General features: G+C 38.2%; 1 protein-coding gene and 2 non-coding genes across 3 annotated transcripts; 2 read left to right on the forward strand and 1 right to left on the reverse strand.

Annotated features, from left to right (window-relative positions):
* Positions 1 to 5748: 5748 nt before the first annotated feature.
* Positions 5749 to 5855, reverse strand: LOC128566122 (U6 spliceosomal RNA). Its single transcript, XR_008374418.1, has one exon. It is a non-coding gene; the product is annotated as a U6 spliceosomal RNA (small nuclear RNA).
* Positions 5856 to 20808: 14953 nt separating this feature from the next.
* LOC128565484 (high mobility group protein B1-like) lies at positions 20809 to 23102 on the forward strand. Its single transcript, XM_053561978.1, has one exon. The coding sequence runs from the start codon at positions 20960 to 20962 to the stop codon at positions 21605 to 21607; it is 648 nt and encodes a 215-aa protein (XP_053417953.1). The 5' UTR covers positions 20809 to 20959; the 3' UTR covers positions 21608 to 23102.
* Positions 23103 to 66444: 43342 nt separating this feature from the next.
* LOC128566290 (U4 spliceosomal RNA) lies at positions 66445 to 66585 on the forward strand. The gene has a single exon (XR_008374550.1). It is a non-coding gene; the product is annotated as a U4 spliceosomal RNA (small nuclear RNA).
* Positions 66586 to 72089: the final 5504 nt, after the last annotated feature.

A 72089-nucleotide genomic window follows, 5' to 3' on the forward strand; every position in this document is an offset into this window, starting at 1 on the left:
TTAATTTGAATTTAGAAGTGATTGAACATGGTAGTCCTTAGATACATGACTACACATTCTAATTTTGTGAATTAATGTTGAAGTCTGATGCTGGAAAATAAGTTCACTGTGAGCTTTGGATATGAGATTGTAGCCCACGTTTCTCTTTCCTTTATGGTTCTCCATCCCCTGAACCCCTTTCCACATTTGTGGAATCTTCTCTGTCCTCGTTTTGCATGTTGTTAGGAGGCTGAGCTGCCTTCTACTCCAGAAGCTGAAAATGTCCAGTCCTTCTTTCCTGGACTCCCTTTTAGTTTAGGACCCTTGAGGAATTCTGGCTGCAGCGCTGTAGCGAGGTCAGAAACTACAGGGAGGATGGTGGCAGCCAGCACTGGGTGCGAGCTGGGATTGCAGTGCTGTGTCCGGTGCAGTGCCCCTGGTGTCTTCTCTGGACCACTACTATGGCATATTTTGTGTGTTGCTCCAGGCTGCAGGACTACTACAGGGTCGTCATGTTGCAGAGCACAATGTACATGGCTGGACTTAGAGCTGCCATTTCACTTATCCTGGTGAGTCTGAGATAGGAACCATTCTTTAAATGAATTCTTTTTGCTACTTAAGTGAGCCAGTGATAATAACTCCTTCACCTTGACAAACAGAGTTTAACTGATCCACCTGTCATGAGACTTTAGAAGTGTGGACCAACTTGCTCAGAGCTACATACATCATAAAGACTTCAGCCTCTATGTTGGCTTTGATTTTTACTCTTTTTGTTATGTTTTAAAGTCTCATCCATTTATTCAACAAATATTTCTTAGGTGCCTATGTATTAGTTTCCTGTGTCTGCCATAAGAGATTATCACGATTTAGTCGCTTAAAATAGCACAAATTTATTTGCTCATAGTTCTACAGATCACTTGATGTTACCCCAATTAAACCGATTCTGGTTTAATTGAGGTAACATCAGGTGCCAACAAGGCGGGTTTCCTCTTGGAGGCTTGCTGGGGGAATGGAATTCCTTGCCTTTTCCAAGAGGCTGCCTGGATTCCTTGGCTTATAACTTCTTCCTTCCATTATGCAGCTTCTTGCTTTTGATGTCACAATGTCTTCTGTTCTGTACTCTAACCTCCTTCTACTTCCTTCCTATAATTTGTGATTCCATTTAGGGTCCACTCAGATAATCCAGGATAATCTTTCCATCTGCAGATCCTTAACTTAATCACATCTTCAACCTCTGTTTTGTAATTTAAGGTAGCATTCATAAATCCCAGGGATTAGGATCTGGATTTCTTTAACGACTATTATTTAGCCTTTTAAATCCTATGTGCTATGCATTGGGAATATATATAAGGCAAAAAAGATGATTATTTCCTCTATCCTCATGGAGCTAATGGAATACATCTATTTAAATAAAATTACAGAAAGACATATAAATACATGCTCAGCCTAGTGGAATAGACACTTTAAATAAAATTGCACAAATGATTCTGCAAGTTCACTTATACTAAGTGCTCAAAGGAGAAGTATAAGATGGATGAGACAATATAACAGATTGACCTGGCAGGGAGGTCATAGAAAATTTTCCAAAAAAATAATAACATCGGATAGCACTTACTATGTGAGGACACTGTGCTCAGTTTGTTACATGTATTCATTAATTTAATCCTCACATCTCTCCTGTGAGGTAAGTACGTTCACTATCTTGACATGGAAGAATTGAGACAGATACTATAAACAACCTGCTCGAGGGTCTATGGCTGCTGACTGGCAAAGGCAGAGACATTTCAAATAGTTCTTAAGCAGTAGATTTTGATTATTTTGGCTCTCTACCATTATTGTACTAATTATGTCCTGATTTTCTTTCTTTTTTTTATTAAATTATAGTTGTGTACATTAATATTTATGGGGTACAATGTGATGGTTTTATATACAATTTGAAATACTTACATCAAACTGGTTTGCTCCTTCAATTTACCCAAATATTCAGCCCTCGGCTAGTCACCTTAGGACTGAGGCACCTCCAGTGAACAAGAAACACAAGACAAAACAAAATAAATAGCTGAGGACAGTTTATCCTCTGGAAGAGCCTGCCCCCTGACATTTCCTTCCATTTGAATTCCTTGGGCTTCCCCGGCTTTTGTTCTTTTTCAGCTGTGTTTTTAACTAGTTGTTTTTTAAGTCTTTGATTGTGTCACCCATGTCTTACCCTTCTGATGAATTCATTTTCTGGTTCAGTTTCTCTTGGTTTCTGTTGCTTACAACTAAAACACTTCAAGAGTAGGGAGGAGTTATCCATGTGAGGATAAGCAATTCCAAGGCAAAAGAAAAAGAGTGTGCCTGAGGTGATAAGCAGCTTATATTTTTGAGAAGCTTCCAGAAATCCACATGGCTGGAGTTACTGCGTGATGGGGAGGGTGGCATGAGATGAAGTTCAAAAGATTGGTCGGGGCCAGATATGCGAGCACATTCCATGCAAAGATTTGGGGCTTTCCCCTAGAAACGATATTTTGTTGTTATTATTGTTTTGCTTTGTGTTTGATTTTTTTAAACAAGACACTTGAAACTAACAGCCAGCTGGACTCAGTGAGGATTTCAAGCAGAAAGCAACTTTATACTTTCTCATGGCTTTCTGTTAAACTTGATTCAACTAGTCATTTTTCCCCTAGATTCTAAACAAGATCATAGCTAGCTAGTATCACTCTTCTGGTCCCTCTTGGATATGAATGAATTGTCTTTTATTTATTTTTTTAGGTTATAAATGTCTAGTTCACTGTAATATTGAAAACCTCACATTTTTATCCAATTATAAAATACTTTCCTTCCCTCAGCCCAGGCCTGAGGCAGGCTTTTGAAGAGTTTGGTCACCTCCTTCTTCACATTGCTTTTTACCTTTTTCTCTTGCCCAGAAAATGGCTCTCCCAGGGTGGGAGGCAGGGAGGGATGGGCAGACCCCTTCTGGGAGGTTTTCCTCATGTGCCTGCAGTTTCTCTGCGGCTAGCTGTGCTTCTCTGGCTCGGCACTGCTGATCCTTCCCCTGCCCTCAGACCATAACTTGTACCCATTCATGTTTAGTCTCTTTTTTGCTGGTCTCACCTTCCACCTCAAGTGGTCACTTTGGATGATACCCTTTATAAGGAAGTTCATTGCTAGAGGAGGCATTGGGCAACCTGTAAGAGGAAGCAGGCTGTCTTTCCACCAAACTTCGGGAGTGCTATTTCCAAAACAGTCTCACTCTTCACTCTGCCATTAGACTGACCAGATTCTTGTTTGCAGTACGTTTTAGGCATGCCTCCATTTACCATCTCTGTGTTCTTTCAAGTTGCAAGCTCTTCAAATATTTCTTCTGAAGCTCCTTTGCACTTGGAGATGCCCCAGAATCCATTGAAGGTTTGCTAAATACTCCTTAATTGGCTCATGGCTCCTATCTGGCTAATATGTGCAATGCTTGTTTCCCCCCACCCTTGTTAACTTTTGTGCATATCCAGCACCTTCCTTTATAGTGTGGGTGCAACTGGCATCTATTGTCCTTAACTCTGGAGCTTTAATTCAGAAAAAAGTGCCATTTTAATATTGTCTTGCAAAGTGATAGGATCAGATGTCTAATATTTGCATAATTTTAATGAATATAGTCTCTAATCATATTATCTCCCCAGCCTTCATAGAAAACAAACAAAATGCTTACCCTTATATAAAAAATTAGAATATTATTAAAATATTTATAAATCTGACCTGGTTTGAGTTCCTTTGCTTTAGACAATATTAAATCGGTCAAAAAATTCCTTCTTCAATACTATACAGAAAATGGGGGACCCTTAAACTTTTATTTAAAAGAAACTCAACCAGATGTCAAACACTTGAATGTGGACCAACCATTTATGGTTCAGTGGAAATCTGGATGTACTGTATAAAGCGTTCAGCAAAGGGAAAAGCCTCTTGACTATTTTCAAGATAATCCAAGTGAACAGTAATTAGGGAGATATTTTCCTACTTTCCTTTTGTTTATAGTTCCCCAAGATATAATGTGACGTCCCATGCATATTGGGAGGGAAATGGACAGCACTTAGATTGTTTCTTTGATATGTGATTGTCAGGGTTGCAAATAATGCATCTGCAAAAGAAAATTGCTTTCTGGTGCACCTGAAGCTGGAATTAAAAAAAAAAAATCTTTCTTTCTCCTTCCTTTTCTCTTTCCATTAACTCAGCATTCTGTGACTCTGCTATTGAGCACCTGAATAGAGGACAGAATTGTTTACAGAGGCCCCAGTGAGGTAAGTGTGACCAAGACAAAGTAGTTAACATAGCAAAGAAGTGTTGCCAGCATTTATTTAGTATGTATTTATTAAGCACCTATGGGGCACAACAAAATGTAAACCATGGTGACTGTTTCTTAGAAGCTTTTAATCTGATTGTGAGGACAGCACATATATGAACAATCAATTCAGTCAAAAGTTTGTAACATTGAAAGGAAAGTCAGTCTGTCCTGTGAGCCTGTAAAAGGCATAGCTAGGGTAGAAGTTACAGAGAGGCAGGTCTGGGCTAAGCGTAAGTTTCTAACAAAGATGACCAAACATGTGTTGGAAGTGCCTTACAGAGGGGTGAATTTCTTGTCATGTAAGGTGTTTAAGCTAATTTGGATGAGCACTTAGGAGGACTGTTTTTGTAGGGAGCATCATTGCATCTGATAAGTAGTTATCCTTAGGTCTATTCAGACCTTCTGTAGATTGGTTAATGGCCACCTACGCTAGGGAGGGCAATCTATTTTACTGAGTCTTGTGTGATTCAAATGCTAATATTGTCCAGAAATGCCCTCACCCAGAAATACAGAAATAATGTTTAATCTGGGCACCTTGAAGCTCAATTTGACATAAAATTAACCATCACAGCTACACAGGAGTTTAAGAAATAATGTTTTAAAGAGTGATTCTTTACTGGTTGGAAATTTGGAAAAATTGATTCATATTGTCAAGCTTGAGCAACGGGCCAACAATTTGTCCAGTTTACCCAAATAAAGTTTTTCTGAATGGTGTTGTTTTCAGGCACTAGGAGTGCAGAGATGAAAAAAGGCACAGTTCCTTCTCTTGAATAGCTTGTTGTCAAGCAGGGAATTTTCAAAAGCCCAACCTAAAATGATTCTTGATAAAGACTCACATTTAATTTCCCCAAAGTTTTATGATCCCTTTAATAATAGCTATATTTATTGAATACCTTCTAAGTGCTAATATAATGTTGGCCTTTTTTCCAGTTCTCATGGCAATCATTCAGTGTGGATATTTTATTATTTCTGTTTTTCAGGAAAGGAAATTGAAGCTCAGAAAGGACAGGCATATTGCCCAACTATTAGTAAGTGGCCAATTGGAAATTCAAACAATGGCTAAATTAATTGAGCGGGTAACATGTTCTAGCCACCTCACTAGATGCTGGATACACAGTATCTTAGAGTCTTCACACCACTGGAAAAGAGAGGTACTACGGTTTTCTCCATTTTATGACCAAGAAAACAGATAAGTCTGGGAAAATTAAACAAATTGCCCAGAGTCACATAGATCCAGGCTCAGCTTGCTTGGCTCCAAAGCTGATGTACCCTTCCTCTTGCCTTGTGTTGTGTAGTCCACAGCTTCACTATGACTCAGATTTTCATGTTTGATGGGTTCTCCTGAACTTCTCCCTCCCTTTACCTAAAAACAGAGCCAAAGACAAGACCATTTCAAGCATCTTCTTGAAAGGAGTAAACTTGGGTGAAGGAGAAGTTTTCTTTTCTTTTTTTTTTTTTTAAATATTGAATGCTTCACGAATTTGCATGTCATTCTTGCACAGGGGCCATGCTAATCTTCTCTGTATTATTCCGATTTTAGTATATGTGCTGCCAAAGTGAGCACTGAAGGAGAAATTTTCATTAGAATTCTGACACTCTGTTGAGTGTGGTGGCTTACTCCTGTACTCTTAGCACTCTGGGAGGCTGAGGCAGGTGGATCACTTGAACTCAAGTGTTTGAGACCAGTCTGAATAAGAGTGAGACCCCATCTCTATTAAAAATAGAAAAACTTACCCAGACATTGTGGTGGACACCTGTAGTTCTGGCTATTTGGGAGACTGAGACAAGAGGATTGCTTGAGCCCAATGGTTTGAGGTTTCTGTGAGCTATGATGCCACAGCACTCTACCCAGGGTGATACATGGAGACTCTATCTCAAAAAAAAAAAAAAGAAAGAAAAAAAGAAAAGAATTCTGAGGCTCAGCATATAGGCCTGGGAGGTAAAAGTGCCATGCAAATTAAACAATTCCTAAAATTTACACTTAAAACATAAAATTGCCTTTCTAAAAGAATCCCTGGAGTAAATGGTATTCTTCATGTTGCCTTGGAGCTTGGTTGGCTCAGCTTCTTCTAAAATATTCACCCTATGCTGGAAAAGTGATGGAAAAGCAAAGACTTCTTGTCCATCATCTTTTTAGATCCTTTAAACCACACTTTGGAGATATTGGAAAGAGGGGATATGATTTGACATTTTAGTGACTAGTTAATCAGATTCCTCCTGGCAAATCCTGGATAGCCTGAGATATGATTCCTCTTACAGGTTTTTTGTTTGGCTTGGATCTCAGGTCTTGAGCGTGTACTCAGAAGTCCTTCCTCACACTTCCCTAACATCCTGCTGAAGCTGGATGTTGGGATCAGCATTTGGGAATGTTTGTATCTACTGCCAGCTAAGTAGAGAAATGGGACTGACTTCTTCGCACCAAGTGAGTGCAGGGGGTCAAGGAAAGGAAAGTCCTCAATACAACAGACCTGTAGAGTGTTCACCTCTCCCAAATAAAGATATGTGGATGACTAAATGTCTACCCCTTACCTTTTAACCTTGTAGATGATGAATCATTTGCAAGGAGAAGCCAATGGAACTGTAGAAGACAACAGTTTCTACCCATTAAAGTCAAGAGGTGTTTTATTGTCTGCCAAAATCTTAGGGAAACGGAGCATATGTCTTTCACTACACTCTCCAACCTTGCTCTCTTAATCAATTGCGTATTTTCAATTTGGCAGGTGGAGAAGTAGAATTTGAAGCTCAGAGAAGTTAAAGTTTTAAAGTCACACTTTAATGACAGACCTGAGCCTGGACTTTAGTGGGTGAAAGAGAGTTTAGAGCTCAGCCCCTTGGTGTTGTAAATGGCCCAAGTACCTCACAGAGACAGAATGTGACTTAGTCAAGGCTGAACTGCCAGAACTAGAAACTCAGCTCTTTGACACCTTCTGATGCTCTTTTTAGTGCCTCACAGAATTCTCCTTCCTAACCCTGAGATATTGTGCTATTGGCTTATGAGTACAGTTTTATGGATTCCAGTCCTGTTTCTGAGCTCATTTCCTTAATTATAAAAGGAGAACCATAGAAGTAGCATCTGTCTCTCAGCAGTCTTATGAAAACTAGATGAGGGTGGGTCCGTGCAAATGCTTTGTGACTGTACCACACTGTGGGAGGCAGACAGGCTGAATTCCTCATGGACTTTCCAACTCAGAGTAAGATGCCCAGTCAGAGGAATTTCTATGTGACTCTCCCTGCATGGGGAAAGCAGCAGTGCAGACTTTCCACATGCAGGGAGAGTCACACAGTAGCTTAGGCTAGGGAAGTGGAGATGTCTGTCTGAGGTGATGAGACTTGCTCTCCCTACCTCTCTCTCCTGCTTGCACCATTATCTGGCCACTTCAGATGTTCCATTACCCTATGTCCTTGCTTACCCTTTACTCAACCTTGCTGGGGGGCTGTGATCTTCCCTCTCTCATTCTTAACCTTGACTGCTGACTGCTGACTGCTGTGCATTCTTGCACTTATACTCTGCACCCAATAAAAAGATTCCATGAAACAGGATAGGTGCTGCATTGTTCTCATGCTGCCACCAGGCACACAAAACAGTGTGTGCCCTTTTAGGCTTCTAGGTTTTATGCACTTGTTTTGTGTTAGTTTTGCGTTTTCCTCAGTGCTGTCTTCCTTGCTGGCCACTGTCCCAGGATTGGGGTCCACTAGACACAAAAATTATGTTTGAAGTGATCACTCTTATTGCTGTTCTCTCTGATGGGCCCTATTTTTCACCTTTATTTTTTGTGAACACATGAAAATTATACATACATATTTATGGGATACAGAGAGATATTTTGATATGTGTAGACAATATATAAGGATCAAATCAGGATAATTAGCATAATCATCACCTCAAATGTTTATCATTTCTTTATGTTGGGAAGATTCAAAATCCACTCTTCCAGCTTTTAGAAAGTATACACTAAATAAATTATTGTTAACCATAGTTACCTGCCATCTTGCAGAACACTAGAATTTATTCTTCCCAGTCAAGCTGCAACTTTGTATCCATTAACCAACTTCTCCTTATCCTTCCCATGCCCTAACCTTCCCACCCCTAACGTTCCCAGCCTCTAATAACCACATTTCTACACTCTACTTTTATGAGCTCATTTTTTAGTTCCCATTTATGAGTGAGAACATGTGATACTTATCTTTCTGTACCTGACTTATTTTATTTAACATAATGTCCTCCAGGCTTATCCATCTTGCTGTGAATGACAGGATTTCATTCCTGCTTCTGACTTTCCACTGAGTATATGTATACATTTTTGTGTTCATTGTTGATGTTAGGTTGATTCCATATCTTGGGAATAGTGCTAAAATAAACATGAGAGTTCAGATACCTCTTCAATACACTGATTGCCTTTCTTTTGGATAAAAATCCAGTAGCAGGATTGCCAGATAGCATGGTAGTTCTATTTGTAGATTTTTGACAGGCTTTTATACTATTTTCCATGATGGCTATGCTAATTTAAATTGCCACCATTGGGCTGTATTTGGCACACAGGTGGCCGAGGAGGAAGGCAAGCCACTAAAGAAACAGTCCTTTCATGCAGGGGATTTCATCTCTGGTTGCACATTAAAACAACCTGGAGAATTGAAAAAAGCTCCCCCCCCCAAAAAAAAAGACAAAAAACAAAAAAACAAACAAAAAACCCCCAAAGCCTGGGCATTAACCCTAGATTGATTAAATCAGCATCTCTGGAAAAGGGCTTTGTCATTGACAACGTTTTTAAAACTCCCCACGTATCCTTCTGAGTAGGAAGGTTGAGAGCCACAGCCTTGGTGACATCATGCTGTTGTTTATTTCATAGCAGTGGTACTCTCTTAGAATGCAGAAATGATTAGAGACTGTATTTCCAGATGATTTGTTGTCTATTAAGACTGGAAACCTAAATCCAAGCTTCAGCAGGGCCCTGTGTGAGCCTTGTCACCATATTAATGACAGTTCTTTACCTGAGAATGGATTTTGAAGAGGAGAAAACTGAGGTTAAGTTAGTTATTTGTCCATCTGCTAGCAGATGGCAGAGACAGACTTAAAGTCCAACCCCTGTGCTCTGAGATAGTATATAGCAAACGCCTGGTCGGGGGGATAGTCCAGAGGATCTCGATCTTTCAAGGCACTGAGTCTACTTTGTACCCACAATTATATCGTGTTTTTTTCTAGAAAAGGGCATCTGAAATGGTACCAAGGTCAAACCTGTGTTTGCCCATGAGCTGAACTGCGGTGGATGCTTAGAAAAAATCAGCTATTGTCTCTTCTAACCTTGTGAGGTCTCCAAGAGTGGAAGGAGAAGAAAGACAAGGAAACAGGCGAAGTGAGACATGGGTCACTCATCCCTGGTGGGGACATTTTAACTCCCTTCCTGCCCAACCGCTCTTCCTAACACCAGTTGTGACTGCCATTCAAGGGGCTCTGGTGAAGTGTGGGCTTAAGGTCCATTTCTGAGCAGTGCCTTGTGGCTGCCTGAATTCTTTGCTGAGCTTTGCTGACTTCCTAGAGCATAATTTATAGCTAACCAGTGAGTGGAGCTAAAGCTTCATGAGACAGCGGCTTGTCCAGCAGCTCTGCTCGGGATTTCCTGCCTGAACATCTCCGCTTGCGGACTGTCCGGCTCCTTCCTCACCTCTCATAAACAGTCCTGCTGAGGAACTTATCACAGCCTGGTGGAGCAGAGGGTCACACTTCCAGACAGCCTCTCTGCACTATAGGTTTCCTCCTGCTCCCTCACCTTGTTCTTTTTTCACAGTCGGCCCCTGGCATTCTCAGGGATAAATCCATGCAGTGTTACCTGGGTTTTTATTACACTTTCTAGCCCAGAGAGAAACGCAGCTGCTGAGATTCTTTCTGTTATTCTTTGGTGCAAAGGATGAGCATACACAGGCGTTTTAACTCCTTAAGATGAACTGCTCGTTTAAACCAAGGGTCACAAGCTTGGAATTCCTATAGGAGCCAGGCAGGAAATACACTGAGGGAGGTGAATTGGGAGAAAGCAACAGGGACCAAAGGGGACGGTGGCAAACTGGAGAGCACAGGTGCTTTCTCAAAAGGAGACAGCTGCCACTCAGCTGCAGATATTGTAACCTAGTGGGAATTCAGCTTGAGGGTTGCCTGACCCTCAGGTACTTGCAGAGAAAGTGTAGAACTGGATTTTCAGTGAAATTTCCCAAGTTTTACAGCGCTTTTTGAGTCACACGAAATGCCTCTGTTTGCTTGCTTCTTGTGTGGGCTGCCAGCTTGAGAAAGCTGGGTTAGCCTGTGAGAAGGCCTGGTTCTGGCTGGCTCTCGCTCACTTTTGGCTGCCACTGTGCCCTATTTGATTTACATCATAGCTGCTGTTAATCAGGAGGCCTTGTTCTGAGGAAGAGGCTCCTTGGAAATCGTTTGAACCTTTCTCAGGGAAACATGACACAACATTTGCTTGTTAGTTTGTTATGTCAGTTTATTCATTTTTTTCAGTTACTCGACACATATTGAGGGGCTATTTTATATATTCATCATACTCCACAAGTGCTGGAGTGAATGTGGTACAGCTCTTAAGGAGCTCAGAGTCCCAAAGGAGAGGTGAGAGACACATGCGCTTGTAATAAGTTGTGTGGTGAGGGCTTTAGAAGCTTCCTAACAGACAGTTAAGAATGTGGACTGCAGAATTCTTAGCTTTCCCAAAGGAACCAGAGGAGAGTTCTGGAGGCTGCAGTGAGGAGAGAAGGGGGGATCAGGGGAGGAGGGGACAATAGATTTGCAAAGCTGAGTGAATGGGCAGGCAGGGAATGGGATGGGAGGGCCTTCCAAATAAGGGCAGTGGGGTGAGTTTCAGCTTACCAGTATGACAGTGCATGGCACGTTTGGGGCATGTCAGGTAGTCTGGGGTGGCTGCAGAAGATGCTGAGAGTAGAGAGGTCTGGGACCAGGAATGGGTCCATGCACCATCTTAAAATCCCCATGTAGTAAATCCAGGAAATTCCTGAAATTGTACAAACAGGGGATTCTCATGGTCACATCTGTTTGAGAAAGATCGTTCTGGTTCCACTGATAAGCGTAGTTTGGGAAGGCGGTGGGGACGATCACAGGGGGCCATAGGATAGGTGGAGAATAGAGAAAGAGAAAGGATGACAAGTTAGGACAGTGGTTCTCAATCCTGGCCATGGTATGTGCCTAAGGCTAAGCCCATCCCAGACAAAGCAAATCAGAATTTTTGGGTTTGTTGTCATAGTCTTAAAAGCTTCCTGAGTGGTGGAGAATTGCTGGGCTAGAAAACCGTTGTCTGATGGGGGAAATGACTTCGGGGAAAACTGGAGTTATTGGGGGAATCCTGTGTCTTAGACTGAGGAGACTGTAACCATTACCCAGTCCCACAGCTCAACTTGACAGCACCTTTTACAATGATGTTAATTCCTTCTTGAGTGAAGAGACCTCATGACCTAAACACCTCCCCAAAGGCCCCACCTCCCAACACTATTGCACTGGACACTGAGCTTCCAAAATAGAATTTTGGAGGATACATTCAGACTATAGAAATCAGGCAAGGAAACTTTGACAAATATTGGTGATGCTGAGATAGGAGAACCTTCACATGCTATATTCCCTGTACTGTGCTGTCTCCTCATGCACAATTGTTTCTGTATTCTTAAAAGATTAACTTTTTATTTTGAAGCAGTTTAAGACTCATAAGAAGTTGCAAAAATAGTATGGACTTTTTGTGTATTGTTTACATAGCTCCCCTAATGATAATACTTTATATAACCATAGTTCTGTTCTTTAAACAGAACAGTATTCATACTGCTGTCGTTTCTTACTCTCCTCACTTAACATAATAATAGATACACTTTCATTTATCGTAAATCCATGGTAAACATGTATTTTAAAATCTTGATATTTCATACTATAATTGGAGCAATTTCCTCCAATATTGGACTGAAATGGTATTCCATTTTATCTGTTTGTTCACTGCTTTCCTATTACAGTACTGATGCTGAGCATCTTTGTGTTTGACCATATTCAGGTTTATTCTGTTGGAATAGATTACAGAAGGTGAAGTTGCTGGGTCAGAGGATCTGAATGGGTGAAAGTCTTTGGTACACATACTTACTGGCAGTTGCTGAAGGAGAGCTGCTTGAAATGAACTGGAGAAGCAGGTGCTCTAGAAGTTGAGAGTGGGACCCCAGGGAGGGCCTTGAACTGAAAAGGCTCTGACTGCCACAGCAAGTGACTGCAGCTGAAGCTTAACTGGAACCTGAGCAGCAGGTTCCTGCTGAGACTCAGTCACATGATGTACCCCCTCTGCTCCTGGCTCAGAATTTCAAGGCCCCTGGGGCTCTGCAGCTCTTGATGAGGCAGCCTGCTCAGTGCCACTGCTGAGATGTGCCTCTAATTTACTGTGCCCAAGCTCTAGGCTCTTTTTTCTTCTCTGTTTTAAGCCATTTCATTGAAATCTGAGTAAATGATTGATCGCTTTAAAGTGAAGAACAAATGGACTTGCTGGGCAATCAGACCTTCTTCCAGCCAGCATACATTTGTGCACCCAGTGGTGGATACAATGTCATCCACATACCATGGTAGGTAGTTTCTGTGCTGCGACAGGCAGAGCGATCCCAGTGGCTTATCAGAGCTGCAGTTAAAGGCTGAACGGCAATACTCTGGGCGTATGCACTGGATGGATGGTCCTTTACCTAAGGCTAAGACGTCCCATACAGCAGGGTGGTGGCTGTAGGCATCGATATGGAGGAAAGAGGGTGTGAATTGAATTGGTGGCTAATTCCCCCAGCATAGGTTAGAACCTGGCACCTACTTCTTTTCCATACTGAAAATGATAACAATCTCTTGTCCGTGAATAGTGATCAACTGTAATAGTTACCACCAGAACCACTACATTTGTTACACATCCCTTATGTGCCAGGCACAGTGATTGGTGTTTTACACACTTTAGTGCATTTCATTGTACGTCAATGTTTCTCTCTGTTTCTCCCCCATTACTTGTCTTTTATTTAAAAAACCATGGCTATTTGTACATTTTGTTTTTTAAATTTTAAAATATTAAGGGGACACAAATATTTTGTTACATGGATACCTTATATAATGCTAAAGCCAGGACTTTTAGTGTGCCCATCACCAGAATAGGGTTCACTGCACCCAAAAGGTAAGTTTTACTCCTCCATCCTCTCCTCTTCTCGGTTTCCAAAGTTCTTTAAGACTATTTGTGCCCATGTCTGCACATCGTTTAGCTCCCAATCATTAGTGAGTACATGTGGTATTTGTTTATACGTTCCTAAGGTACTTCACTATGCACGATGGTCTCCAGTTCCATCCAGGTTTTTGCAAATGACATTATTTCATTTCTTTTTATGGCTGAGTTCTGCTCCATGGTATATACACACTACTTTTTCTTTATCTACTCAACAACTGATGGACACTTAGGTGAATTCCACATCTTTGCAATTGTGAATTGTGGTGTGATAAATATTCAAGTGCAGGTGTCTTTCTTATAAAAGAACTTTTTTTTTTTTAGTAGTTACCCAGCAGTGAGATTACTGGATTGAATGGTAATTCTGTGTTTATTTCTTTGAGGAATATTCATACTGTTTCTCATAGCGGTTGTATTATAATAGTTTAGAGTCCCACCAACGATGTATATACATTCCTTTCTCTCTACATCTATGCCAGCATTTATTAATATAATTTTTGACTTTTTAGTAATGGCCATTTTGATAGGCATAAGGTGGTATCTCATTGTGGTTTTAATTTGCATTTCCCTGATTATTAGTTATGTTGAACATTTCTTTGCATTTTTTTTTGCCTTTTGTCTATCTTCTTTTGAAAAATTCTGTTCATTAAAAAAAAAAAGGCGGCACCTGTGGCTCAGTGGGTGGGACACTGGCCCCATATACTGAGGGTGGCGGGTTCATACCCAGCCTTGGCCAAACTGCAACAAAAAAATAGCCCGGTGTTGTGGCGGGCGCCTGTAGTCCCAGCTACTCGGAAGGCTGAGGCAAGAGAATTGCATAAGCCCAAGAGCTGGAGGTTGCTGTGAGCTCTGTGATGCCACAGCACTCTACTGAGGGCCACAAAGTGAGACTGTCTCTACAAAAAAAAAAAAGAAAGACTGTTCACGGCTTTTGCCCACTTTTGAAATTTTTATTGTTTATTTTTCTCTTGCTGATTTGTGTGAGTTCCTTGATTATTCTGGTACTATCTCTTTATCAGATATATAGTTTTTAAAAATTTTATCCTATTCTGTAGGCACACTTTTTTCTCTGTTGATTATTTCCTTTGCTGTGCAGAAACTTTATTGTCTCACATATTTATATTTGTTATTGCTATACTTCTTATCATAAATTCTTTGCCTAAGCTGATGTTTAGAAGAGTTTTTTCCTAGTTTTTCTTTTAGCACTTTTATAGTTTCATGCCTTACGTTTAACTTTTCTGCCCATCTAGAATCAGTTTTTGTATATGATGAGAGATAGGGATCCTGTTTCATTCTTCTGCATGTGGCTATCCAGTTTTCCCAGAAGCATTTATTGAATAGGGTTCCTTTCAACATTGGGTATGTTGTCTGCTTTGTCAAAGGTCAGTTGGTGGAAGGTAGATGGTTTTATTTCTGGGTTCTAAATTTTGTTCCATGATTCTATGTCTCTACTTTTATATCAGTACCATGCTGTTTTAGTAGTAATAGCCTCATAGTATAATTTAAAGTCAGGTAACGTGATACCTCCAGATTCATTCTTTTTGATTAAGATGGCTCTTTTTTGATGCCAAATGAAGCTTAGAATTACATTTTCTAGATCTGTGAAATATGATGTTGGTATTTTGATGAGGATTGCATTGAATCTGTAAATCACTTTGGGCAGTATGGACATTTTTAATAATGTCAAGTCTACCAATGCATCAGCATGGTAAACTCATTTTTTCATTTGTTTGTGTTATCTATGATTTTTTTTCATCAGTGTTTTATAGTTCTCCTTGTGGAGATCTTTCCCCTCCTTGGTAATGTATATTCCTAGGTATTTTATTTTCTTTTTAACTCTTATAAATTCTGTTAAGTCCTTGATTGGACTCTCAGCTTTACTGTTATTAGTGTATAGAAATGCTACTTATTTGATTTTGTAACCTAAGACTTTGCTGATTTTACTTACAATTCTCTGAGTCTTTTGGTGAAGTCTTTTAGGTTTTCTAGATAAAAGATCATACCATCAGAAAACAGGGATAGTTTGAACTCCTCTTTCCTAATTTGGATGCCCTTTATTTCTTTCTCTTGCCTAACTGCTCTGGCTAGACATTCTAGTACTCTGTTGACTAAAAATGATGACAGTGGGCACCCTTATCTTGTTTTAGTTCTTAAGGGGAATGCTTTCAACATTTCCCCATTCAGTGTGATGGTGACTGAGGAGGGTTTATCATCTATGGCTTTTATAATTTTGAGGTACAGTCACTCTATGCCTACTTTCTTTGAGGCTTTTTATCCTGAAGTGATTCCGCCCCCCCCCCCCAAATGCTTTTACCTCATCAACTGAGATGATCATATGGTCTTTGTTTTTGCTTCTCTTGCATCCTGGGGTGAAACCCACTCAATCACAATACATTTTCTGTTTGATGTGCTATTGGTTCTTGTTTGATAGTGTTTTGTTGAGGATTTTTGTATTTATGTTCACAAGATATTGGTATGTAGTTTTCTTTGTTGTTGTTGTGATGGTGGTGTTATTTCCTGTCTCTGGTATCAAAGTGATATTGACTTCATAAACTGCATTAGGAAGGATTCTCTCCTTGTTGTTATGAAATAATTTCTGATGGATAGGTAGGACTTCTTCTTTGTAGCTCTGGTGAAATTTGGTTGTGAATTAATCTGGTCTGGGCTTTTTATTGTTGGAGGATTTTTTATTACTGGTTCAATCTCACTGCTTGTTATTGGTCTGTTTGGGATTTCTGTTGTTTTCTGATTCAGGCTCAGGAGGTTGTATGTTTCTAGGAATTTATTCATTTTCTCTACATTTTCTAGTTTGTGTACATAGAGGTCTTCATAGTATTCACAAATGCTGTTCTGTATTTCTGTGGTATCTGTGGTTGTAATTTCTGCTTTCTCACTTCTCATTGCGTTCATGTGACTCCTCTTCTATTTTTGGTTAATCTGGCTAATGGTCTGTCAATTTTGTTTGTCTTTTTAAAGAATATACTTTTTTTATTGACCTTTTGTATTTTGTAATTCCATTTCATTTATTTCTTCTCTGAGTTTTGTTATTTTGTTGGCTTTGTTTGTTCTTCATTTTCTAGTTCCTTGAGATGTGACATTCAGTTGTTAATGTGGGATTTTTTTTTTTAATTTATTGATGTAGGCATTTAAGGATATGAACTCCTCCCTTAGGTCTGCTTTTGCTGTATCCCATAGATTTTGAAAGCTTTTGTCCCCTGTGTCATTCAGTTTGAGAAATCTTTTGATTTCATCTGAATTTCATCATTGATCCAAAGATTGTTCAAAACAAGTTGTTTAGTTTCCATTTAACTTTGTATAGATTTGAATGTTTCTTTTGGAACTGATTTCTAGTTTTATTGCAGGAAGACGAGGCCCATTGGAGAGAAAGAGCACCCAAACACCATGTTTATAAGAGGAAGTGCTTTATTTCAGCCAGTGGAATTTATGGCATAGAAGAATTTGAAATGGCCACACTTCCTGACTGGCTTGGTCTTTCCCTTTTTATCTCCAGTCAAAAAGTTCCAACCCGCAGGTACCTTTCTCATTGGTCAGTTTGAATAAAGTGGGAGATGCTGTTCCAGCCCCCACAGAACTACAGAATTTCACAGAAGTGGAAATTTCCAGGTTTCAGGAAGTCAAGTTTACAAATTCCCAAGAGCTGAGTCACCATGGAAAGGACCCCGCAGGTGTATCCTTGTGGTCTCCTTGAGAAGACTTGTTCTCCTGGACCTCAACCTTCTCAACGTTCTCTGGTATCCTCTCTCAGTTTTATTTCACTGTGGTCTGAGAATGATTTTAATTTTTTTCACATTTGATGAGATTTGTTTTATGACCTAAGATATGATCAATCTTGGAAAATGTCCTGTGTGCTGATGACAAGAATGTATATTCAGTAGTCTTGGGGTAGAATGTTCAGTAAATGTCTGTTAGATTTATTTGTTCTAGAGTCCTATTTAATTCTTCTGTTTATTTATTGATTTTTAGCTTTAATGATCTGTCCAGCTCTGTCAGTGCAGTGTTGAAGTCCGTGATAATTATGATACTACCATTTATTTTTTTGTTTAGATCTAGTATAATTTGCTTTGTGAATCTGGGAGCTCCTGTGTTAGGTCTATATGTATTTAGGATAGCTATGTCTTCTTGTTGAATTACTCCCTTTACCATATGTAATGACCAACTTTGTCTTTTTTACCATTGTTGATGTCAAGTCTATTTTAACGGATCTGAGAATGACTATACCAGCTCAGTTTTGGTTTCCATTTGCATGGATTACTTCCTTTTACCTTGAGTCTGTGTAAGTCCTTATGAGTTAAATGTGTTAATTGTGAAAATCATATTCTTACAGTGTGTTTTATCATCCATTCAGTCTATGTCTTTTAAGTGGGACGTTAAGATCACTCACAGTCAGTGTTCATATGGATATATGGGAATTTGTTATGTTTATCATGCTGTTGTGTGTTTGCATTACACTAAGCAAACACATCTCTTGTTAACACTTATTGTATTAAATTAATTAATTATTAAATTAATTTATTGACTTGGCAGAAGTTTATTGAACACCTATTCATGTCAGACACTGGAGAGGCCACAGGAATATAATAATACATTACACAGAAGAAGGTCACAGGCTAGCAAAGGAGACTCAGACGTGAATTAACAATTGTGGGGTAGTGTGATGAATGTTATGATTGATGTATGCATAGGGTAGATTGAGAGTTTGTAGAAGACTCATCTAAATTACACTGCAAGTGGTGCTTGGGAGAGCATTCTGGAAATGATGACCTCTGATATGACTGAAGTCAACAAGGAGAATTAGGGGGTGGACAGGCAGACAGACAGGAGCTGTTTAAGGTGAGAGAGTAGTATGGGCACAGAGTTGGAATTGGGAAAGAGCAAAATGCATTTCAAAACCATTAAGTGATTTAGCGGGGGAAATGTAGGCAATGCTTTGTTATGATTGGGCTTTCCTTTCTATTTTTCTTGCCAGTTTTTGAGTTCCAGGGGAAAGTTTTATACATCCTTATATCCAGAATCTGGAACAGCAAGGGCTTCAGTGAATTTTTGTTTAATGTGTGAGAATTGGCTAGTGTCAAGTCACTGACACATACATTGGCCTGAACTCTCAGAACTACTGGTCTTAGGGTCCAGCCCTGTATGCCATCAAGATAGGATAGACATTGAATTCTCTAAGAAACAGCTAGAAGCTTCTTTGCACACAACAAGAAAGGGAGCACTAAATATTTAAAACTTAAAAGTTAAATATTATTATAAAAGTAATTTAATATAAATGACTTTCAGCAAATCCTTATCCATATTTTATGACTGAAAATAAACATTAGAAATTGGATATCTGATTTTTTAATGTTTGTGAGCAATTAATTTTAATAATTATATATTCTCAATTTCCTTTTATTTTTCTCCTTAGCAGACCTTAGGTCCATCAGGGAAAGTGAAGGGCTAGACATCAGCTGTCACTGTGGACAGAAAGAAACACAGACATCCAAGCTGAGGTCTCCAAATGACAAGTTAATAGGCATTCAGAATCCGTAAGTGGTACATAAACAATGATGCTGTAAATCTCTCAAGTAGAGTGTTGACTTGATGACGCGATGCCTTCATTCCCCCCACTGAATAGTTCCACTGAGTTAGGTGTTCCTTCCTCTGCAGTTCCCTAATACTGTCATTATATTCCCTTATAGCAATAATAATTGTGATGACTCTCATTTATTGAATACCTACTATATGCCAGATGTCACAATGAAACAATTATATTCTATTATACTAACCATGGAAAATTGATTTTATTCTCCATTTTCTAATAAACTAAGTCAAATGGAAGAAGTTGCTTAAGTTCATATAAAATTTTATTGTTTTTGTCTCTTTGGATTGTGAGTTTTCTATTGACAAGGATCTCATCAAGTTCTCTCTGGTAAGCCCAGTTGCATAGTGAAGGGGATTAAGGTCCTCAATGGGTACTCAGTAAATGTTTGTTGAATGAACAAATGAAGACAAGAACCAGTGCTATGAAATTATTATTACTAGAGTAAGCACTTGCCACCTCATGAAGATCTTTTAAAGAAGCATCCATTCTCAGATTAAAAGAAGGTTTTTTTCTTTAATGCAAAAGTTTTCAATTGTACATATGCTCTTGGTGCTTTGCAAGGGGTTTAAAGAGCAAAAGTGAGCCCTGTATTTTTTTTTTCCTGTAGACTTCAGATTGCACAGTAATCTAAGGATAGGAGTGGGGACAAAAGGCTGAAATTTTCCTTAATTTTTGATTTTCATGCTGACAAGAGGCATCTTTTGATAATTTGGAAGCCCCAGCTTTGGTTGTGATGGTGGCAAGGGCCGTAGAATTGCATTATTCTCTAATACTTACACTATATGCCATGGGAAAACACTCTTATTCTTGGTACATTTCGCATTTGGATCTTTTTTTTTTCTCCTGCATAAATTGATGTATAACATGTACAAAGTTATAAAAATACAGCTAATTCTCCTAAATGAGTCTCTGGGGTCACACAGACAATTTGCCCTTTTCAGCTTTCCACTATGTGTAGGAGACCTCAGTAAGGCCCAAAGTGGCTCTTGTAGTGGACTAAATGGGAGAATACAACCAAAATTCTCAAATTCTGTGTCATATTCCAGTGGGAGGCCTACTATGTAACTCAATGGACATTGATTACTTATTTTGGGTCAAGCTCTATGCCAGGTGCTGGGGACCATTGGCCAAGATTTGAAAGCATCCATGGTGAGATGACTGTGGCAGATAGAGAACAAAACAAGGAGATGGGGGATACAATGCTTCTGAGAACTAATGACTCTTAGTAGAGAAAGTATTGGAGAGAGGAAGGCTAGGGTGGACAAAAAACTGTTTATGGGAGGGACCTGGGTTCTGAGAGGTTAAATAACACATCCACAGTCACACAGGTAGTAATGGGCAGGACTGGGATTGAAGCCTTGGTTTCTCCAAGAGATTGTGTTGCAACGAGAGCATAGGCTGTGGAATAATAAGACCTGGTTGTGAGCTCTAATCTGTCTTATTGGCTATGTGAACTTAGGAATGTTATGTAGCTTCTCTGAGTTTTTTCAGCCTTTCTTGATGCTGCTACTTTAGAGGGTAGATATGAGGATGACATGAGATAACATGGGCAAGGTGATAATGACCATGCCTTCCATTCCTGGTGGAATGCAGGAGGTTCCAAAGGCAAGCTGTGATAGGTAAGACAATTGGGGTAGGGCCTATGGTTCTTAGACCTGGATGCCCATTTATCACTTGAGACTTAAAAGCATAATAATTGGTTACAGAGCGGAGAGAGTGAGGAGGCTGCGTCTGGCTCCCGCTCTCACAGCCATTGCAGTACATTGAGCTCCATAGAGACAGCGCCGGGGCAAGTGAGAGCCGGACGGGCACTGGGCGACTCTGTGCCTCGCTGAGGAAAAATAACTAAACATGGGCAAAGGAGATCCTAAGAAGCCGAGAGGCAAAATGTCATCATATGCATTCTTTGTGCAAACTTGTCGGGAGGAGCACAAGAAGCAGCACCCAGATGCTTCAGTCAACTTCTCAGAGTTTTCTAAGAAGTGCTCAGAGAGGGGGAAGACCATGTCTGCTAAAGAGAAAGGAAAATTTGAAGATATGGCAAAGGCGGACAAGGCCCGTTATGAAAGAGAAATGAAAACCTATATCCCTCCTAAAGGGGAAACAAAAAAGAAGTTCAAGGATCCCAATGCACCCAAGAGGCCTCCTTTGGCCTTTTTCTTGTTCTGTTCTGAGTATCGCCCAAAAATCAAAGGAGAACATCCTGGCCTATCCATTGGTGATGTTGCAAAGAAGCTGGGGGAGATGTGGAATAACACTGCTGCGGATGACAAGCAGCCTTATGAAAAGAAGGCTGCAAAGCTGAAGGAAAAATACGAAAAGGATATTGCTGCATACCGAGCTAAAGGAAAGCCTGATGCAGCGAAAAAGGGAGTCGTCAAGGCTGAAAAAAGCAAGAAAAAGAAGGAAGAGGAGGAAGATGAGGAAGACGAAGAGGATGAAGAGGAGGAGGAAGATGAAGAAGATGAAGAAGAAGAAGAAGATGATGATGATGAATAAGTTGGTTCTAGCGCAGTTTTTTTTTCTTGTCTATAAAGCATTTAACCCCCCTGTACACAACTCACTCCTTTTAAAGAAAAAAATTGAAATGTAAGGCTGTGTAAGATTTGTTTTTAAACTGTACAGTGTCTTTTTTTGTATAGTTAACACACTACCGAATGTGTCTTTAGATAGCCCTGTCCTGGTGGTATTTTCAATAGCCACTAACCTTGCCTGGTACAGTATGGGGGTTGTAAATTGGCATGGAAATTTAAAGCAGGTTCTTGTTGGTGCACAGCACAAATTAGTTATATATGGGGATGGTAGTTTTTTCATCTTCAGTTGTCTCTGATGCAGCTTATACGAAATAATTGTTGTTCTGTTAACTGAATACCACTCTGTAATTGCAAAAAAAAAGTTGCAGCTGTTTTGTTGACATTCTGAATGCTTCTAAGTAAATACAATTTTTTTTATTAGTTCTGTTGTCCTTTTCATAGGTCTGAAATTTTTCTTCTTGAGGGGAAGCTAGTCTTTTGCTTTTTGCCCATTATGGATCACATGAATTATTACATTGTTTATCTTTTCATATAATTAGCTGATAAAAAGCTTTTTGTCTACGCACCCTGCATATCATGATGGGGGTAATAAAAGTTAAATTGAGATAGTTTTCATCTATAACTGAAACTCCAACAAAGTTGATGACAAATTTCACATAGCCCATTTATATTTTACAAAGTGAAGAGTAAGCAATCTACTCACAGCATGGGATTATTAGAATCAAACGTTTTGAAAGTCTGTCCTTGAAGGACTAATAGAAAAGTATGTTCTAATCTTTACATGAGGACTCTATTCTTTAACTCCCATTACCATGTAATGGCAGTTATATTTTGCAGTTCCCACATTAAAGAAGACCTGAGAATGTAGCCCCAAAAGCGTGAGCTTAAAATACAAGACTGCCATATTGCATTTTTTGTTGATGTTAGTCCCGGCAAAGACTTAAGAAAGTGCTGGCTGTAAATGTCTTTTTCCCATTTACCTAAATATGAACTGCTCAGGAAACTTCAGATTCTCCATTTAGAGTATCTTTAATTAATTGGGCCACCCTTTAAAATAATGCCACATTTAAAATCGGTTATATTTTCATGTATTGTGGTTTGCCCCTTTTTAAATCAAATTGATAGGAAAAAAGACACTTCACATCTTAATACGAGTTACTCAATTTATTTGAATTTGATTTTTCCTTACAAAACCCACACTCATTCATTAGTCATGTTTATCTGCTTAGCAGTTTAGGGAACAATTTGGCAATTTTGTGGTTTTTGAGATTATCGTTCTCTTAAAGTGCCAGTATTTTAAAATAGCGTTCTTGTAATTTTACACGCTTTTGTGATGGAGTGCTGTTTTGTTATATAATTTTGACTTGGATTCTTTCCATTTGCATTTGTTTATGTAATTTCAGGAGGAATACTGAACATCTGAGTCCTGGATTATACTAATAAACTAATAATTGCAGAGGTAAAAAAAAAAAAATAAAAGCATAATAATCTCTGAACTCTATACCTGGAGATTCTTCGCTCTGCAACATTTTTTTTTTTTAAGCTACTGTCTAGTAATGGGATTTAGGGATCAAATGGGAGGTCTAATTTGAGTTCTTTGAGGAAAAAAGATGTGGAAACAACCTATAGGTCCATCAGCCCAGGAATGGATTAACAAATTGTGGTATATGTGTATCATAGAATACTATTAAGCCATAAAAATGATGGAGACTTTACATTTTTAATATTAACTTGGATGGAGTCCAGGTTAGAATGTAAGAATATTAACACATTCTTCTTAGTAAAGCATCACAAGAATGGAGAAGCAAATATCCAATGTGCTTAATACTAACATGAAGCCAGTAGACGATCTAATACACGCCCACATAAGAGAAAAACTTATGTTGAGTGGAGAGGAAAGAAGAGAGGGGGAGAAAGGAGGAGGAGAGGGAATTGATGTGGTCCCACTTAATGGGTACAATATAAGGGTATATGAAACATATTTTGGGTGCAGGACACCACTACAAAAGGGGCTCTACTTAACAGATGGAAATATTGTAACCTAGTTGTTTGCTTGTATTCTCACATTAAACTGAAATTTAAAAAAATAGCTACTGATGATTATAACTGTACAACTAGAGTGGGAATCACTGGCTTGGGTAATCCTAGGAGGAAGGTGACTTTGATGACAAAGCATTGTTCATCCCTACCTATGTTTCTCAAAGTTAACCGGGATCCCGGTCTATGCGTCACTGGTGAGTGTCTGGCAGTGGCTAACTGTACAGTAATATTGATCATTCCAGAGTGTTGACAGTGGAGTCAGGGTACTAACTAACCCAGCAGTCATGGACTCTACCCTGAAGCGACATGATCAAAGTGACATTGCTGAGGTCAGGCCCAAGGTTGATGTGTGGTGCTCAGAGGTTACAGGCTATATAGAAGCAGGAAGGCAGTGGTACTTGAAAGGCTGTCGGTGCATGTGTGTAAACCTGGCCTCTTGTCAGCCACCCAGCCAGGGTTAATTTCTTCAGAATAGCAGTTCCCAGCCACGACATCACAACATCCTTATGCAGGAAAGAAGAGAGGAATGAAGAGAGGGGGGACAAGGGAGGAGGAGAGGGAATTGGTGTGGTCCCGCCAATTGTATTTATCCTAATAAATATAATACATGCTTTGTTACTATAACGAAGCACACAAACTTGTAAATAAATGATTTATTAAAAATTTTAATAGAAGTAGATATTAGAATGAGATAAGATTATCTCTATTTTCTGTCTTTGCCTTTGCAGCCAGCCAAGGACAAAGCAGGAAGCATCATCTCTTGCTTGGATAGTTGCAGTGGCCCCTTCCTGCCCTCTCACATCTGTTCTTGCCCCTTCCTTCATTCTCCATCCAGAAGCCAGAGTAATTTTCTTAATGTGTAAATCAGATTATGTCATTTTCCTGCTTAAATCTGTTGATGCTTTCCTATTGTACTCAAAATAAAATACAGACCCCTCCTTTAGGCCCTGCACTAAGTACTTGTATCCCTCCATCAGCATCTCTTTCTCTCCCCCTAGTCCACCACCCTGGAGCTCTTTGAAGTGTTGAGCTCTTTCCCACCTCAGGGAGTTTTCATTTTCTGTTTTCTCTGCCCCGAATTCCTTTCTCTTCCCAAGATGGTTTCTCAAATATTACCTAATGGGAGAGAACTTTCCTGACCACCTGGACTGAATTGGCTTCCCCTAGGTGCTGCTCCTGCATTGGTTATATCATATTGCCCTACCAGTTTTCAGCACAGTAATAATAACCCTCATTAAGGACCAAATCTCTCTTTAAATTTGTAGATCAATGTACAGCAGCTATTTTTTCACTTGTATAAAGGAACCACCATAAGGCAGAAGCCTTGTCTGACTTACTTACCATTTTATTTCCAGCACAGTACCTGACATGTAGTAAACATTTGATAAATATTGGTTGAAAGAAAGAATAAATAGTTCAATAATTCTGTCACTCTTACTTGCACATTTTGAAATACTTTCCAGAGAGGGAAAGAAAGATGGAATGGCAACGGGCTTGCTGTTAAGTTGCACATAAACTGTGTGAGCCTGTGGGAATAGTCACTCATTCAGACAACAAAGGCATATTGAATGTTTGCACTGCCCAAGCACTGTTCTAGGCACTGAAGGTACAATTTTACACAAGGTTTCAAGTTCTCCTGCTCTTATGAAGCTTATAGAAAATATTAGCAAACAAATGAACAAGACTATTCCAGCAGGCAATGAATTCTGTGAAGACCTTACTTACAAGAGAATGATGTGGTCAAGAATGGTGGTGGCTACTGCAGAGGTTGGTCAAGGAAGGCTTCACCGAGGAGGAGGCATTTACAAAGCACCCTAGAGAGTGTTCCTCCTACAAGGGTCTTATGTGTATGAAAGAAAAAAAAAACTTTCAAAGTCATTGCTCCAAGAGATATTACTCAAGTCTTAATTAGAATCCACTTGAGCCAGATGCTGTTTTGTTCTCTAATAATGAATTAGCACTGTCTTGGGTAATTAACAGATTTGGAGGGGGAAATAACTTAATTATCTATCTGACCTTGATTTTTTTTTTTTTATAGGTGTTGAGTCAAAAAGAATGTAAGGGGCCAGGATCTACTAATAGTTGGGAAGTGGAGACAGATCTGGACCCAGCTCGATCTGGCTACCAAGGGTTCTCTGGGCAAACGGAGAATGGATTTCCTGTGCAGAAGTAAGATTCTAGGGACTGGGCTTGCTGGTTCTTTCATACTAGATGTCATGGCCAGATGGTTGTTCCCATGCTTTTGCTGGTATGACCTGGCCCTAAATAACCACATGCTATCATTGACTTTGCTTGGTAGCCTTATGACCAGCCACTTTTCTCAAGACTGGAATTGAAAGGTCACTGTCACTGTCACTAACTCCTTCCCCTCCCTAGCTCAGGTGGGCTTGGTCACAACCCAAAGCTGAGAGGTTCCCTCCTAAAAGAAATGACCGACTCTCTTCATGCCCCTCATTACTTCTGCATCCTAATTGTCTCTCCTAAAGCCACAGATGGGCAGGCTCTAAAAAGTTCTGATGAAAGAGATTGGATGTTTTTCAATGTTAGGCAAAGCAGTGTGTGTCTGAGTTTTTTTCTCCATCTCCACATCTGCTTTGTCTTCCTCCCCTCCTTTTCCTTCCATTCAAGTCTGCTTTGGATTAGAGTTTCAGATTAACTTTCAATTCTCTTTTAGGAGATTTTTAATTATCCTGAAGCCATACTGAGAGGAGGTCGGGTCAGAGGCTCCAGGCGGCTTTGGTCACATCTCCAGATCACGTAGGTATAATCTCTATGGCAACTGACCCATATTGGGTAGGAGCAAATAAGCACAGAATCAAAGGTTAATTGCTGTTTCATTTCTGCTTTTTTCCTCTTGCAATTCCAGCATTGTGGATGGAGGTTATAATTAAGATTAAATTATCAGCAGATTGAACATCTTTATAATTTGAGTAGCTGAAAAATTACTCTGTCTTCCTTGAAAAGGGAAAACAGTAGACAGTTTCCACTGGCCTCAATGGCTCCTTTTCCCAACTCTAGGGAAAATAAACAGCTCAGATGATCTAGCCAAATTGCCTGGATTTTTGCAATACCAAGAAATAGCATGCAGCTCCATTTTCACTTGAAATTGACATTAATAATGTCACTTGTAGTACTGACCATATAAAGAATTTGCTGTGTCCAGGTACACTGCTAAGTACGTATGTACTGACTTTATTTAAACTGTGAGGCAATGCCGTGAGTTAGAGATTCTCAACCCATTTTACAGATGAGAAAACAGCATCAGAGATGTTAAATAGCTTCCCAAGATCGCAAAATCTATTTAGTTGCAGAAGTGGGGTTTGAATGTAACTCATCTGGCTCTAAAGCTCTTAACTATTAGCCAGATCCCAAGATTGCCCTTGAGGCTCTGACATGGTTAAAGAGACCTAGAGATTGGTGCAGAAGGTACCTTTCCTTATTAGTGGCTTCAAATCAAATATCCTCAGGGATTTGGCTAACCCTGTTCTCTTTCTACTGTTCTTGAAATAATTATCATGGTACACATTAACACTCATATAAGTTTCTCTTTTCTTAGAATGAAAAAAAAAATCAATATGAGGTCACTCAATCCCCTCCAATACAGTGCTATAATGTTCCATTTTTGCCTTTGCTCAAGTCGTTTCCCTTCATGGAATTTTCCTTCCCTTTTTATATCTACCATTTATGTTTCTCATCCTTTAGAGTCCAGTTGAAGACATAATACCTTTTATTGAATGTATTTTCTTTGATAACTATGGCTCACATGGTCATGAAATCCTACAACTATTCACTTTATGAATTGTACAGTTATAGTTAACAATTTAGATTTGAACTCAGATTTTTTTGGATTTGAATTCCAGCTCCACCGTCAAAAATTTCAATGTTCTTCTCTGTGCTCGGTTTCCTCACCTGTAAAGTATGGAACATACTAGAAACTACATCTTAGAGGGTTCTTGTGGGGATTAAATGAGTTTCCATAGGTAAAGTACTTGGAGGGATGTAGGGCTGATACGAAGTGCTTGCTTAAAATTTCCTGTCATGCTTATTCATTGTTTTGCTTTGTATTGTTCAGGCTGGAACTTTTAATTAAAACAAATTTAACTCAAAAATTTAAGTCATTACAAGGGAATGTACTGGCCTTTTAACTGGGAATTCCAATGATACACCTACCAGTGGCACCACTTGATTCGGGGACTCATTGGTATCATTCACTGATGTTTTTTCTCTGGGCTTGTTCGCAGGCAGCTTCTCTTTTTGCAGTGCCCCCTGAAGCACCAGGTTTCCATTTTTCTCACTTGGTGGCTACGGAAGTTAGGTAGCATTTCTTTCCTGTAGCTTCAGTAAAAATTCTGGGGCTGGCTTTAAATTGGAGCAACTCAGATCACTAAAGCAGTGGTTGTAGTCAGGGGGATTAAGTAATCCCACTGGCCAGACCCTGGAGACAGAGGGTAGAGTGAGTTAGTTCTATTCAAATCATGTGGTTTAAGGGTTCCCTAAAGCGGAATCAGGACATAGTGTACCTCAGTGTCTGCAGTTGCACTTCTATGATCTTTTTGGGAAAATAGCAATAAACTTTCCTCTTTTGTACTTAACATTGGGCAGAACGGAAAAAAAAAAAAGCTAAAAACACACAAAAAAATAAACTTCCTGGTTCATGGACTGTAGTGATATCTGCTCTGGGAACTAGGAAGTGAGCTGCCTGAGTCACAGCCTAGAAACCTAGACCCATTCAAAGCTGCCTTGGCAAGTTAGCAATTAGGGAAGGGAGGGGTGAGGGTGAAAAAAAATGGGAGAGGTGTTCACCAGCATTAGTCATGTTTTATTTCCTAACAAAAGGATATGAAATATGGACAGATGTTTATTTTATATTGGTTAAATATAAGAGATAGGAATTTGGGTGTGTTCAGAGTTTTTATTTTTCTCCATGTTTGATATATTTTATTAAAAATCAACTCGACAAAAACAGCAACAACACGGGCGGCACCTGTGGCTCAGTGAGTAGGGTGCCGGCCCCATATGCCGAGGGTGGCGGGTTCAAACCCAGCCCCGGCCAAACTGCAACAAAAAAATAGCCGGGCGTTGTGGCGGGCACCTGTAGTCCCAGCTGCTCGGGAGGCTGAGGCAAGAGAATCGCGTAAGCCCAGGAGTTAGAGGTTGCTGTGAGCCGTGTGACGCCACGGCACTCTACTGAGGGCGGTACAGTGAGACTCTGTCTCTACAAAAAAAAAAAAAAAACAGCAACAACAAAAGAAAGAAAGAAAAGGTAGCTACTTAGCCAGGCAGTTTTTTCCTTCCAGATCTCTAAATACTAAAAGAGAGAAGCTCAGCTATCACAGATTCCCTGGTCGTTTTCTGTGTAATGTCATTTATGAAAGTTAGCACTTTCTGCTCTCTCATCTGAGGAGAAACATAAAGTTCAGAGTCATCTTAAAGGAAAGTTCTACAGTTGCTGGATATGGACAGGAGAAAGGGCTAGACCTAAAAACTGTTATGAGAAATAGCGATGTCAATATTTATGATAATCATAATGATCATTGTAGTAACAGTTATTTCTTATTGAGAGCAATTTCTCAGGTGCTGCACTGAGCACTTAATATATGTTGTCTGATGAAATTCTCCCAACAACCCTCTGAAGTGGGTAGTTTAATTTTTCCTACATAATAGACAAGGATAAGACTGGATAAGTGACACATGCTAGGTCATAGAACTGTAATTTGTGGAATTTGGTCTCAAATGCAGCTCTATTTGACTGGGCCAATAGGCCCAATCTTGACTTCACCTTAAGTTTTTCTTCCCAGGAGAAGGTCTTGGTACCAAGAGGTTTTGATAGCTTCTTATTTACCTCTCCAAGGAGTAACATTAAGAAGATAGCTTCTGAAATCCAAATTCCATCCTGGATTATGCATGTGACTTTGGGGAAATCTCTCAAACCATTGAGCTTCAGGTGTACATGAGTGGAAGGAAAGAAAAGAGCAGTTTCTTCACAGATTTTCCTGAGGATTAAATCAGGATACTGCATGTAAAATGCTTAGTACAGTGGTTGGCAAATAGAAAGTGCTCAATAAATGTGAACATCTTTTCCCTGTCATATGAGACACCATTGATGAACCTGCAGGACGTTAGGCTAAGTGAAATAAGCTAGACACAGAAAGGCAAATACTACATAATAGCATGTGTACAAGGAATCTAAAAATGGGGGTTACCCAGGGCTGCTTATATTAAATGTTTTTCTCAGAAATAATAATAATTGGGTGGGAGGAGACTTTGGAGAGCAATAGATATGTTTATGGCAGAGATTGTGATGATGGTTTCATGGGTGTATACACTTATCTCCAATCTCATCAAGTTGTATATATTAAATATGTACTTCGACCATAGCTCAATTAAACACTTTAAAGAAAAGAGTGGACTTCCAAGTCCATTCCGTTTTAGTCTTTCATCACAGTAGCATTTGCAGCACTTTAAAAATTAATTTTTATCACATTATTGAACATGTATACATGATTCTACAAGGCTTTTAATAAAAGCAAACAATCCCATTCTTGATCCTTCTCTACCCTTAAAATCTACTTCTAAGAGACAACCACTTTTGGCTGTATTATCTAGGTATTTTCTGGGACTCTACTTCTTATTTTGTAAGTTAAACTTTTTATTTAGGATAATTATAGATTTACATGCAGTGTAAATCTGTGTACCCTGTACTCAGTTTTCCCCAGTGATGTTATCTTGCAAAACTATATAGCACATTATTATAACTGGAACATTGACATTTATACAGTCAAGATACAAAATACTTCATCACAATAAGAATCCCTTGGGTTGCCCTTTCATAGGCACATTCGCTTTCTCCTGCCTCAACCCCTTCCTTAACTTCTGGAAACCACTAATCTGTTCTTCATTTCTATAAATTTGTAATTTTAAGCAGCTTACATAAATGGAGTCATATAGTATGTCACCATTGTAGATTGGTTTTTTTCAACCAGTATAATTCTTTAAAGATTGATATAATGCCCTTTGTTGTATGTATCAATACAAGCAGTCCCCGAGTTACAAACATCTGAGTGACATACAAGGACTTGCACTTATAAACATGGGCTATTACAGGTAATAGGTAAATATACCTGCTCCAACTTAATACAAATTCAATTTAAAATCAAACCTACAGACCCTATCTCATTCATAACCTGAGGACTGTACAGTTCCTTTCTTTTCTTCCATAGCTTTGTTGACATATAATTGACAAATAAAATTGTATAAATTTAAGGTGTACAATGTGATATTTTGCTGTATTGTGAATGATTACTCCAATCAAGCTAACTAACGTATCTATCACTTTCACATATTATTATAGTACTGTCTTTTTTATTGCTGAGTAGTGTTCCATGATATGGACATACCACTTTTATGTTAACCCTCAGTTTTGTGTTCACATAGTCCCTACATTTAGTTTTAGGGCCAAAGCCACTTTCTTTTATTCTCTTTGTCTTCTCCGTCAATATATGTTAGTCATTGTCTTCAAAATGATGTCTCTCATTTTAACAGCCTGCATTAGTTGACATTGAATGATTATCATCTAAGCTTCCTTTTATGTAATTTTTAATATGTTCAAAAGAAAACACCTGCTTTAGGTTTATTTAGGGGTAGTACCTATAAGGACATCACCTTCATTTTCAAGGTTAGACTATTGTTGGGTTTACTGAAGAAAAAGGATGGGAGAAAAAAGTTAAATTAAAAAAATGATGCCTCCCTTCATTTTCATGTTGCCTCTTGCCCTTTTATCTTGTTATTTGTTATTCCATCAACAATTTGAATTATGCTCTAAGAAGATCAAGAAGAAAATCTATAAATTCTTGTTGGGGTCAGGGGATCCCAGTTCTCTGAACCCAGTTGACCTGTTCAATTACTCAGCAAAGCTAGAAAGTTCAATTGAGTCATAGTGGTAACTGAAAAGTAAAAGTGAATGGAAAACTGGAAATAAAACTGGAGCGGCACAGGCAGTGTGAATAGAGAGCAAAAGTAACCTGCACAAGTCTCAGTGTAACAAAGAGAAATTTTATTTAGGAAGAACAAAGAGAAAGTTTAGAGCACTTTCAAAGAAAGTTGGAAATGGGTCCTTCTTATGAAGGAGCAGAGGTAGGAGAGACCAGATACAAAGGATGAATTAATAATAATAATAATAAAAAACCACCTTTTTTTCAAGGTTGCAAACACTTTAAGAGAAAGCACTACTCATTCTAATCATTCCCATTTTTAATTGTCACCAGCACAGTGTCTTTTGTATATTAAGAGCTCAATAAATACTTTTTTTGGACATATTGTTGGTTCATGAAGGTGTGAATTAAAATGATTCAACTTTTTGAGTTTGTCTGTTTCTGGGTTTTTAAGAAGGACATTTTTCAGATTAGCCCTTCTCTCTTTCTTTTGCAGATTTCTGACATTTCTCCAAAAGGCTTGATTTGCCCAATATTCTCTGTGTCTGTAGAAGAGTGGAATGGAAATCAGAAAGCCTATTTTGAATTTTAGATCCATCATTTACTAACTGCCAGATATTAAGCAAGTCAATTAATCTTAGTAAAATGAAAATGGTAATGAATTCTCATGTCGCTGGGGCAACCTGGAGATAAGTGTGCCCAGAATTTTTCAGATACAAACTAAAATATTTCTGTTGTTACTGTGAGAAGTACATGGTAAGGGAGTGGGTAAAAGAGAGAAAACTCTTTCTAAATACATATATATATATATATATATATATATAGAGAGAGAGAGAGAGAGAGAGAGAGAGAGATGCACATTCCAAAAATGTGGATACTGATCTTATTCTTCATTGCATGGATTTTAGGGCCTTTATTATGAGGTTTTTGATTTCTTTCACTTTAATTATCTTAAAAAGGCAAAGGTTTGCCATACATTTTCCCCTCTCATAAGGTAGAATCTCTTTATGTAATTTGTTGCAATTAAAAATTCTTTTGGCTTTTCCTGCAGAGCTCTAGGGATATAGCTTTTTCTTGGAGATCTCAGTGGAGCGAATTAATCTACATTCAAGCAAAATTAGAGATTCAATTACATGATAACCTTTAAAAGGATAATTATGTTCTTAATGCCGTTAGCTTTATTGTCAGAGCTGATTTTTGAACATTCCTTTCCCGTTTGGCCTCTAACTGTATGCCTGAGGTCAGTAGTGATTCCCTCTTTGTGATTTGTGGCCTTTGTACTTTTTTTTAATTTCAGATTAGCATAAGAGTCCATATGATTAGGTTACATTGTTTGCATGTGTTAGGAAAAGGCCAAGTTGTATTTGAGTCCTTCACCCATGAGGTGTGCCATATATCCCTATGTTGTACCCATTGGTAGGTGCTTACTGAGTACCCTCCCATTCTTCCCTCTCCCCTCTTCTTGAATTTGTGTTTTTCTCTTTTTGGGGTCTATAGTTGCTCATCTACTAGTTTCAAATTAGTATTGAATACATGGGATGCTTCTTTTTCCATTCTTGTGATACTTTACTAAGGAGAATGTTCTTTAACTCCATCCAGGTAAATACAAAAGATGCAAAGTCTCCATCTTTTTATGGCGGAATAATATTCCATGATATATGTATATCACATTTTATTAATCCATTCATGGGTTGATGAACAATTGGGTTGTTTCCACATCTTTTCAATTGTGAATTGAACTGCTATAAAAATTCTAGTGCAAATGTCTTTATGGTAAAATGATTTTTTTTTCTTTTGGGTAGATACCTAGTAATGGAATTACAGTGTCAAATGGAAGGTCTACTTTTAGCTCTTTGAGGATTTTCTACATTTCTTTCCAAAGAAGCTGTATTAGTTTGGAATTCCACCAACAGCGTATGAGTGTCTTTCTCTGCACCCATGCCAGCATCTGCAACTTTGGGGCTTTGAGATGGTGGGCTATTCTCACTGGGGTTTTCATAATTTGTAAAGCATAGTTACTCCCCCTACCCCCAGGGAGTCACTGAGATGCCTACAACATCATTCATGAACCTATATACTTCAAGATGATAGACTGAGTAAGAAAAAGTACAAGGGATTGTGACTGAGAAGAGTTGTTGCTGAAATGTCAAACCAAGAAAGGGGCACCCTAGTCAACATCATTGCTTAGAAATCAAATTAAGGGGAAATCAACTAATACTTCTATGAAACTTATCATGTGCTACATTGAGAAAAGTGTCTTAAATGTATTATTTCATTTACTCTCCACAATTGGTACCATTTCATCACTAAGAAATTGAAGTTCAGAAATGCTGCTTATCGTGTACAAAGTTGCACTCATCAGAGGAAGATTTGAACTCTGATCTCTGACTCTAAAGTGGATGCTCTTTTCAGTAGGCCTTGCTGCCTTGTGATGGAGGAAACAAGTGCACCAGTGTGTGGAGCTGAATAAAGAAGGAGGTCCTGGAAAGATATCAGCTTGAACCCAAATCTCTTTTCCATTCAGTATTAATCAACTCCAATATATCTTCCTTTTGTGAGACAATTAGTTGGGGCCTGAAGGTTGCTAAGTGGAAATGAGGCCACGGGCTCTGTGGGAGAGAACTGGCACAGAGTGTTCTGTGCTGTGGGTTAGATGAATGTCTAGATACCAATGACAGAGAGCCTTGAGGCAGGATTGTAAAATGGGGATGCTGGGAAGAGGTTGGCCCAAAGAGATTTGTGAACTCTGGGAAAAAATTGTGATGGTCTTCCATGCGTGTGTGTGCCAGGTCTCTATGACACTCGAGATGCCAAGAAGTAGCCAAATACATGAGTTTAGTCACCCTTTGAGGAAGAAGGATGCTCCCCAAGGAGGGCCACTTTGTCTTCTTTTTATTTGTGGACTGCTGCATAGTTAGGGTATTCCAACACCACCACGCTAGTCTCAGTTACTAAGCAAAATAACAATATATCCAAACCAGAAATAGCAAGGTTCAGCAGAGCACACTGAACACACCCACAAATAGAACTTTTGCAAAAGACAAATGACAATGTGGACAGAAAATAAGAAGTGCACTTAATGAAATTTAAAGGCAGCTTGAAAGGACCTTCTGGAGCTAAAACACACTTCCTACATCCATAAATAAATTAACACAAAGATTACTACTATTAAGACAGAAAAGCTATAATAAAACACAGCCTTATTAATTCATTTACACATTGCCTTATGATGGTAGACTCGAGCAGTCACCATAGACTGTGTGTCCTTTAAAGCATAAAATATCTATCCGTTTATGGAAAACAACTTTCAGCTGCTGACCTATAAGAAGTAGGTAATTTTTTTAAAGAAAAATACCAATTATTATCTATTACTTAGACCAGTTACCATAGACCAAAGTGGAAAGGTTATTTTAAAAAGTCTACTTTTGAAGAAGCCATCAGAATGGTGAGTTTTATTGTTGAGTTTTATTTAAAATTTTAAAGAACAGGTACTTTTTATATTTAAACTATTCCAGGCCTTTGAAGAAAATAAACTTCTTCACTTCCCTTTATTAATATAATAGAAAGTTAATACTAAAACCTGATAAAACCAGCATGGAAAAGCAAACTGTGTATCAACATTATATAAATATAAATGTAAAATTCTAAATAAAATATTAGCAAATAGAATAGTGAGACATCTATAACAATATCTCCTATTCTCACAGAGAATGTGCCTCCAGAAACCCAAAGGTTATTTAATAGCAGAAAATTTACCAACAAATTAATAAGAACTAATACCCTTCCATTAATAGATTTAAAAAGAATTTGGTAAGGAGCCACTAAAAAATTTCCATTAACAGGGTGGTGCCTGTGGCTCAAAGGAGTAGGGTGCCGGCCCCATATACCAGAGGTGGTGGGTTCAAACCCAGCCCTGGGCACAAACTGCAAAAAAAGAAAAAGAAAAAAAAATTCCATTCACAGCCCTTGAAAAAAGTATGCTTTCTGCACTGGAACTGCCACCAGAGGCAGATTTTCTTAAAAACCCTTAAGGAGATGACCCTTACGCTGGAGGCAGAACCCTGCAATAGAAAATGTAAAGGCGGGTGGCACCTATGGCTCAGTGGGTAGGGCGTTGGCTCCATATACCAAGGGTGTCAGGTTCAAACCCAGCCCTGGCCAAACTGTAACAACAACAAAAAATAGCCAGGTGTTGTGGCAGGTGTCTGTGGTCCCAGCTACTTGGGAGGTTGAGACAAGAGAATCGCTTAAGCCCAGGAGTTGGAGGTTGCTGTGAGCTGTGATGTCACAGCACTCTACCCAGGGCAACAACAACAACAAAAAAAAAAAAAAAAAGAAAGAAAATGTAAAGGCCAAGATCCAGGATAAGGAAGGAATTCCTCCTGGTCAGTAAAGACTCATTTTTGCTGGCAAGCAACTGGAGGAAGATGATCTATTTTATCTGACAACATTCAATAGGAGTCCACTCTCCATCTTGCATTAAGACATCGTGGTGGTGCTAAGGAAAGGAAGAAGTCTTATACCACCCCCAAGAATAAACATAAGAGAAAGAAGGTTAAGCTGGCTGTCCTGAAATACGATAAGGTGGATGAGAATGGCAAAATTAGTTGCCTTCGTCAAGAGGGTGGTGCTGGAGTTTTTATGGATAGCCACTTTGATAGATATTATTGTGGCAAATGCTATCTAACTTACTGCTGCAATAAACCAGAAAACAAGTAATTATATGTGAATTAATAAAAGACATTAACTTAAAAAAATAAAAAATTTAAAGAAAAAAGAACTTAGTGAGGTTCAGCCACTTCTGGCACCTTGGGTCTCTGCGCCTTTTGTAGAGCTTCCACCAGTGCCATCTTGGCACGAGGCATCCGGAGGTTCTCAACTCGGTTGTCTGTAGCAACTGCTAGGCGGAGGGCTCTGGGAAGATTTTGCCATTTTCTGGGGGAAAGTAAGTGGCAGTTTCTAATTATGATGACTTTGTACTTTGGATCTGGATTTGCTGCACCTTTCCTTATGAGACACCAACTGCTTAAGAAGTAAAGATGTTTTAATTCATCCATTTGCTGGATCTGAAGAGCATTTTAAGAGGTGCAATCTCTTTGAAAAATGGATCAAACTCTTGAACTCAATAGCATACTAGATATGTTTGTAAGTAAACTTAAGATGTGAAAATGTAAAAAATCAAATCATGGATAGATAGTACTGTCCATAATTGTTTTTGTTCAATATTGTCTTGGAATGTTGAATAATTTAAATGTCATTAGTGAATGCGATAGAAAGAATATTAAATAACTTATAAAATATTGAAAAAAATAAAGAGATAATATAATCATTTCCTGACTATATAATGTGTGTTTATGTAAAGCAAGAGACTATTACAAAACTATTACACTCGGTGAGAGAATTTGGTAAGTAGTGGAATGAATACCCAAATATAAGTAATTATTCCCTATTTTATCAATAACCATTTCACAAAGAAAAGAAAGAAAAAGATCCATTCACAAAAGTCCCCAAACTATAAAATTCTTATAAATAGAAAAAATAAAATAATCAAAATTTCATAAGAAATTTAGGTGGTTCCACATATGTAACCAGTAATATGTAAGCTTTTTTGACTTATAGCACATATAGCTTAGTAAATAGCATAAACAAAGTCAAAGGTAAGTGACAACTTTCAAGAAACTTGTAATTCTGAAGAAAGAGCATTAATATTCTAATACATCTAGACCTCTTAAAAATGGCTGCACCCCCACCAAAAAAAAAAAAAAAAGAGGAGAGAGAAGGAAAAAAGAGCATGAATACATGCATGGACACAGACTACAAGTCCAAATGTCCAACAAATACATGGAAAAAAAGTCAAATCTAGTAAGTTTTGAAAATGTTAATTAAAATGGCAATGAGATATTCAGAGAAGAAAAAAGTTCAAAAGACTGATAACATTTATTGCTACTTGGGATGTAGGAAACACGGTGCTGGAAATGGAGATTGTTATGGCCCTTTTGAAGAGCCATGTGACAGCATCTATTAAGGTTACAAATACACAAAGTTTTTGAGCCCAATATTCCACACTTGGAAATCTGTCCTATATACTAAAATCATTACTATACAAGCACGAATGTACAGGGTGCAGGTTGTTTATGACAACTGTTTAGATGGCAAAAAATGGGACAATTTAGTCCCATTATTTAGGGACTGGCCATATAAATTGTTGTAGTTTAACATAGTGCACTGTTACATAGCTTTTCTGAAGTATCAATGAGAGCTGTACGGTGCCTCTTAATGTGAAAGAATGTCCATGAAGGACGAGTAAGATGTCTGTGTGACTGGGAGCATGTGCATTTGTATTTGATTATGTAAGTAGGGAGAAAACTATCAGATAAATACTAGGTTATTAGCATGCATTATCTGAGTGGGAGTAGAAAAGAAGAATAATGATCAAGAAAAAAAGGAAAAAAGCAATAGAACTAAAAAAATGCTTAGAGCATACATGAATCTATCTCACTTAGATACATTTTTTCTTTTTTTTTGGCTGGGGCTGGGTTTGAACCCGCCACCTCCGGCATATGGGACTGGCGCCCTACTCCTTGAGCCACAGGCGCCGCCCTAACATTTTTAAACACATGTGTATATGTTAAAAGAAAGAACTGTACAAAGGAAATACTGAATTTGAAAAGTTAATATCCTCCCTTTTCTCTGTTGCACTGTCTATAAATTACAGATTCCTCAGTTGCCATCTGACAATCAGTCTAGCTGGGTGAAAAATACCAGGGAAAAGTTCTAATGACGATGTCAGAGAGGGCATAGAGGTCAGCTTCAGGTCAGTGTAGGTTTTTAGAATATACTCAGGATTAAGTTCTACTCTTTTATTTATTTGAAGTTTTGTCCAGGGCTGGGCTTGAACCCACCACCCCTGCTATATGGTGCTAGTGCCCTACTCCTTGAGCCACATGCACTGCTTGCTTACCTGGTTTTTCTTTCCAGATATATAGGATGATGAGAAAGAAGTTATGAGCCTGGATTTAAGTCCTGCCTCAGCTGCTTTCTTTTTGCTGTGATGTTGATTAAGCCAGTAGTTCTTAAACTTAAGCATGCGTGGAAATCACGTGGAGGGCTTGTTAATACACTGATTTAAGCACTGGATCTTAACCCCAAAGGTTCCTGATTCATGGGTCTAACATGGGGCCTGATGATTTATATTTATAATAATTCCAAGAGATGCTCTACTGCTGCTGGTCCAGGGGTCACACTTTAAAACTCACTAAAGTAAGCTGCTGAGTATTTTGGAACATCCTTTTTTCCCTATATGTGAAATGAAAATGATAAGAGGCTTAAAGTTTGCTGGGGTTTGATGAACTTTATGGATTCAATCCTTTCTCTTTGTAGATGAGGAAACAGTGGTTCAGAGAAGTGAGACCAATGCTTGTTGACAGAGCCAGCTGGAAACCAGGTACTTTGGGTTCTGGTGCGGTGTCTGTAACATCCCCCCTCTCCCTCTTATCCATTTAATGTTGTGTAATAGCCTTATTGTGGGGGTGGGGATATGAAATGAAAGGGCACCTATTAAACACTTAGAAATCCAAAGGTTATTACTCTCATTTATGCAGGGGGTAGTCTTTGAAGAAGTCTAATAAGTTGCTTCCTCCGTTTATGGCTATGTCCTAAACCAATTGATAAATAACAGATAAAACAGATACAGGATGGAAATCCTTCGTTACTGACAAAGGTAGTTGGAAGAATGAAACTGGTAGTATTGACGAGGGATTTCCAAGTGGTAAATCCAAGAAATAGAATGACAAATGAAGATTTTCTCCGTAATGCTTTTAATGTCAAGCGCTGTGCTTGCATGCTTAATCTCATCTAACCATTTCTACAGTCCTAAGAACTAGATCGTATTATTACGTGTGAACTAAAATAAAATTTTAAGCCCCCACAACTGACTGAATGGACTCCATTCTTGACCAAGAGCACTGCCCATCCCCAACCCCCCAAAATCTTAATTTTGAGTTGCTAGCTATGAAGAAATGGGAAGTCAGACACACCTAGTTATGCCCTGTTCTATTAGAGTTATTTTTTGTAAGAATAAGACACAAAATCTTTAACAAGCTTAAGGCCATGTAAAGCACGGCTAAGCCACACCTGTAGGTCATCAATTTATTTAACAGATGACTTGAACCTGGGGATATGCCCAGTGGCTTGTCTCTGATTAACAGTCTTATCTTAAAACATTCCAAGCCACTGGACAAAGCTTTATTTCTTTAACCAGTTACAAATCAGAGGATCTTTAAACCTTCCTATCACTTATAATCCCTTGCTTTGAGATGTCCTGCCTTTTCAGGCTGGACCAATGTAAACATTTCACATATTGATTTATGACTTTACATGTAGTTCCTGTCTCCCTAAAATGTATAAAACCAAATTGTAACCCAACCCTGGCTAGACCACTTACTCAAGGCTTCTTGGGCATGGCCCTGTAGCCCATGGTCACACATATTCAGCACAGAATAAGCCTCCTTATAGAGTTTGGATCCTTTTCCATTGACAACAGGTTGAGTATCCTTCATTAGACAATCTGAAATCTGAAATATTCTAAAATCCAAACTTTTTGAGTGCCTAAGGAAGCTTGAGGGAAATGATTACCATTTGGAATCTTGAATTTTTGGATTAGGAATATTTCCCTAGTAACTATAATGTAAATATTCCCAAATTTGAAAAAAAAAAACAAAAGTCCAAAATCCAAAACACTTCTGGTCCCAAACATTTCGAGTAAGGGGTACTCTATGTGTATCAACATTTTACAGATGAGGAACCTGAGTCTGAGGAGGACTAGGCAATTTATCTTCAGTGGAACTTGTACTAGAACCAAAAGGTGGTACTCTGAGCAACTGTCTACAACTTGAATTATGCTGGTGTTTCCTTTTGTGAGCATTTACTATGTGCCAGGCACAGTTTGTAAGAGTCTCTATTAGTTATATGTAATCAAGAGTTTATCACTGGGATTAGGCTTTACATACTTACAGGAGCTGGAGAGGCAACCCATGGAAGGTTATCTCTGTTGCTGGTGTTGGCCCGAAGTCACTGTACATCAGCAGAGTGGACAGTTGGAAAGAAGTCTGGGAGAGGGAGGACAAACTGCAATCCTGTCCATTTATCACCTTGGAGATGTGTGAGACCTACAGAAGGGCTGGCAGTGCTCTGCCCAGGGACTGGAAGCTGACAAGTGAGCCCCATCAGAATAACAAGGGTGCCAGGTGATCAGCAACCACATGGGTGAGCTGCAGTGAGCCTAGCACCCTATACCCTCCTCCAGAGCACAACTGCTGCTGCTTCCCTTGCTCATTCCAGAGCTCACTCAAATTTCTTTGTGACCAACCCTAATCTGGAACTGTTCAGGGCAAGAAATTCTGGGAAATATAACTCTAGTTTGACTAAATTGACCACACAAAATACCACATGTTGTGGAAATTGTTGTTATTTTTACCCCCCACTTCACTGAGGCATAATTGGCAAAAAAAAGGTATAAATTTAAGGTGTATAATGTGATATTTTGATGTGTACATATATGTGCATGGTGGAATAATTACCATAATCAAGCTAATTAACATATCTATCATCTCATATAGTTACCATTGTTTTTGTGTAATGAGAATACATAAGATTTACTTCTTTAGCAAATTTTAAGTATACATTACTATTATCTGTTGTCACCATCCTGTACATTCAATCTCTAGAACTTATTCACCCTGCCTAACTAAAAGATTTGTACCCTTTGGCCAACATCTCCCCCAACCTCTAGAAACCACCGTTCTACTGTCTGCCTACAGAGAAGCAGGAAATTTTTTTACACACATTAATTCATTTATCTTCAAACCAAACTTCTAAGGCAGGAGCTCCATTTAACAGATGGGGAAACCAGGTTTGAGAGATTACATAAGTTGTCTAAGGTATGAACTTGCCTAAGGTACAAGCTTAGTAAGGGGTTTTGAATTCAGATCCATGACTTCAAACCTGTACTTTTAGGCCCAGCATAATGCCATGTACTTATTTTTCTCTAAGTATCCCTCTGTGCTATTTGGATGGGCATCAATATCGTTGACATAAATCAAGAAAGGATACGCAGACTATTCCAGGCATATATGGACTCCCAAGATGCTTTTCTCACCCTTCTTCATTTCTTAGGCTTGAGCTCTTTAGCCGGGGCCCTGGGATTGGGTTCTAGGTCTGCTGAGATAATAACACACCCCTCCCTCATACACACCTGGGGGTGGGCTTGAGCCAGCTGGAATCCAGGGAAAATACTCCCATCCCTCTAATCCACTTATTCTGTGTATGCTGTGCCTTGACGGCTGGGGAGCCATACTGTAGTCCCCTGGAAAGTGACTCACCTCGCAGAGGTGGACTTTGCTGACCTCTGGGAAATGAACCTAAGAGAGGAATGGGACGAACTGATGTGCATCCTGTTAGCATGAGTTGATGATGAGAGACAGTGGCAGGAAAAGGCCTTCATGTGACACTGTCAGGCTCTTGGGGAGCAGCCAGGTGTCTTGGTTTTGATTTTTGTTTTATAAACATTTTCCCTGCTTGTCAGTTCTGCAAATGAAGCCAAACGTATCTCCATGGCAGCTGAGGTGTAAGAGTTCCAGTTAATATGTCAGAGTTGAGGAGAAAGCTCCACTCCAAAACAGGGATAAAAGGGAGAAAAGAAAGAGGTTTACTCTTATCACAGAGTCTGGACAATTCCAGTGGTGGCGGGGAGTGGGGTGGTGCTGGTGGGGAGGGGGAGGAGGAATTCACACCACAGAATGTTAAGTGAAAATGTCCTTTTCCTTCTGAAGCCCAGAAGCTGAGGTATTGGTAGATAAATGCTCACATCCTCTATGGAGAAAGTTATCAATCACATCTGTGCAAGACTTGCCAAGTAAGAGATGGGCACCAGTGCCCATTCCTTTTAACAAGTGCATTTAAGAAAAGCTAAGGAATTCATTAAGACAAAACAAAATAAAAATTCTCTCTTAGGTTGAGTTCTTCCATGATCAGATCCCCAGTTCAGATATTTCCAGTAATTTATTAGGGAGATACTCAAGAGAAACCAGCAAGGGAGAAGGAGTGTGGACAGAGAAGAGGAAGATTTAAACAAGGGTTATTTCAGTTGAAGTCTCCAGGGCCCCAGTGCGTAAATGACACCTCTGGGTTTGTTTTTCTGCCTTGAGGCAAAGGAGCTAAGCTTATGAACTTCGCGCAGGGCCTGTGCTTAGCTCTCAGTGCCCAAGGATGATCCTTTGAAGGTCACAGGTGCCAGCACCAGCAGCAGAGCATTGCAGAAGCTGGAGAAAAGGATCTCAAGGGGACTTTGGCACAGTGGCAGCTAGTAGCAGCGTCTTCTATGAGGGAAAGTGTGGAGTAGCATGCATTTTCTCTCCCCACCTCAGCACATCAGGTCAAAAGAGGAGATCCTGAGAGAATCAGTCAAGGAGAGTGGGCCTCCCTGTATATGGAGAGCCTTACCTTTATTACATCTCTGTTCTAGTCTAGAGTGATGCTTGCTGAGCTGCAGGAGTTCTTATACCAACCCCAGGCTGTCACTGGGCCAGGGTGCCAAGAGTTCTGAGGAGGGCTTGACTTGTGCCTCCTAGACTTGGTGGTCAGCAAGGCTGGAGAAGCTGGAAAAAGTGGTAGCTTGTAAGGGCACAGTAAAGAGCCAGGCTGGAAGTGGGAGCATTGTATCCTGGAGGCTGCATGGTATAGTGGTCAAGGGAATAGATCCTGGAACTAGTTTGCCCAAGTTTGAATCTGGGCTCTATGGTTTACTAACTGTGCAATCTTGGGCAAGTCTCTTACTTTCTCTGTATTTCATTTTCCCTATGAGTAAAATGCAGATGTACTATTACCTTCCTCATGAGGTTATTGTGAATATGAAGCACAGACCTGCCATATTGTAAGTGCTTAATCTACTACTCTCTCTCTCAATACTTCTACATATGATACATACAATCTAATATATATCGTATATCTTAGATACCAGTAAGTAATTGCTCAAAGTCATTGTATAATATAACCAGGCATCTGACATCCGAAACTATGGTCTTAGCCACTATGTCATACTGATTTTGAATATGTATTGAGCTCTAAAGGATAAACTAGTGAGCTTTGAGGTCAACCAGCCTGAATCTAAATCCCACTCTGCTATTATCATTAACTGTGTGACTGTGAAAAATTGTTGAAGGTTTCCAAGATTAAAGTCATATCTTCTTCATTGAATTGTTAGAATTAGATAACACAGTACATAGTAGAGTGCCTGGCATAGAATAAGTCCTTAATAAAATATTGTTGTGCTATTTCCCTAGGCCTGATTCTAGCTCTGGATTTCTGTCCATCTTCAGGACCTGTAGACTTGGGTTGGGGACAAGAGGGAGGCAGAAAAACCAGAATAAGAATGGTATCTCTCTGTGACAGGGTCTCAGACAAAAAAAGAGAGAGAGAAAAATGAATTAGCAGGGACAAAAATGTCACGGACTATGCATTAGTGCCTTGGACTGTAAGTATTAATCATTTGACTTTCTTTTGTGTTTTATTTATTTTCCATTCAGCGTCATGAAGCTCTGAGTTAGGTTTTAAAATTGAATGAATCATCCCGTTTATCCTTGAGAACTGCATCAGGGACAGAAAGCATTATCCTCATTTCACCACCGAGAAACTGATAAACAGAGAGGCTAAGTAATTGGTGCAAGGTCGCAAAGCCAGAAATAGTATTTGTGGTCAGGATGCTGGCCTTCAGACATTGCTGCATCCTTTGGTTATGTCAGTTAATGAACAACAAAGGGAGTGTTATGAACTTGGAAGAAATATGTGAAAAAACTATGGGATTGATCACCTCCCATGTGCTAGGTATTATGAAAGCATTTAATGTTAGTATTTCTTCACATTCTCAAATCTACTATATAAACCAATATAGGAATCATTTTTGGACTATAGTCTCACTTTACAGATGCATGACTATCCAGAGGGATTTTGATTGGTCTTCCTGACTCCAGAATTTGTGTTGTTATCATTGTGTCAGGCTGCTCTTGGATATTTGGTTTTTGTTTCTATTTCATAAGGAGCCTTGGGCAACTGTATTCCTAACTGCCATCCCCACCACCTCACCCAGGTCCAGGACTCTATTCTGAATCTATTCTGTAGCAATAGGATGCTCCATTTTGGTTTATTTTCTGCCCTCCTCCCTTCTCTCCTTAAAACTTGAGAACTTAGTGATGTTTTCCAGGGATGACAAACCCTGTGAAATTATAGAAGTCCTTAGACAGTGGTGGTTTGCTACATAATGCAATTCATGTTTGCAGATAATTATCGACTCCTTGGTCAAGCCAATGCCTTGTTATATAAATTTCTTTATCTCTGGAGCATGGCAATTCTAATGCTCTGGTCTAGCATATTAGCTCAGTTCAAAACAACAAAGTTCCAGTAATAATAATAATGATGATGATGATAATTAAACAACTACCATATAGAAAACACAGTGGTTCATACATATCTCATGTCCTCTTCAGAAAAAAAAGGCAATAGTTATGTTTATTTTCCTAATTTTACAGATGAAGAAGCTGGGAGTTAGAGGTATTAACTTTGTTGTCTAGAGGCACACATCTATTAAGAGAAAAAAGTGGGATGTGAACATAGGCATGGTTGATCTCAAAGCCTTTCCTTTTAATAATTTGTTTTATCATATCAGTTAACATTTGTTGGGTAGAAAATAACCAACTTAGAGACTTAAAGATAACTACTTTGTTCAGCTCATAAATTTCTATGCCAGCTGGGAAGTTTTCTTTTGATCTGGGTCATAGCAACTGATCCCTATTACTGCCTGGTTTGTGTCTGTGGTCTGGGGTTGCTGGGAACTGGATGATCTAGAACGGCCTCAATTACATGTGTTACTTGTGTAAACATTGACTGGGCATTGCTGTGAGTGCCCTGGTTCTCCTCTGTCTCTCATCCTCCAGCAGCTATGCTGGGCTTATTCATATGATAGTCTCAGGGATCTAAGCACAGCAAGAGAGCAAGCCCCAACACACCATCACTTTTTAAGTCTCTGACTGCCTCCTTTCTCTCTCCCAGTTGGCCAATGTCCTGCTGGCCAAATCAAGTCACATGCCGAACCCAGATTTAGGGGTGGATAATTACACTCCACCTCTCAATGGGAGGGGAGGCTTTTGTAGCCAGTTTTGCAGCCACCATCCTTGTTCTCTGCTAGGTCAGTCAATCTGGTGAGGGAAAGAGATAGGCAGACAGATAAATGACAGGATATTGCCGCTTATAAATAAAGAGGTTGCCTAATTCACTGGCCTCCAGAATGCTCTGGGCAGCATGGAGTTTGGGAGTTCCCTCAAGTGCATGAAATTTTCTTGAGAAAGGAACTGGTGTCAGCTGTGGAAGTGCCTGAGCACTGGGCAGGTTCAGTGGTGACACTTTCATGACTGTGGTAACCTAGCCCTTGAAACCTTTTTTTTTTTTTTTTTTCTGGGTAAGACTTTGTGACACTCCTGCATCCTTCCCCCACACCCTGCCCCCAAGGAGCTTGGTATACCTGGGATCCCATCTTAGCATCTGTTCCAGGAAACACAGAATTAACTTGATGGCCACAAAGTTCCAAGTGTAACTCAATGTGGTTTCTATTTACTTTAGGCAGATAGACCCAGCACAGCTTATTTTGAGAAAAATATCTTTTCATGAGGCTATTTATTTCAGATTTTTATATTGTGTCCTAGATGCTCCTGTAAGTGAGCAAGGGTGAGTGGGTGGAATACATGAAGGAGGGGGGGGTCCCTTAAGGCTTTGGCTGGGATGGAGCCCTGGCTGCCCTTCAGTGGGCTCTGGTTCTACTCATCACTTTCCTTCCACTGTAAGTGGAGGCAGAGTGATGTGGTTACATTTGTACTCTCTGCACGAGAGTGGGTTCCACTACTTCCTCTGTGATTGGGGTAACTTACTACTGTTTTTTAAAAAATTTTATTGTTAAATCATAGCTGTGTACATTTGTGCAATCAAGGGGTATAATGTGCTGGTTTCATATGCAATCTGAAATATTCTCATCAAACTGTTCAACATAGCCTTCATGGCATTTTCTTAGTTATTGTATGTAGAAATTTGTATTCTGCATTTAGTAGGATTCGCCTGTACCCATTCTAAGATGCACCGTATGTGTGGCCCACCCATTACCCTCCCTCCACCCTGACTTTCCTCCTCCCTTCCGCTCCCTTGGCCCTTTCCCCATATTCTGGTGCTATAGTTGGGTTATAGTCTTCATGTGAAAGCTATAAATTAGCTTCATAGTAGGGCTGAGTACATTGGATACTTTTTCTTCCATCCTTGAGATACTTTGCTAAGAAGAATATGTTCCAGCTCCATCCATGTAAGCATGAAAGAGATTAAGTCTCCATCTTTCTTTAAGGCTGCATAATATTTCATGGTATACACGTACCACAATTTGCTAGTCCATTTGTGGGTCGATGGGCACTTGGGCTTCTTCCATGACTTAGCAATTATGAATTGGGCTGCAATAAACATTCTGGTACAGATGCCTTTGTTATATTGTGATTTTTGGTCTTCTGGGTATGTACCTAGTAAAGGAATTATAGGATCGAATGGCAGGTCTATTTTTAGATCTCTAAGTGTTCTCCAAACATCCTTTCTAAAGGAATGAATTAGTGTGCATTCCCACCAGCAGTGTAGAAGTGTGCCCTTTTCTCCTCATCCATGCCAACATCTCTGGTTTTGGGATTTTGTTATGTGGGCTACTCTTACTGGGGTTAGGTGATACCTCAAAGTAGTTTTGATTTATATTTCTCTCATGCTTAAGGATAATGAGCTTTTTTTCATGTGTCTGTAGATTGTGCATCTGTCTTCTTTAGAGAAGTTTCTCTTCAAATCCTTTGCCCACCCTGAGATGGGATCACTTATTCTTTTCTTGCTAATACGTTTGAGTTCTCTGTGGATTCTGGTTATTAAGCTTTTATCGGAGTTATAACCTGCAAATATTTTCTCCTATTCTGAGGGCTGTCTGCTTGCTTTACTTACTATGTTCTTGGCTGTGCAGAAGCTTTTTAGTTTGATCAGGTCCCAGTAATGTATTTTTGATACTGTTTCAATTGCCTGGGGAGTCCTCCTCATAAAATATTCACCCAGGCCGATTCCTTCACGAGTTTTCCCTGCACTTTCTTCAAGTATTTTTATAGTTTCATGTCTTAAGTTTAAATCTTTTATCCAGTGAGAGTTTATCTTAGTTAATGGTGAAAGGTGTGGGTCCAGTTTCAATCTTCTACAGGTTGCCAGCCAGTTCACCCACCACCATTTGTTAAATAGGGAATCTTTTCCCCACTGAATGTTTTTAATTGGCTTGTCAAAGATCAAATAACGGTGAGTAGCTGGATTCATCTCTTGGTTCTCTATTCTGTTCCAGACATCTACTTCTCTGTTTTTGTGCCAATACCATGCTGTTTTGATCACTATGGATTTATAGTACAGTCTCAGGTCTGGTAGTGTGATTCCTCCTGCTTTGTTTTTATTTCTGAGTAATGTTTTGGCTATTCGAGGTTTTTTTCTGATTCCATATAAAATGAAGTATTATTTTTTCAAGATCTTTAAAATATGTCAATGGAGCTTTAATAGGAATTGCATTAAAATTATATATTGCTTTGGGTAGTATAGACATTTTAACGATGTTGATTCTTCCCAGCCATGAACGTGGTATGTTTTTCCATTTGTTAACATTCTTCAGCTATTTCTTTTCTTAAAGTTTCATAGTTCTCTTTATAGAGCTCTTTCACATCCTTTGTTAGAGAAACTCCCAAATGTTTAATCTTCTTTGACACTTCTGTGAAAGGAATGGAGTCCTTGACTGTTTTTTTGACTGGGCTATTGGTGGTATATAAAAAGGCTACAGATTTATGGGTGTTGATTTTGTAGCCTGAGACATTGCTGTATTCCTTGATCACTTCTAAAAGTTTTGTAGTAGAATCCCTAGTGTTTTCCAGATATATGATCATGTCATCTGCGAAGAGTGAAAGTTTGATCTCTTCTGACCCTATGTGGATATCCTTGATTGCCTTTTCTTCCCTAATTGCAATGGCTAAAACTTCCATGACAATGTTAAAGAGCAATGGAGACAATGGGCAACCTTGCCTGGTTCCTGATCTAAGTGGAAATGATTTCAATTTAACTCCATTCAATGCGATATTGGCTGTGGGTTTGCTGTAGATGGCCTCTATTAGTTTAAGAAATGTCCCTTCTATACCAATTTTCTTAAGTGTTCTGATCATGAAGGGATGCTAGATATTAGATGCTAGATATTATCAAAAACTTTCTGCATCAATTGAAAGAATCATATGGTCCTTATTTTTTAGTTTGTTTATGTGCTGAATTACATTTATAGATTTACGTATATTGGACCAGCCTTGAGACCCTGGGATAAATCCGACTTGGTCATGGTATATAATTTTTTTGATGTGTTGTTGGATTCTGTTTGTTAGGATCTTATTGAGTATTTTTGCATCAATATTCATTAGGGATATGGTCTATAATTTTCTTTTCTTGTTGAGTCTTTCCCTGGTTTAGGGATCAAGGTGATGTATGCTTTGTTGAATGTGTTGGGTAGTATTCCTTCTTTTTCTATATTTTGGAAGAGATTTAGAAATATAGGTACTGGTTCTTTAAAGGTTTGGTAGAATTCTCATGTAAAGCCATCTAGTCCTGAGCTTTTCTTTTTAGGGAGATTTTGTATAGTTGATGCTATTTCAGAACTTGATATAGGCTTGTTCAACATTTCCACTTCATTCTGGCTAAGACTTGGTAGGTGTTGTACTTCCAAGTATTGGTCAATTTCTTTCAGATTTTCATATTTCTGAGAGTGAAGTTTCTTGTAATATTTGTTAAGGGTTTTTTGAATTTTTGAGAGGTCTGTTGTTATTTCATCATTACCATTTCTGATTGATGAAATTAGAGATTTTACTCTTCTTTTCCTGGTTAGGTTGGCCAAAGATTTACCTATTTTATTGACCTTTTCAAAAAACCAACTTTCGGATTTATTGATCTGTTGTATAATTCTTTTGTTTTCAATTTCATTTCATTCTGCTCTGATTTTGGTTATTTCTTTTCTTTTGCTGGGTTTGGGGTTGGAATGTTCTTCCTTCTCCAGTTGCTTGAGATGCCCCATTAACTTATTAACTTCATCTCTTTTCATTTTCTTGAGGAAGGTTTGCAGTGCTATAAATTTCCCACTTAGGACTGCCTTTGCAGTACCCCAGAGGTTCTGGTAATTCATGTCTTGATTGTTGTTTTGTTCCAAAAATTTGGTGATTTCCTTCTTAATCTCATCTATAACCCATCTATCCTTCAGCATAAGGTTATTTAGCTTCCATGTTCTCATATGGGTATGCAGATTCCTGTTGTTATTGAGTTCAACTTTTATTCCATGATGGTCTGAAAAGATGCAAGGGATAATTTCTAGTTTTTTAAATTTGCTGAGGTTAGATTTGTGACCCAGGATGTGGTCAATTTTGGAATGTGTTCCGTGGGCTGATGAGAAGAATATGTATTCAGTTTTATTGGGATGAAATGTTCTGCAGATGTCTGTTTTGTCCAGATGTTGAATGGTTAAGTTTAAATCTAAGATTTCTTTGCTTAGCTTCTTTTTGGAGGATCTATCCAGCACTGCTAAAGGGGTGTTAAAGTCTCTAACTACTATGGAACTGGAGGAAATCAAGTTGCTCATGTCTGTTAGAGTTTCTCTTATAAATTGGGGTGCGTTGGGTGCATAGACATTAATAATTGAAATCTCATCATATTGAGTATCATCTTTAACAAATATGAAGTGTCCATCCTTATCCTTCCGTATTTTGGTTGGTTTAAAGCCTATTGCATCTGCAAATAGGACCGCAACACCTGCTTTTTTCTGCTTTCCGTTTGCCTGGAGTATAGATGACTGTCCCTTCACCTTGAGTCTGTATTTGTCTTTTAATGCAAGATACGATTCTTGTATGCAGCAGATATCTGGCTTGAGATTTTGTATCCAGTCAGCCAACCTGTGCCTCTTTAGAGGACAATTTAAGCCATTCACATTAATTGAGAATATTGTTAAGCCTCTGAAGAGCCCAGTGAACATTTTTAATACTTTTGCGACTGTGGAAGTTGGAATTTGATCAAAATTTTCTGGGTGGGTTTACTTTCGTGGTGGAGGATTATGCTGGTCTTTTCTTTTGCGGTTTTGGCTGGGTCTGGGCTTGAACCTGCCACCACCGGTATATGGGCCAACTCCCTACTCTTTGAGCCACAGTGGCTGCCCTGATTATGCTGGTCTTTATGGAAGATAGGTCTGAGAATATCTTGTAGAGCTGGTTTAGTTGTGGCAAATTTCTTCAACATGTGAATGTTGTTAAAGTATTTAATTTCTCCACCATAAATGAAACTAAGTTTAGCTGGGTACAGGATCCTGGGTTGAAAGTTATTTTGTTTTAGGAGATTGACAGTCAATGACCATCCTCTTCTAGCTTGAAAGGTTTCAGCAGAAAGATCTGCAGTTATTCTAATATTCTTGCCCTGGTAGGTGATGGTTTTCTTTAGTCTGGCTGCTTTCAGAATTTTCTCCTTCATATTAACTTTAGTGAAATTGGTTATGATGTACCTGGGAGATATCTTATTTGGGTTGAGTCATGCTGGAGTTCTGAAACTGTCTGCTATCTGAATTTCAGAATCTCTTGGCATGTCTGGAAAGTTCTCATTCATAATCTCATGGAGAAGAGACTCTGTGCCTTGTGAAGCCACTTCATCGCTTTCGGGGTTCTCTATAAAATGAATATTGGTTTTCTTCAAATTATCCAAGAGCTCTCTGAGAGAGTCATCTGTTTTTGTCCTCCATTTCTCTTCCTTTCTGGGAGTTTGGGAGCGTTCGAATGCTTTGTTTTCAGTGTCAGAAATCCTTTCTTCTGCTTGCTTCATTCTGTTACTGAGGGATTCTACTGTGTTTCTCAGATCTTTGAGGGCTGCAACTTCTTTTCTTAATGTGTCAAAATCTTTGGTCATTTGGTCTTTGAATTTGTTGAATTCTTGAGATATCTTTTGGCTTGGAATTCTAATTCGATCTTATTTGCTATCCAGATTCTGAAATCGATTTCTGACATCTCAGCTATTTGTTTGTGCATGGGATCTTGTGCTGTGTCTGCCCCATTGATCCTTGGGGAGTTGATCTACTCTGATTATTCATATTGCCAGAGTATTTCTTTTGATTTCGTCTCATGATTGTTTTTCACCATTGCCTCTGGCCGTCCTCAGAGTTTGGGTGGTGTCTCTCCGAGATTAGACCCTGGGGAGATCACTCTATTTTTGCTGGATCTTTGTAGGGAGTTACCTTGCATAGCTCTTCTGGGGCTGCCCCAGCCAGGGAGTTCTGGTTGTGGGAGCAGCTCTGGAGTGTGACACCCCCGGATCCAGCAACAGGGTGGGGGGTGGTGCCCACAGTTCTGGGAATGCCTGGTTCTGAGTGACTTTGGCACAGAGGGCCCAAGTCTCCAGTCTTATATCTGGCCAGGAGAAGGGCTTCCACAGGAGCAGGGAGGGCTCACAGCTACCAGAGTCCCTGGCCAGACCAGCGGACAGTATGGAGGTAGGGAGGGAATAGGAGGGAAGATGTGGGGTTGTGCGGCTCCCTGAGTTCCTGGGCAGGGCTTTGGGAGGCCCGTCAGGCATAATAGCAGGTCCCTGCGCTGCTCTTATTGGCGTCTGGGAGGGTGAAGCTCTTCTGGAGTTCTGGGAGGGTCCCAGCACAGCTCTTACTGGGGTCTGGGAGGGTGCCAATCACAGGTCCTGGTGCAGCTCTTCCAGAGGTCTGAGTGTAGCTTTTCCGGAGGTCCAGGAGGGTGCCAATTACAGGTCCTTGAGCAGCTCTTCTGGAGGTGGGAGGGTCTATGTATTTATTTTTGAGATAGAATCTCACTCTGTCACCCTGTGTGGAATGACATGGTGTCATCCTAGCTCATGGCAACCTCAAACTCTTGAGCTCAAGCAATCCTCTTGCCTTAGCCTCCTGAGTAGCTAAGGAGTACAGGTGCCTGCCACAAGGCCCATCTAGTTTTTCTCCTTACTACTGTTTTTTGTGTTCCTATTTCTTACTAAGTAAAATGCAGATAATAACAGTAACATTTCATAAGGTTATCATGAAAATTAAATAAATTAATGTATATGAAGTGTTTATATCTGCCAGAGACATATGTGGTAAAGCTAAGTAGACGTAATTTTCATTATTAATATTATCAAAACTTATATTATTTTTAGCAATGTTTCCAACACCTAGTAGCATACCAGCACCATCTATAAAGTTTATTAAAAGTACATCCTTGTGTCATATTTCTGAATATATTAATTACAAGATGTCCAGAAATCCTTACACTTTATCAAGGATAGTTTTAAATCAGCCAGTGCCCATCACAGCATATGAGAATCACTGATTACCCTATAAAGCTTGGCACATTTCCTTTAGTACTCAATAAGGGGGGATACAGAGATCACTTTGAAACAGTCTCTTCAGAAAAATGTAATTGTAAAAACATCTTTTGATCCTGAAGATTCTGCAGACAAAGTAACTCACCCCTTCTCCAAGAGAAAATTCAGGACACTGTCCTTGCCCTCAAGATGTTTAGCATCCTTCCTAGAAGGATACTGTAATTGAGGAACTGATGTTTCTAATTACTGATAATATAGTTTACATTATCGAGCACTTGCTGTGTGTCAAAACTATACTGAGGAATTTTCCTGGATTAGCACTTTTAATCTTTGTAATAATGTGGTAAAATAGGTGTTATGAGAAAACTGCAGCTTCATGAGGTAAATATTCTTGTCAAAATCACCCAGCTAATTGATAGTTAATCTAGATACTAAATTGTTATTTCAGGACTCAAACCCATGCTCTCAGCCTCCCAGGCCTGTATCCTTAACAACCAATCTAAACTGCCTTTTTGGCAGAGAGTTCTAGTTGTTTTTTATTATCTACTCTACATTAATTTTCCTATTAACAGAACCATAATATTTAGGTGGGTATGTTGTCACTGTAAATAAAGATAATATTTCCCAGCCTTCCCTCCTGTAAGTGTGCCTACAACTAAATTATGGAGAATGGAATATAAGTAGAAGTGACATATATAATTTCTAGGTTGTGCCCTTGAAGGAAAGGAGCATCCCCATTTCCCCTTGAACTCTTTTGTTGGAGCAAGGCCATTATAGTGTGCTATCTTGAAATGTAAAGATAATGGTAATATAGTAGATGTGGTCCCTCTAATTGATAGATACTATATATTTCTTATGTAAACATAGGTTATTAAATGATAAAGAAATAAATTTCAGACTAAATTTTGGGTCTCAAAGTCAAATTGTCCCTTTCTGGCTGAGGGAATTTATCACCAGTAGATCAGCCCTACAAGAAATGCTCAAAGAAATTTTAAACATGGAAACAAAAGCTTAATATTTACCACCATAAAAACAAATGGAAGTATAAAACTCATAGGTTTTTAAAAACAATTATACAAATGAGAAAGAAAAAAATCAAATAGCAACAACGTGTCAGAACTCTAACAAATCTACAAAGACAGAAAAAAAAGGAAAGAAAAAGAAAGAAACAAAGAATACACGAAGCAAGTAGACAAGAATTAACATTTTTGCAGGAACAAAACCTCACATATCAATATTATATGCTCCACTTAAAAGCTAGAGATTGGAGGAACAAATTTAAAAAATGCAAAGCAACCATATGCTGCTGACGAGAAACTCACATTACTCATAAAGACACACAGGCTGAAGGTAAACGCTTTCTACATAAATAGAAACAAAAAGTAAGCAGAAGTAGCTATACTTAGATAAAACAATTTAAATCAAAACAATAAAAAAAGACAAAAAAGATTATTACAAAATCATAAAGGGATCAATTCAACAAGAAGGTATAACAGTCCTAAATATATATGCCTTCAACACTGGTGCATCAAGACTTATAAAACAAATTTTACTAGACTCAAGAAAAAAGATAGATAACAATAATAATAGTGGAGGACTTCACCCTTTTAATAGTAGTAGACAGATCATTGAGGCAGAGAATCGACAAAAAACACCAGACATAAATTGGACTTTAGACCAAATGAACTTAACAAATATTTATAGAACATTCTACTCAACAACCATAGTTCTTCTTCTTAGTGCATGGAACATTCTTTATTTTTTTTTTTTCATAGAAAATAAATTAACCTCATTTATTTGCCTTGAAAGCCTAATTTTTTTTTTTAATTTTTTTATTAAATCATAACTGTATACAATGATATGATTATGGGGCATCATACACTCACTTCATAAACCATTTGACACATTTTTATCACAGTGGTTAACATAGCCTTTCCAGCGTTATCTCAGTTACTGTGCCAAAACATTTACATTCTACATTTTGGAACATTCTTTAAAATAGATCATATGTTAGGATACAAAATAAGTGTTAGTAAATCAGGCCACAGTGGAATAATTAGAAATAAATTCCAAGAGCAACTCTTGAAATTATACAAATACAGGGAAATTAAAAAACATGTTCTTGAAGGATCTTTGGGTCAATGATGAAGTTAAGATAGAAATTATTATAAAAAATATGAAACTAATGGAAATGGAGACACAACATGCCTCAAACTATAAGATACAGTAAAAGCAGTGCTTAGAGGAAAGATTATAGTGTTAAATACTTACATCAAAAAATAGAAAGATTTTAAATTAACAATTTAACATCAAACTTCAAGGACATAGAAAAACAAGAACAAACTAAACTCAAAGTTAGCAGAAGTAAATAAATAACAAAGATCAGATCAGAACTAAATGAACGAGAGGTAAAAAAGTACAAAGAATCAACGAAATGAAAAGTTGGTTCCTTGAAAAGCTAAATGAAATTGATAAACTACTAGCTAGACTAGGAAAGGAAGGGAGAAAATGCAGATAAACACAATCAGAAATTAAAAAGGAGAATTACAACAGATACTAAGGAAGTAAAAAAGATCATCAGAGACTGTTATGCAAAACTATACTAGAAAACCTAGAAGAAACGTATGAATTTCTGAAGCATACAACTTCCCAAGATTGAACCAGGAAGAAAAAGAACTCCTGAATAGATTGATAGTGAGTAGCAAAATTGAATCAGTAGTAAAAATCTCCTAACAAAAACAAGCTCAGAATCAGATGTATTTATAGCCAAATTCTACCAATTGTACAAAGAACTGGTGCCAGTCCCACCGAAACAGTTCTAAAAGCTTAAGAAGTAGGGAATCCTCCTTAAATCAAAAAGCCAGTATCACCCTGACACCAAATCCAGGAAAGGATGAAATAAGAAAACTATAGACCAATATCTCTGATAAACACAGATGCAAACTCCTCCCACTCTATAAAATATCAACATTATAAGAAGTTGCAAACTCAATTACTAGCAAACTGAATCCAACAGCACATCAAAAGGATAATTCACCATGAACAAGTGAGTTTTATTCTGGTGTTGCAAGGATTGTACAACATATACAAGTTAATAAACGTGATCTACTACATACGCAGATTAAAAAAAATATGGACATCTAAATAGATGCAGAAAAAAAGCATTTGATAAAATACAGCATCTCTTGATGATTAAAGCCCTCAAAAGCCTTGGCATAGGAGGAACATACTTCAAAATAATAAAAGCCATGTTTGACAGACTCACAGCCAACATTATACTGAACAGGGAAAAGTTGGAAATATCCCCTCTAAGAACTGAAACAAGACAAGGGTGCCCACTGTCACCACTTCTAGTCAATGTAGAACTGGAAGTTCTAGTCAAAACATTCTAGGCATGAGGAAGAAATAAAGGGCATCTAAGTTAGAAAAGATGAAGTGACATTATTTTTGCTGACAGTATGATCTTATACCCAGAAAACTCTAAGGACTTCTATAAATGACTCTTAGACTTGATAAATGTATTTAGCAAAGTCTCAGGTCAATGTAAAAAAATTGATAGCATTTCTATGCACTGACAATAACCAGATTGATGAAAGAAATTGTAGATGACACAAACAAAAGGAAAAACAGCCCATGCTCATGGATTGGAAGAATTTATATTGTTAAAATTACCATACTGCCCAAAGCAATCTACAGATGAAATGCAATCCCTGTCAAAATATCAACATTATTTCTTATAGAAATAGAAAAAAAGTCCTATCATTCTTATATAATAAAAGAAGAGCCCAAACAGCCAAAGAAGTCATAAGTAAAATGAATAAACTGGAGGTATCACATTATTTGACTTCACATTATGCTACAAAACTATAGTACCTAAAATAGCATGGTACTGGCAAAAAGTAGAAACATAGATCAATGGAACAAAATAGAGAACACAGAAATAAAGCCAAAAGCCTATAACAAACTGGTCTTGGACAAAACTGAGAAAAACATATATTTGTGGAAAGGACATCCTATTCAATAAATGGTGCTGGTAAATTGGATAGCGTATGCAGAAGAATGAAACTGGATCCCCATCTCTTACCATATACAAACATTAACTCAAGATGGATTAATGTAAGACCTGAAACTATAAAAATACTAGAAAAGAACCTAGGAAAAACTCTTCTGGACATTGGCCCTGGTAAAGACTTCAAGACTAACACTTCAAAAGTATAAGTCACAAAAATGATAATAGGACAAATGGGACTTAATTAAATTTCAAAGCTTCTGCATAGCAAAAGAAAAAACAATAGAGCGAACAGACTACCTGCACAATGGGGGGAAAATACTTGCAAATTATGCATCAGCAAGTGACTGATATCTATAATTCATAAAAAACATCAACCAACTAAAAAAAAATCCCCAAATAACCACCCCAGTAAAAAGTGGGGCAGAGGACATAAACAGACATTTTTCAAAAGAAGACATACAAATGGCCACAAAGCATATAACAAAGTGCTCTACATCACTAATTATCAGGGAAAAGCAAATTAAACCCCAGTGAAATATTTTACACCAGTTGGATTGGCTATTATTAAAAACTCAAAAAAAATAACAAATTTTGGCAAGGATGTGAAAAGGGAAAACTTATATATTGCGTGGGAATATAAATTAATGCAACCTTTATGGGAAACAACATGGATATTTCTGAAAGAACTAAATATAGAACTTCTATTTGATTCAGTAATGCTACTACTGGGTGCTTATTTTTCTGTGCTTAACTTATTTCACTTAATATAATGTCTCACTCATATAGAAGCCAAAAAAGTTGATCTCATGGAAGTAGAGAGTAGAATAGTGCTTACTAGTGTCAGGGAATGGTAATGGAGAGAGGGGATAACCAAGATAGATAGTAGAAATCAGTTCTAGTGTTCTATAGCTCTATAAAGTGACTATAATTAACAACAATTTATTGTACATTTTCATATAGCTAGAAGAGCAGGCTTGGAATGTTCCAACATAAAGAAATGATAACACTTTGAGGAGATGGATATGCTAATTACCTTCATTTGATCAGTACACATGATACATGTATTGAAATATCATACTGTACCCATAAATATGTATGATTATTATGTCAATTAAAGTAATAAGAAAAGCAAAGAACAAAAACAAATTTTGGGTCACAACAGCAATTGAATCTATATCATAACTAATTTGTTTTAAAAGGCTGTAGTCAAGAGTAGCCTTTGTATATTTTTGAAAGTTTTAGAAAGAGTCCTTTTAGCCTTGGTAAACTGACTTGATAGGTTCTAGGGGTTCTTACCTCCAGAATGCTCATGATGCCAGGTCCATTTGAGTCAGCAATAGTGTCTACCGGCCATTTCAGGGGTCAATAAAATATCAACATTATAAGAAGTTGTAATTCCATTGTTTGAGTCTACTAACCATGCTGCTGGGCCCATAGACCTCTAATGTCTCCCATTTTTGGTCTGGCTCCAAGGTGAAAAAGAAGTTCTAATGGTGTCACCCAGGGCACTTACATTGTCCTGTTTCTATAGGCACTAGGCTCTGAGATGTCACAGAGATACTACTGAAATTTGGAAAAATGTCCTTTCAACATTGTATACATTCAATTGGTTACATTTTTAGCTGAAGCCCCATTTTGGACTAAATTTGTGCTGGTTTTAGTTCTTAAGATACAAGATATTGGGAGCTGCAACTCATTGTATTTGATTAAAAATATCAGTGGATTTGCATTTAATCAGAAAGTATAATAATAATAATGGCTAAATATAAAAAGTTCTTATTACTAGCATGCAATTCTTTATAACATGTCCCAGTCACATTGCCAGATGTTTATATCTAAACATTATGTCATTTAATCCTCAATATAACCCCACAATGTAGGTAACACTAATATCCTATTTTCCAGATAAGAAAATGGTACCCTTTCTGATTGTGTTTAAAACAGCCCAACTGTCATAATATAGTTGCCCCTCAGTGTTTGTGGGGGATTGTTTCCAGGACCTCCATACATACCAAAATCCACAGGTACTCAAGTCTTTTATAACATGGCATAGGATGTGCATATAACTTACATGTATCCTCCTGTATACTTTAAATCCTCTCTAGATTACTTTTAATACCTAACAGAATGCCTATATATCACCTCATTTATATGGATTCAGTGTAGTACTCAGCACATGGCAAATTTCTTTTTTTTTTCTTTTTTTTTATTGTTGGGGATTCATTGAGGGTACAATAAGCACATGGCAAATTTAAGTTTTGCTTTTTGGAAATTTGTAAAATGTTTTTAAAATATTTTTAATCCTTTGTTGGTTGAATCCATGAATATGGGACCCACAGATATGGAGGGCAGGCTGTACTAAGTTTCTACACAATTTACTGAAGGCAGAGGAACCTTGAATAACATCAATGACAGTAGTTACTATATTTAAAGTACTTTCTATACATGGATGTATTAAGTGTTTTACACATTATTTTATTTAATCATTATAACAAGCCTATGAAATAAATCTTAATGTCATTTATAGATAAAAGAAATTGGGGCTGAGAAAAGCCAAATAACTTGGCCATTGCTGTACAGCTTAAAAAAGAAAAGCCATGGCTGATATTTAAATTCAAGTTTTCTGACTTTAAGTCTTGGACTCACTGAACTATCTGTACTGCTCTAAACTTATACCATGAAGATACTTCTGATCACCAGCATACAGTTTTTTTTTTTTTATAACATGGGTGTCTTTTAGAGTTTTGTGATCCATTAATAGTTTTTTAAATGAAATTTAGTGGCACTAAAGAGGATTTTTATATACCCATTGTAGCTTCTGATTGCCGTGGTTTAAGGTCATATTCAGTCAAACATGGGGAAGTACTAGATATGACCTAATTTGCTTAATAAATCCATTTAGTTCTCAGAAGATGCAACACACACACACACAATCCAGCAAGAATCCTCAAAAGGGATAAATTAAGAGAGTCATATGTGAAATTTTGCAAATGTGATAAACATTTATTAGAAAAATGAAACTTAGACAGATGTGACCTTAAGACTAATTGAACAAAAATCCTTGAAAAGCTCATTGGTAGACATAACTGGAACAGAACACTGAAGGAATAAAAATAATATACAAAGGGGACTAAACAAAATGTTTCAGATTCTAAATGCCTTGTATTCATTAAACACTTAGGAGCCATATGATCTAAATGTGAAGCTATCCTCAGATAAATTGATTAAAGTTCCTTGAATAATGCATAAGAAAAAAGAAACATAAAAAGATACGAACTTTTTGCTAATGGGCTGCAACTATCATACAAATTTTGAAATGTTTGTTTGGTATTATGAATTTTAGGGAAGTTTTGAGACAACGAATTGGCTTCAGGCGAATGTCAGTTTCCCTCTTGCTTCTTGATCTCTCAAATTTGTCCCTCTCTTGCATCCACGTTGCCACTACCTGTGTTAAAAATGCTCCTTATTCTTAGAGCAATAGGCTTCCTGTGGCTTCTTCATCCCTTATCTGTCTTCCTTGTTGTAATGAACAATTTTCTAACAAAATACAAGATTGATAGTTATTACTTTTCTTAAACTGTTGAAGTGGTTTCCCCTTACCTTCAGGATAAAAGTCTGCTTTCTTAGTGCAGCATAGAAAGCCTTTTGTGATTTGGCTGTTGCCTATGTGAAAGTGGTGAGAATCAAAATGAAGTTGTTTGTGTTAAAAACGAAAATAAATAAAAATAAAAACACCTGACAAATAAAGCTTGTGAAAGGAAGAGAGGGTTCTCAGGCTTGCATGCTTGATAAAAAAATTATCACAAAAGACTGCAAAACCACAACCTTTTACAAAGGCTATTGAAACCTTGCACAAACAATACTCCTGCAAGGACATTGCCTAGCAACTGCCTGCCCAACTTTGGACTGGCGTCACCTTTGTTATTGATCCTGTAGGCAAGGATAATTATTTCAAAACTATTATGTAATCTTTTTATTTTTTCTTTAAAATCCATTGTATTACCTCCCTGAATACATACATAGTTTACTCTGGCACACTTATTTCCATTGCAATGCCCTATTCCTGAATAAGCATCATTTTCTTTTAGAGATCCTCTCTTTGCTTGTTATTTATATTGATACCTATTTTCTATTCTCCTGGCCTGCCTTTCCCCTACATGAAACTTCAGTTCAATCACACAGACTGTTCTGGACACCTACTGTCACTATAAAGATACAGAGTCAGCTCTGTGTATCTGTGGATTCAACCAACTGTGGATAGAAAATATTAGAAAAAAAAACAATGAAAAATTAGAGTACAACAAAAATAATAGAAAGAAAAATCAATATACACAACTATTGTTAGTTACACAACTATCAATATTTACATGGCAATTGCATTGTATTAGGTATTATAAGTACTTGAGAGAGGATTCAAACATACAAGAGGATGTGCATTATATGTACATACCATGCCATTTTATATAAATATGTGAGCATCTGCAAATTTTGGTATCTGAGGGGGTCCTGGAACCAACCCCCCATGGGGTGCAACTCAGAGTACTATATGCTCTGTGTAGGAGAAACTGAGCCCTGATCTTTAACATGAGAATCGCTTCCTGCTTGAGAGACCTGGAGAATCAGGAGAAGGACATGTGAGTTGTGTGCGTGCGGGAGATCAGAAAACTGGCCTCCCAAGGGGGATGTACATGTGAGGGGTGGCAATACCAGGCCTAACGGTTATGGTAAAGATTCCCTAGATTCCAAAGGTTTTTTGATGCAGGAGGCAGAGGTTGTGCTCAGTGTTTGTGGTTTTGTAAAAACAAAGGTGAGACATTCTATCCGACCTTCTCCATGTCCTCCCTAATCACTGTTAAAGTTGGGCAAGCAGCTTTTGTCTACTTCTTCCTGTTTTCTGGCTCCTCCCAGAGTTCCTCAGCCCCCCAGACACAGACTTTGTGTCAAGACTCTTCATTCCTCATGCCAAGACCCCCTCATCTGGTGACCCCAAACCCCTTCATTTTGAGCTTCACATATACCAGATTCTGAATACATTACAGCAATATATTGTGACTGCATCACTGGGCTCCAAGAATTAAAAAGAAAACAAGTGAGCTAAAACCTTACCAGTGAAAGCCTGACATAATTATTAATGTCACTTCTCTTTCATTCTCAGATGTGTTCCCAATTGTTTTATTCATAGGGTGTAATAGCAATAGCTGGTTTATCATCAGACAACAAGTATCAACAACTTCCTATGTTCAGATCTAGGGGTTCCCACTGCCTTTCACCTTACCTTCTCTACTCAGTCAATTCTAAAAGTATAGGTTTATTATTTTCACCACTCTACTTTCTGGCACAAGATTCTATATTGGTTAGGAAACAAATCAGCATTTACACAAGCCTAAAAAATAATGAAGCTTTATTAACATGCACAACAGGAAATCCTAGACATGTGTGGTTGATTCAGCAATTTAATGCTGGTCTTTGAGGACCTACTTTCTTTCTTTTCTTTTCATTCTGCTCTTTATTGTGTCAGCGTCCTCCTAAACTGGGCTTCTAACCTATTGGTAAAAAGGCTGCAGCCACTCCAGGCTTTGCATCTGTCTGCATGCCAGGCCATTCCAGCATTCCAAGCAAGAATCTTGAAATTCACCTTTATAGACTTGTTTAGGTCACATTCTCCTTCCCTAATACAATCATTTTGGCCAGTATAATGAGATGTGCTCACTGGCTTGAGTAAATCAGGGTTTATTCTTAGAGCTAGGATGAAGTCAGCCTTTCCCTAAAAATGTGAGCTCTTTGGAGGCAGAATCAGGAAAAAGGAAGAAAGAACAGAGGCTGGATAGAGAGCTTGCAAGTTTGCAATCTATGATAGAAGCCTTGATGTGCATAGCATCCAAACCCAGCCAAGTTATTAAAGCCTCAAACTTGAGTTATTATGGAGGTTGCACTAAAGAACTTCTAATTTGCAACTGTTTAAGCAAAGATAAGAGTTTGTGAGCTAATGTGGTAAGTGAGTAAGAAGGGTATTTTTCCTGTACCTGAAGCCAAACAGATCTGAGTCTTGAACCTGGCTATGAACCGGTAAATTGGGTTTGAACTGTGGCCAAGATGATCACTCTTTGATCTCTATTTTTCCATTCTTGCAACTTGGGGATAATTTCCCTATCTTACTCAGTTTTGTGAGAAATAAAATAAGATTAGGTATACAAAGTACCTAGCATAGTGCCTGGCACAGAGTAGAAAATCAATGTAAGTAATCCTTTTAGTTTTTAGTCACTAAATTGACTCTGAAATAATCAGCTTAATGATTTTTCCTTGAGTTATTTAGCCATTTGCCAAGCTGTCACAACTCTGTTAGCCTCCTTATGTAGCTGGAGAAGGAACTTGGTCTCTTATTCTCAGCTTCTTTTTGAATAGTGGGAAAAATCTGATATTGAAATTTCCAACAAATATAAATGTATTTTTACATTGGTCATCCATGAACATTGAGCTGCCCCCAAATCCTGCTGACCTGCTGACCTGCGTCATTTTGTTCTCGCCCTGGGAAACTTCAACCATTGCATTTTTTTTTTTTTATTAAATCATAACTGTATACATTGATATGATCATGGGGCATCATATACTCGCTTCATAGACCATTGGACACATTTTCATCACAATGGTTCACATAGCCTTCCTGGCATTATCTCAGTTACTGTGCCAAAACATTTACATTCTACATTTACCAAGTTTCGCAAATACCCCTGTAAGATGCACCACAGGTGTGATCCCACCGATCCCCCTCCCTTTACCTACCACCCCCCTCCCTCCCCTCCCTTTCCCACTTCCCCCTATTGTTAGGTTGTAACTGGGTTATAGCTTTCATGTGAGAGCCCCAAATTAGTTTCATAGTAGGGCTCAGTACATTGGGTACTTTTTCTTCCATTCTTGAGATACTTTACTAAGAAGAATATGTTCCAGCTCCATCCATGTAAACATGAAAGAGGTAAAGTATCCATCTTTCTTTAAGGCTGCATAATATTCCATGGTGTACATATACCACAATTTATTAATCTATTCGTGGATCGATGGGCACTTGGGCTTTTTCCATGACTTAGCAATTATGAATTGGGCTGCAATAAACATTCTGGTACAAATATCTTTGTTATGTTGTGATTTTTGTTCTTCTGGGTATATGCCCAGCAGAGGAATTACAGGATTGAATGGCAGATCTATTTTTAGATCTCTGAGTGTTCTCCATATATCTTTCCAAAAGGAATGTATTAATTTGCATTTCCACCAGCAGTGCAGAAGTGTTCCCTTTTCTCCACGTCCACGCCAACATCTCTGGTCTTGAGATTTTGTGATATAGGCTAGTCTCACTGGAGTTAGATGATATCTCAAAGTAGTTTTGATTTGCATTTCTCTGATGATTAAAGATGATGAGCATTTTTTCATATGTCTGAAGGCCGCGCGCCTGTCTTCTTCAGAGAAGTTTCTCTTCAAATCCCTTGCCCAACCATTGCATTTGATCCTTTCCTGATGCCTCAGGACTCTATAGCTGTTTATTCATTTTTCACCACCAACAAAACCTGTTTTGCTCCAGGGGAGCCCATTAGCTCATTTGCATTAACTTTTCAGACCTTAAGCCAAAGATCTCAATGTCATAAGGCCATGAAGCATCAGCAAGATATTTGACTAATTTTTAGTTCCTGCTTTTAATGCCCAACCTTGATGACATTTATGTTCATGGCTACTTTTACCCCCAACCTAAAATGAATTGATTGGTTAACTCAGACATGTAGGAAATATCAGCATAAACAATGCTTCAGTGAACCTCTCCAAGCAGTTAAGATAATGAATAATTCATTAGCTTGTGGTGGCCCTCTTTGCTTCTGGTGGTCCCACTATGGGTTACAAGTGACTAAGCTCAGGGGAATCCCTTTTCTTAGGATAATTAGTCTTCCTTCAGCTCCACTGAATTAACATCTTATTTTATTGTACCCTTGGGTAACAGTGACTACTGAGTTATAAAACAAGCGAATTATTGCTGAAGGTCAACTGCAGACTATTGTGAAGCCCCTGATACTATATGAATGGGGTTTAAATCATTAGAAAAGTTTAGTTTCTAATTTCATGATTAGGGGGATATTTATTATTTTTTAATCTTCAGAAATGAAAATAGATTTTTTTTACCTGGTCATAAAGACAATACAGAGAATTATAATGAAGAAAAGCAACAGTGAGCCTAAATCTCAAAACCCAGAGACAATTGCTGGAAATATTTTGCTGTATGTGGTCCAGACTTCTTTCCCCTTGGAAGTGTTCTGTTAATGCGATTTGACCAGCATAGGATATATCTTTTATGGCCCTAAAGAACTGTTTCATCATTTTTATGACTATGCAGTATTTTGTTACATTTGTATGCCAGACTTGATCCAGTCTTCTGTTGATGATCACTCAGTTGTTTCCAAATTGTTCCTATTAGCAGTAACACTGCAGTGGATGACCTTAAACACTTCTGTGTACATATCAGCTTATTTCTTTAGGGTACATGTCTAAAAGTGGAATAGCTAGGAAGATCAGAAGTCTTTGATTCTCAAATGATATCACTGATTCTCGAATGGTATGACGATTTGCATGTTGACTGATGATATCTGAAAACAGGCCAGAGAGCTATTAAAAGAAACCCATTGAGAGGATGGCCTTCCAGTTACTATTCCAAAATTGGTCTAAAACAGTCTACAGTAGTGAGGACCTTGGCTGATGGGATCCATGAGTGAACACAAGGAAACCCTAAGGCTATTTTGGATGGTGAGTGTGGGAGGGTAGTAGCTATGGCTAGAGGAAATCTTCAGGGGTTTGGCTCTTGATCCTTTCTCCCACTGCCTTAGGATAATTAATGTTTAATTCTTCCAGTTCTAGGCTACTAGCATTAGTGACCACCTTGCTGTATGAGGGTTGATGGAAATAGGTATAAATTAACCATTCTTGGACAGTCACTTCTCTATTTCCCCCAGACTCTCAGACTAGTATATTGCGAACTAGAGATATGCCTCCTCCCCACCCTCTTTCTTTCTGAATAAGGGTTAAAAAGCCTTCCCAGAGGATTTGTCTAATGAAGTAGCAGCTCTGAGAGTGGTGGCTCTGGGACTCATCATTTTCCCATCCTTGATCTTTGTAGTAATGACAAAGGTAGGACCTGATCTTTGAATCTTTCTCAATAACATGGCCAGACAAGCTGGCTGAGCTCATAAACCTAAATATCCAGAGACTAGAGATAGTGGTAGAGACAGAAGATAGATAGATCTTCTGGATAGAAGCATAAGCAAGAAAAATATCAGATTTAAAAATACAGTTAAAAAAAAAAAAAACTACTTTAGCTTTATGCAGTGGCAGTATCATAGCCAATAAGGTTCGTCTAAAGTGCGATTATTGCTAATTGAAAACTTTTCCTAATATACTGTCATGAAGACTCACAACATAGTCTGCATTTGCAATTTGTTTCCCTTTTTTTAATATTTCATATTAATATGAGGGTACACGTGATTAGGTTACATTGTTCGTGTTTGTTAGGTAAAGTTCAAGTTGCAGTTGAGCACTTCACCCACGGGGTGTGCTATATGCCCTTTTCTTCATTGTGTCCATTAGGTGAGAGCTTACCAAAGCCTCTTCTTTCTCCCCTCCTACCTCCCTCTTCTCCCCCTGCCCAGTTGAATTTAATTGTAGTTTTCTCTCATGTGCAAGTGTACTTGTTTATCTATTGGTTTCATGTTAGCATTGTGTACCTTGGATATTTGCTTTTCCATTTTTGTGATTCTTTTCTAAGAAGAATGTTCTTCAACTCCATCCAGGTAAATACAAAAAATGTAAGGCCTCCATCTCTTTATGTTTGCATAATATTCCATGGTATACATATACCACAATTTATTAATCCATTCTTAGGTTGATAGACATTTAGGTTGTTTCCATACCTTGGTGATTGTAAATTGAGCTATGATAAACAATCTAATGCAAATGTCCTTATGATAAAATAATTTTTTTTCTTCTGAGTAGATATGCCTAGTAATGGGATTGTGGGATCAAATGGAAGGTCTGTCTTGAGTTCTTTGAGGATTCTCCATACTTCTTTCAAGAGGCTGTACTTCCACCAGCAGTGTAAAAGCATTCCCCTCTCTCCACATCCATACCAGAATCTGTAGCTTTGAGACTTTGTGATATGGGTTATTCTCACTGAGCTTAGGTGACATGTCAGGTTTTGATTTGCATTTCTCTGATGGTTGGGGATGATGAACATTTTTTCATGTGTTTGTTGGCCATTTGTCAATCTTCTTCAGGGAAGGTTCTATTCATGTCTCTTATTCAGTGATAAATGGGATTGTTTGCTCTCTTCTTGTTGATTTATTTGAATTTTCTATAGATTCTAGTTATCAGGCCTTTGTCAGATTCGTAGCATGCAAATATCTTCTCCCATTCTGAAGGTTGTCTGTATGTTTTAGTTATTGTTCCCTTAGCTGTGAAGAAGTTTTTTAGTTTGATCATGTCCCATTCCTTTATTTTTGGTGTTGCCATAATTACCAAGAGGGTCTTCTTCATAAAATCTTTTCCCAGGCCGATGTTAAGAGTTTTTCCCATGCTTTCTTCTAGAATGTTTTCATTTTGTGTCATAAATTTAAATCTTTTGTCAAGCAGAGTCAATTTTTGTAAGTGGCGAGAGATGAGGGTCCAGTTTAAATCTTCTACATGCGGCTAACCAGTTCTTAAATAGCATCATTTATTAAATAGGGATTCTTTCCCCCAATTAATGCTTTTTTTTTTTTTTTGGTTTATTGAAGATCAGATTGTGATATGTGGCTGGGTTCATCTGCATTGGCAATTTTTGACAATCTTTACAGAGACCGAATGAATGAATGAATGAATGAATAAATAAAAGCTACCACTTCCTTTCATAGCAGAACATGAATATGGATATATTCCATAGATTTTTAAGGAGCGAGAAGAGGATGAACTCTGGTGCAGAAAATCCAGGAACCACAGAACCACTAATGTCTGCGAGGTAATTTATACTTCCCAAGTTAGAGGTATTCTTAAGGGAGTCAAATTCCCACATACCTCTCGGATAAGTCTTGACTAAGTTAGGAGGTATGTTGTTTTGGCTTATTCTCTCCTTGTGTTGAATTTAATATTAATATTGTATAATATCACCTTGATTAAATATTATTTTCACCTTGTAATTGTTTTAGGTAAATGTAAAAGTTTTATGTTAGTTAATTCATTGGTAAATAGGATAATACCTATCTTATCTATAGCTTGTATTATACATTTATTCCAATCAGCCACCCCAACATCTATTTGATGGATGTCACAGTAGGTATCAGTAAAGATGAAATGAAACATGGCCTCTTTCCTTAAAGAACTATAGTAGGAGTTAAACATACACATGAATGTGTCATAGTGATGCTGCAGTCAATGTTACACAGTTAACTGTTGGCAAGGTTGTATTCAAACATGGAAAATATTTTAATTGTTTGACTTGGTTTTTTCTTTTTTTTGTGATGCAAAGTAAATCATATACTGTATATGTTTCATGAAAGATGTAATGTGTAACTCAGAAGCAAAAGCTTAAACATGTTTATTAGTTATCTTACCAATTGCAGCTCTTCATGAAGACTCTTAAAAGCCTATGTTGGCATAAAAAGGGAAAGAGTTATTTTGTTGTAGGCATTTCAAAACTAATGGAGAGAGTGATCTTTGATTTTTAGAACAGATTAAGTGCTCCAAAATGTCCAAGTACATTAATAATAAATTGACCCCAAGGTCATACACAAGGTAGCTATAAAGTCATAATAAAGTCTTCACATATTCAGAAGGTGGTAGCTGAAATTTTACTCTTCACAATCTGAGAGGGTTTACTTATGATTGAGGAAGATAATGTCCTAGTTTGAGACTGGGGGGAAATTAGTGTTATTAGTCACCACTGTTGGTATTTATTTATTTATTTGGTAGAGACAGGGGTCTTGCTATGTTGCTCAGCCTGGTCTTGAATTCCTAGCCTCAAGTGATCTTCTTGTCTTAGACTCTCAAAGTGATAGAATTACAGGTGTGAGCCACTGTGCCTGGCCTCTGCTGTTTTCTTATTGGTTCATTTTTATTTGAATTTTTCAAAGTAATTAGCTTCATAGGATATTGCTAGACTTTTCATCCAAGCTTTCTCAGCACATCCAAGAATATCTGCAACATGAGACAGTCTTATCTCAATGCCATATTAAATCTAATTAACTTATGGTACTGTGTAGTGTATGTATTTCATAACAAGTCAGGATATTTCTTTCTTTTTTTTTTTTTTTCAAACTTTTCACACATACTCTGGTTGGAGTTGTCTTTTACCCTTTTACTCCCCAAGATTTAACTCTTTATTCTATCCTTCAGATGTCAGTTTAAACAAACAACTCCCACCTCCAACTTATTCTCATCTTGATGCACCTTTTATTTAACATATTTATGGACACCTTACCTGCTACATATCAGGGATTGGTAACTGCAAGTGTTAGTATACAATGAAAGGCAAAAGCAGAAGAGATTCTTGCCCTCTTGGAACATACAGTAAGGAGAGGGAAGAAAACCTCAAGGAAGGGATCTCACAAGATATAAATTGCAACTCAGACAAATACCATGAGGCAGGAGGTACTCCATGCTATGCCTTAGAGTCTAACCTAGTCAAGTTGGAGGCCGGACTTCCCTGAAGAACTGAGATGGAATGCTGTTTTTCAACTTAGTGGCTGTTATGGGCTGAATTGTGTACCCCCAAAATTCAAATGTTGATGTTCTAACTTGCAGTACCTCAGAATGTGACTATATTTAAAGAGGCAATTAAGGTAAAATGAGGTCATAGGAACAGATCCCAATCCAGGGGTGATGACATTTTTGGTTTCTCTTTTTCTTTTTTTCTCTTAACCTCCTATCTCTAGTGTTTAATCCATCTTGAACAGCATTCCTAAAATCATTGACAAAAAATATTTCTTTAGGGTGGTGCCTGTGGCTCAGTGAGTAGGGTGCCGGCCCCATATACTGAGGATGGTGGGTTCGAACCCAGCCCTGGCCAAACTGCAACAAAAAAACTAGCTGGATGTTGTGGTGGGCGCTTGTAGTCCCAGCTACTTGGGAGGCTGAGGGAAGAGAATCGCCTAAGCCCAAGAGCTGGAGGTTGCTGTGGGCTGTGATGCCATGGAACTCTACGGAGGGTGACAAAGTGATATTCTATCTTAAAAAAAAACAAACAACCCCCCCCAAAAACCAAATATATATATATTTCTTTAATGTATCTCCCCTGCTCAAAAATATCTATCTTCCTTAGATGAATTCACACACTTTAGGCCAGTAATCTCTAAAGTGAGGGTGGACCCAGGTTATACAGTGGATAATTCATTGCAATAGGGAAGAGTGTAGCCAGACTTTATGCTCTTATTTTTACATTATATAATTATATGTGCATTTAATTAAAAGGGAAAAAAAGTTAAACTTTGTTGATGTTTGACATCCAGTTGATTTCTCTTTAAAAAAAAATTTTATCATGGAAAATTTCAGTCATTTCTATTCTAGATAAGAAGCAATATAATGAAGTTCCATGTATCCATCGCTCACATGGCTAGTCTTCTTGTATACCTTCATATGATGACCTACTTACTGTTGATAGACATTTGTTTTCACCTCCTTCATCTCCAATTAATCTTCAGCACTTACAGGGTAAATGCTGTAAAACTTGACTCATTAAGATAAATTGCAAGGAAGAGGTCAGAATCTAATTTAGTAAAGACATGTCATTAAACTGTTGGAAAGCTGAGATCTTTTAGAATCTATTTTGATGACTATAAGGATATTTAAAAGAATACCTTAATTGTTTGTAAATACAAACTTATAACAAGGTTGTTTTTCTTAAATGAGGAGGTTAAATATTTTCCTTGAAATTTATGTTGTAAGGAAGTATTATCACTCAAGTTGTCAGAAATATAGAGCCAAATAGTGGGTCATGCTGAAATCGCCTTTCATTCAACTAACAGTTACAAAAACAGTTATAATAATGTCTATTATCTGTTTAGCACAAAAGCTGTACTGAGCTTTAATATAATTTCATTAAAATGTTTATAGACATTGCCTGTTGGCATTATCTTGATTTTTACAAATGAGGTAAAAGTCAAACTCACAGGATGTAGTAATTTACCCATGTTTATACAGCCAAGAAGAGGAACAACTGGAATGGAATATGCACCAGTTCTTGCTAACGTTAAAGCCCACATCCTCTCCTCTATGCCTTTCTTTGCCCCAATGGTAGAGGCAAACTCACAGGTGGCTGACTATTATCAAATGTAGGAAGAGCTCTAGGAGACATAAGAACAAAGTGTTACGGGATCACAGAGGAAGGCAGAGAAGGCTACCACACCTTGGTTGTGGGTGAAGGTTTCTCAGAGAGAAGGTGAATGGGTCTTAAAGGGTGATTAGAAAATATTAAAACAGTGTGTTCAGTGAAAAATAGGCAAGTGTTTTTGTGAGGTCAGAGGTGTTATTGAAAAATGTGTATGGATTAGAGTAGATAGAAGCCTGGGCCCAGGCAGCTCACATGTTCAAAATTCAGCTCTGTCACATAGGAGCTTGTTAAGTGCTTTAACTTCTATCGATTTCAGGTTATTTTTTTTTATATGTCAAATGAAACTATCTCATGGGTATTGCAAGGATTAGGTTAAAGGAGAGTTAAAGCATTCAGCATACTCTCTGGCACATTAGTTATTATTTCTCACAATAGAAAAAAAATACAGCCCTCTTAAAATCAACCGTTAGGTAAATGATTTCCCTAAGAATAGGTCACGATCTTAAAACAGCCTGTTTCATCTCGGATCTTTAAAATATCCTTGGTTTTCCTGTTGAGACTTTTGTTGGGGATAGTGGAAGACTCAACAGGTATGTTATTTCTCTTTTTCTAGAATCCCTCCAGATCATTGCCTTTTTTGCCATCTCAGATAAGATGCTTTTCA

Source organism: Nycticebus coucang, chromosome 14 (assembly GCF_027406575.1).
Source record: "Nycticebus coucang isolate mNycCou1 chromosome 14, mNycCou1.pri, whole genome shotgun sequence".
Classification (NCBI taxonomy): Eukaryota; Metazoa; Chordata; class Mammalia; order Primates; family Lorisidae; genus Nycticebus; species Nycticebus coucang.

Bases quoted from the DNA above. Each gene is read 5' to 3' on its own strand.
- LOC128565484 (XM_053561978.1), top strand. From the start codon at position 20,960: ATGGGCAAAGGAGATCCTAAGAAGCCGAGAGGCAAAATGTCATCATAT.